At 47.7% G+C, this 71,699-nt stretch overlaps 1 protein-coding gene across 1 annotated transcript; it reads left to right on the top strand.

Moving 5' to 3' along the window:
* Positions 1 to 12,547: 12,547 nt before the first annotated feature.
* FRMPD3 (FERM and PDZ domain containing 3) lies at positions 12,548 to 58,550 on the top strand. Its single transcript, XM_077826518.1, has 14 exons — positions 12,548 to 12,695; positions 14,073 to 14,175; positions 15,383 to 15,428; positions 19,191 to 19,295; positions 21,658 to 21,765; positions 22,723 to 22,854; positions 24,555 to 24,674; positions 25,221 to 25,357; positions 27,362 to 27,488; positions 28,336 to 28,425; positions 30,479 to 30,658; positions 48,406 to 48,553; positions 52,387 to 53,208; positions 55,714 to 58,550. Exons 1-14 carry the CDS (start codon positions 12,548 to 12,550, stop codon positions 58,548 to 58,550), a joined length of 5,103 nt encoding a protein of 1,700 aa, XP_077682644.1.
* Positions 58,551 to 71,699: the final 13,149 nt, after the last annotated feature.

Consider the following 71,699-nt stretch of genomic DNA (forward strand, 5'->3'; position numbering starts at 1 on the left):
TCCTTCCTCTGAAGGGTCAGGTGTAAGTAGGGTTGGCACCTTCCAAGCTGTACCCTGCAGGACAGTAATTATAACCCTGATACTAGGAGTGGTTAGGGTTGGGTTGTTCTTGGAAAGGGTCAGCAGCCACCCACCTTGTAGGGGTCAGTGTGTTTTGGGCTTTGTGTCCCATGGGTCAAATTCTCCCATCATCGGGAGCTGTGCTGAGCACAAGAACTGGATGGGGGAAGATGGCTTGAAGCCACCTTTGTGCCTCCCACATTCTTGGCTTTGCTGGGTGGTCTTCCTGGCCCCTGGTGTATATTAAAGAAGCCTCGGACCTGCTCTTGTTTACGTTGGGCCAAAGCAGTCTACTAAGTCTACCATCCCACATCCCTGAATCACCAGAGCACAGCAGTGCCCAGTCACACCCCCTCACTCAGCATGCCTCTATGCCATGTGCTATAGAGTAGGCAGTGTGGAGCCCTGGGCCCGGTTCTTCCCAGCCCAGGGGGCTCCTTACACCAGGGTATCTGCCAAGACAGATTCTGCTGGGTTTATGGCAGTGTCAAGCTGGGACCTGGCCTTTGCCTCTCTCTGCCCTTGCCCTGCTGCTGCGATCAACTGGGACACTTTTGCTGACAGGCCCTGGATTTCCTGTCAGAGTGTTCAGGGAAGGGCCCTTGCCTCTGGAACTCATTCCGCCTGTGGACAAGCGAAGCCCTGAGCCTGTTGATCTTCAGAGCACGTTGCAGGGCCTGTCTGCTTACCCCAGTGCTTTTCTGACAGGGTTGGAGAGGTGTTTGGGGGTTTGTTTGGTTACAGCTTCCAAGGGGCTGGTGGTAAGCACATCGCACCAGCGGGAAAATAAAAAAATCCTTAGCATGCCCAGAGCATGAAGCACTCACCTTCTCAGAGCGCTGTGCAGAGGCAGATTTCATTGGGAGTCAAGGTGTCAGGGAATGTAATTGTGTCCTGTAACACATCTGTGCAACAGTCACCATGGCAGGGCAGCAGCACCATGTCACAATGCAACATCCCAACATTGCATTGCCCCTGCATATACTATGGGAAACAGGACAGCAGGTAAAGCTGAGCCTTCCCCGTGGAAATCCTGGTATAGGACCCTTCTGTATAGTCTGAGGCAGACCGTTCCTTGCTGCAGGGCTCTGTGCTTTATTAGCTCCTAAACAGGCTGTTAGGTTGCTTCCATGACTTGCAGAATAGAAACTTCCGGCAAGATTGCTTGGCACAGGAATTACTAGGCCAGACAGAATCTGGGGACACATGGGTGGTGCAGGACGTAGGCCCCTCTCCAGATGGCTGTTGCCCCCCTGAGAGGAAGAGCTAAAAACAACACATGCTTGCTCGTGAGCACATAGCACAGCTCCCAAAGGCAGGACGCTGGGCCAGATGGACAATCGTGTGATACAGCGTGGCAGCTCCTACAGCATTTTCCCAATTTGAGATCAGGTCAGCAAGGAGGAAATACCAGGTGGATGCAGAGGGCTGAGTGTCCCATCATGATCCAATAAGTGGAGGGAGAGGTTGCGGGACCCCATGCGTGTGACATCCGAGCCCATTTCTGGAGCAAACTGACACAGGCCATTCTGACTCTGGGGAGGAAAGTGCAGCATTTCCACAAGCTGGTGTGTTTGCACAGGAAGTCTGGCCTTGCAAGGTTCATTCACATGAGAGAATCTTACTCAGGTGAGTAGCCCCATTGAACATGATGTAAATGCTTGTGTAAGGGTTACTCACATGAGGAAGGCATAGCAGGGGCAGACCCATGATATGCATCTTCTCCCCAGTGACACAGGCAGGGGACCCAGTTGCATTTGCTAAGCGATGTATTGTCTGGGCATTAAATCTTGTCCCATCAGGAGGTTTCCCTCTATCTGAGGAGATGTCCTAGGTTCCCTCTGAGGTCTATACGTGCAGAAGATGAACTTAGCTCATTACTGGCTCGGGTAGGGAGTGCAGGTGCCACCTGAAAGCAGCTAGTACAGACTGAGGGCTCCTCCACAAGGAGAAAGACTATTTCTCTTCTTACCTAAGTGGGCAGCACAGAGGAGAATTCAGCTCAGTCAGAGGAGGCAGAAGCTGCCTTTCCCTGAAAAACTGCTGTATGTTTGCTGGGACCTGAGGTAAGCTACCCACTTGGCAGATGACGTGATGGAGAAATCCCGCCAGCTGTCCTTTGTCTGGATTTTTAAAAGGGCTGGCTTGTTCCATGAATGCTAAACATGGGAGCTGTGCAAGCTATGGGAACAAGCAGGAGTCAAAGTGAAGGGAGCATAGCTTCCTCTCCTCTTCCTGGCTTGCGGGGAGAACCCAGAGTTACATAGAGGATCAAAAAGTATAAGGGCTATAAATGTTCATGGTCAGGGAATGACCCAATCACTAGCTCCTGGGGTCAGGAAGAAACTTCTGTTGGAAGGTTGTTCCACAGTTGTCCACCAAGGGGTTTCGTGCATCTTCCTCTAAAAGAGCTGGTGCTGGCCACTAGTGGAGACATGGTACTGAATTAGATGGACCTTGGGTCTGATCCAGCCTGAAATGAAACAAAAAGGAAGCACAGCAGACTTGAGAGACCTAGAAAGGTGGTGATGGTACTTTATTGCTGCGTAGAAAATCTGGTGGGTTTCATTTAGAAGCTGTGGCCATGACTGAGTAGGAGGAGAGGTTTTGGGAGACCTGGGTTTGGATGGGGGACAAGGACTCTCACATATATTTCTGGGTTCCATATGGAAGCATGGATTGGGGAGGAAGCATGGATGGAGTGCTGGACTGGGATCTAAAAGACCTGAGTTCTGTTCCTAGTTCTGGCCTGCTGGGTGACCTTGCACAAGGTCAAGTTGCCTCTCTGTGCCTCAGTTTCCTTATCTGTAAAAAAAAAAAAGGGGGGGGGATAAAGATACTGATCTCCTTCATAAAGCACTTTGAGATCCATTGGTGAAACAGGCTATATAAGAGCTAGTTATTATTATATCAGGGATGCATTAGCCTGCTTTGAATTTATATCCACAGTGCTGGTATTTGGCGTGCTTTTCTGTGTTCTGATGGGAAGTGTGTGTGTAAATTTGGGGTCCAGTTGTTTTGTTGAGTTTGTAGCATGCTTGTTTATTTTTTTTAATGAAACATAACCTGTCAATGGCAAGTCACAATGAGCTGTGTGGTGGCTCTGCTTTTTTATTTGGCATAAAATCTGTCCTCTGAAATGTTTTAACATCATCAAAGATGGGAGGAAGTCGCACTGGATATTTCTGGATTTTATAGGGGTAACCCATGCTGGGTATTTCATTCCTTAACAGCTGGTTTTACACCAGTGCCAGATTCACTGCTGCCCAACTCCTTGGACAGACATTTCCATTAGTGCAGAGCTGATTGGGAATATTTTGACCAAACTTTTGTTGTTGTTGTTGAAAAATGCCAATTCATCCTAACCAAAACGCTTTTGTGGGAAAGGGTTGGCTTTGACACATTTCTCACCTTGAAACATTTCTGAAGTTTCTAAATTGTTGAAATATCTTATTGCAACATTTTTTTAAATGAAAAATTTCAGTTTTCCGATTTGAACTGCCTTTTTGTTTCAAAATTTAAGCTAATGATAGCATTAAAAATGTGAGGGGAAAAAATTCAATATCTAACCAAAAAGTTTCAAAAAACGTTGTGACTGATCTGGACCACATTTTGGGAAGGGGGGGATTTTTGGTTCATGAACATTTTCGAAGTTTTCAACTTTTCATCCCAATTTGGGTCAGGAAAAATTTCTGAAATCCTGACAATTTTCACAGGATGTGAAAAATGTTTCCTACCCAGCTCTGGTAAAATGCTCCAAATGGTGATCATTCACATGCAGTTTGCACTGCTGCAAAAGACTGCACAAGGTGCAGGGCAATGGAGAACCAGACTCCCAGTCTTGTCAAGTCAGTACGAATGGGGCTGGGGAAGACCAGTGATATCAGTGTGTGCAGCTGGGCAGGAATATAGTTTTGCTTGGCTGACTATGTGGTGGCTCAGGGATGTGTGTCCTTCCAGACACAGTTCTTCGTTTGTCCTCATTCATATACTACTGTGTGATGATGAAACCCAGTATGGCAGCCACCAGTACTGCTGAGCTCCCCTTCCTCCTTGGATCTGCTTTAATCACCAATAAAGAGGATTACCAAACCTCATGCTTCAGAACATCAGTTGATTACTTGTGTTATACTAATAAAATAAAAACCAGCAGGATCTTATTAAAGAGGAAAAGGCAAAATACCACATTTATTGTGAATACAGAAAGAACCATAGTAAACAGTTAGTTATAGTTATAACATTCCATTCAATCTCATATTTATTCACACATTCATTCATACACACACACACAGAGGTTCTGCAAGGTTGTTATCATAGTTACCAGCCTTTGAGTTGCTCATGCCAAGCCACTGGCCAGCTGGCCTGGACATGAGGAGGGAGCAGGGCCTTATCAGATGCTCATCTGATGCTCCTGGAAGTTGGTTTGCAGAATCAGACCCCAAAGTTCTCACTTTCTAGAGTCCATTTTTATAGGAATTTCTTCCTATGCCAGTCTATGGGAATTGCTTCATCATGCTATTGCTGAATCAATCAGCAGATGGCACATTCCTGACAGCTCCGTGCTGCTAGATGTTATCTTGTTCTTTGGTTCTCCCATTCTTGAGGCTGTTGGGTGGATTCCAGTCTGCCCTCCGGGGGTCCTCTGGTTATTTCCACTTGACGCCTTCTTCAGCCGTTGGACACTGGATTCTTAGGCTGGCACCTCCCTGATCATTCAGTTATTATCCACACCAAGCATCCATCCACATACATCCTCTATCTCTATTTTAATCACAATTGTTAATACAACAAAAGGGCGGGGAGTCTCTGGGTGCTGTTTCTGTTGTTAGAGAGTATTGCTTTGAGTCTCTCTCTGTATGAATTGCTTTGAGAACAGACTCTGTCTTAGAATGTACTAACGCAATTAGCAGCTTGCAAGCTTCACACATAGAGGGAGAGAAACAGTACCAAAAACCAAGAGACCTCTTAATTAGTAATACCCTGGAATTTAAACTATGGGGAATCAAACTCATTTGTGATTTTAATACAGAACTTCTTTAATATGATCCAACACTTGCAGGGGTCAGGAAGGAATTTTCTTCAAACACCATAGCTCCATTGGCTACATACATTATGGTAGCATTTCATAGAGTTCCCTGAGGTGTTCAGACACCACGGTTATTGGTACCGAATAAGAACCAGATTAGAAGACATTATTCCTCTGAATATCAGGTATTAGCCCCAACTCGGGGCAGGATACTGAAGGCAAGGGTCATGCTGGGCGCTGGTTCTGTACACAACTCTCCCTGCAATAGCAGAGCAGTTGGATATTTCTGCTAATTGATAATCACTAAAATAGTTAATAATGCTGTTGTCTAAAATGTCATCAGTAGGCTTCAGAATAAACACCACATTGCACTGTATAGGGACATTTCAAGCTGCTGTTACAGGTTGCTTGCCTGCAGACTCTGACAGCAATGCAGTGAGTTATGCTCAGCTTTCCTGAACAACCATAAGGGGCAGAAGATATTTTTGGTTTTAAATGTAAGCTTAAATTTGGCAGATGCTGAAGGGGGATCCCAGAGAAGTGCAGATGCAGCCAGCCAGTCATTAACCACTCACTCTGCCCTCTGCCTGGGTTTGGTGGAACAATGAACTGATTTAGTAGAGCAAATCCTCTGTGATACAATTCCTATGGGATACAGGTGGGGAAACTGCTGGTTTCTCCTTGTTTCATTCAGGCCTGTGTCCTGTAGTAGGATGTTACTGCTGCCCTTTGTGATGCTGTGCTGAGGTTAAAACCGATTAGCCAGGATGGTTTTGCACTACTGCTGTCTCTCATCCCAAAGCAATGGAATACTGTCATACTGTGCCTGTTTACCTTACAGAGGACTCAGATAAGAGGGGACATAATAAAAGTATATCAACTGATGAATGGTAAAGAGGAGGGAGCTTGAGGACTTCTCTTCCCCCATCTCCTAGAACAAGTGGGACAGGCAATGCAAGTGAAAGGTGACCAATTCATAACTGAGAAAGGAACTACTGTTTTCACACAATTAGCCTGTGGAACTCACTGCTACAATATATCATTTTGCCCAGGAGCCTAGCAGCTCTCAAAAAAACAACTGGGCGTTTAGAGAGAGAACAAAACTATCTAGAGTTAGTATAGGAAGTATTTAAACAAATAAACTTGAATTTTAGAAGGGATATAAACCATCCTGTTTCAGGGCATAAGCCAGCCTCTGTTGGGGGTCAGTAAAACATTCTTCCTGGGGTAGGTCTGGGCTCTCCCCTCTTGGAGGCAGGATACTGGACTAGGTGGCCTATTGGTCCTATCCAGTCTGGCAGTGCCTGTCCCTACTGTCTTCTCCTACATTATTGTTGAAGGATTGTTAGCAGGGGGTCAATTTGGCATGGAGGTTCTGGCAGACCCTGTTTCCTTGCTGGTGAGATGTTACTGCTTCTGCAGAACTACTGGATTCAGTCATGCTGGTCCTTTATTATTAATTACACTTGTAGTTCTTCTGCTGCATCAAAGTCTTATCAGAGGAGAGGCAGCTTAAGACGCTGGGAAAGGCGTATGATTGTTAATATCCAGCGTTGCATGCATTTTATTCCCTTCTTCCATTTCATGGTGGCTGACTGACTGCATTACAGCTGAAATTAGGCCTTTTTTTAAACAAAATTGGGTTCTTTAATCTGAGTACTGCTAACTTGTTGAGCTGATGGTTTGCTGCCTGAGAATTGAAGGTTTCAGAGTAACAGCCGTGTTAGTCTGTATTCGCAAAAAGAAAAGGAGTACTTGTGGCACCTTAGAGACTAACCAATTTATTTGAGCATGAGCTTTCGTGAGCTACAGCTCACGATGAAGTGAGCTGTAGCTCACGAAAGCTCATGCTCAAATAAATTGGTTAGTCTCTAAGGTGCCACAAGTACTCCTTTTCTTTTTGAGAATTGAAGGCAGTCTAAGACCAGCTCTAGTCTAAGACCAGCCCATCTGGGCACCATACAGCCCAAGGCCCCAGTCCAGAGCTCACCTCTGGACCAGAGATAGTGGTATTTGGTCTGCGGTGGGAGCTCTGAATGAAAGGGGTGAGCCCAGGGCTCTCGGGGAACTGCGGCACCATTCTCAGTAGGAAGGAGGCTCTGAAGATGGCTCGTAATAAGAATGATGATTAATAGGGGTCTGCCCATCTCTGAGGCCCTTCGTTCAGGGCTCTTCAAGTGCATTACGGACATGGAGAGATTAACCCTCGCAGCATGCCGGTGCGGGAGGTCACATTTATTCCCATTGTACAGCTGGGGAACCGGAAGCTCAGTGAGCGATCTGAGATCCTGCAGGATGTCTGTGCAAAGCCAGGCAGAGTCCCCAGATGGCCTCCCTCCTGATCAGAGAGCCATGAGAACACACTCTTTCTGGAATGGCAAGGAGGTACAGGAACAATCCTTGTCTAGGCCATGCTGCAGCCTGGAATCATTCCCTGCTTGCAGATAGTTGTGTTACAGGACAAGCTTTCCCTGCCCAGTGGCCTGGTGCAGGGGTGCTGAATTCCAGCAGGCCCAGAGGCCAGTGGGTATTGGAGCATGGAGGAAGCTAGGGGAACACCCAGGACAGGGATCCAGACTGTCATAGGGGGCCAGCTATTGGACTGGCGTTGAAACCAGCTGTCACCCCCCAGTGGTGGTAAAATGCTGAGAAGCTGCTGAGCCAGTCCTTCCACTCAGGTGATGGCAGCCAGTCCCTGTCCCCTGTGAACCTCCAGAAAGTCCCTCTCCAGGGCTGAGGCTGGCGCTGGACTGGGCGCCCCATCCAGGCGATTAGCAGTCTTGGATTTATAGCACCGGGGATTAGCATCTTAATGGATTTTACTGCAGCTCACATCTGCTGATAAAGGAGCCATGTGGTTCTAGCAGAGTGGGGGGATCCCATCGTTCATTTCTCATGTTTGTGGCAGGGACTGAGGTGTATTTTATCAGCACCACAGCTGTGCAAATCCCAGCTCGACTGCCAAAGCAAAACAGACAGAGGAGTTTTCTCATTATATTCCACCAGCTTAGAGAAAGTAATGGTGCCCCCGTGCCTTTCCCTGCAATTACGTCAAACAGCAGCCTCAGAAGAGCAGCGCACGGGGATAATGCACAAGGGGATGGTCCTGTGCTCAAAGCACAGTACTGGCAGCAAGGACTCCTGGGTCCTGTTGCTGGCTCTGCCATTGACTTGCTGTGTGAGCTAGGCGCTCGGTCTCTCTGTGCCTCGGTTTTGTTATCTGCAAAATGGGGACCTAACAGGCTAAACTCAGCCATGCTCCTGAAGGGCTTTGGTATCTTGGGGGTTGTATATTGCCGCCCAGCTGAGCACTGTGTCTGTCAGTCTCAGATGGCAGAGAGCTAGAGTGGGATTCATATGGTGGAGTGTAGAGTTGTCCGGGAAGGGGGGGAAGTGAGGAGGGCTCAGGCTACAGAAGCTTTCAGACATGCTGGCTAGGCTGGTAAATACAGTCCTCCCCCTGCCCCGGCCACACACACACACACACTGCCCGACAGCAGGAGTTTCTGTTGAGTCAGGCTGAGCGGGAGCTGCTGTGATGCTTTCAGTGAGCATTTCACCTTCCCATGTTTTGCTTTCGAATTGTCTTGCTTTTAAAATTGCTTGATTCTGTTTTAAATGCTCATGAGAGTAGCAAAGCTGATAACAAGCTACTGTAGAGGCAGGGCTACCATAGAGGCTACCATAGAGCAAGCGGCTGTGCAAGCGTTCCCTCCACAGCTCTGTCCCTGTACTGCAAATCTGACCTGCAGCCCCTTCTGCTACTCTGTCCCACACCTGAGCCCTTCCACAGCTCTGTCAGTGCCCCTCAGGTCTGACCTGCAACCCACTGTTATTCCAGTCCTTGAACTCCACAGCTCTGTCAACGCCCCTCAGGCCTGGCCTGTTGTATCCTTATCGTTCACCTGAGGGATGAAAAGCTAATGATTTGAAGCAATAATACGATGCCCAGCCCAACCATGCCCACCCCTTTCCCCCTGCCTGGCATGTTCCATCTTGCTGCAAACCAGCTCAGCTGCTAGGAGCATGAAAGTATGGCAGACCCGGTTTGTGGAGTGACAGCTGGCTCATGCCAACGACCCTGCAGCTCTAGCCATATATTCAGCCCCTATATAGCCCGCCCTCTTTGGAATAACTGCACACGAACAATGGGTATGCTGGCTTCTGGGCTTTTCCCAATAAAATTGGGGTGTGCTTCTTCAAGCAGCTGTTAGGTATGGAGACTATTTTATATGGGAGCCGTATTCAAGCCTGACGACTTCAGAGTAGTTACAGCTCCAGTGAATTTGGCCTATTTAGTCCAATCAGTGCTCTAGGGTGAGGAATGGTGCTCTCCCCGCTCCCAACCCCTGGCCTTTTTTCAGTTTTTCTTTCTTTCCCTCTTTCTAAGGCTTCAGAACTCCGCCGGGAAGGCAGGAGAACTGATAGCAAAGTTGCAGAACACCCTCCCTTCTCTCTCCCTCCTCCCGAATGCTCTGCCTAGGAGAGTGCTGAGCATGTCACAGAGAGCTCACCCGCACGTATGCACGATGGCTCCATTTGCAGGGAAAGCCATGACCCATCCTCTGTTCAACAGTTTTCTTTATATGTTCTTATTTTTATCATGTGTGTCACTGTGTCCTACCAGGTTTCAGAGCAGCAGCCGTGTTAGTCTGTAACCGCAAAAAGAACAGGAGTCCTTGTGGCACCTTAGAGACTAACACATTTATTTGAGCATAAGAGGTGAGTGACTGAAGGGGCAGTGAGCCCTGGAATGGTTTGAAATCAATCAGTGGAAAAGGTTGAAAATCACTGATGTGGACAATAGCAACAGATTGCAATTGCGGCACCTATGCAGCATGATTGCTATTAACATAGTATCATAGACATAACATATAGCAGCTAATTGGTGTACACTTGGGTTTGCTATATACCAAGGTATCCACAAATATGGGCTGTAGGTGCTGGGGATCTAAAAGACCTACTAGCTCCCATCAGGACAGAGGCTTCTGGCCAAAGGGCTGGGGGTCAGAGCTTTCTCAGCAAAGGGCAGCCAGCTGGTCAATATGCTACTACTGAAGATCAGAATGAGCTGGAGTTGAGTCATTGTCTCATTCAGGGGATCCTAACTTAATCATGGAGACGCAGCGTAGCTCAGCAGCATTGCGCATGGAAGAGAACTACTGTGATGAATCCTGTCTGAGGAGGCAGCGTCAAACGAAGAGCTCAGTTCTGGTTTCAGCCATGCTGTGCTGTCACCCTTAGTTTTGTATCTGGTGTTGAAATATCAAAGTGCTGGAGGCCATTGGAAATGCAGATGGATTGGAGTCGATAGAGAACGTATCACATGCTAAACTGAGAGAGAACAATTGACTTGTAGCCGAAAGGCCAGGAAGAATCTAGCAGACTAAATAGTCTGGACGGGAACACTCAACCAACAGCACAGAAGCAACACTCACCTTCAGACACTTGGAAACTATTTACCAAGGGTTGTGGTGGATTCTCCATCGCTGGCAATTATTAAATCAAGACTGGATGTTTTTCTAGATCTACTCTGGGAATTATCGTTCTCTGGCCTGTGTTATACAGGAGGTCAAACTAGATGGTCACAGTGGTCCCTTCTGGCCTTGGACCATCCTCTGTCTCCAATACAATTGTGCACCGAAGTCACCTTTTCATAGCAAGACACTCCAGCAATCAAGACACCAATGAGATTGTTATCCTTTGAATTAGTGGTCTGGGAAGAATATAGATGTCATCACGTATTTGTTTTGTATCGTGGCATTCGCTTCAGGGGGCATGGTATTGAAAGTATGGCAGAAGGTGCAAACCATAGGGGATTAGGTCATGACACAAAATGGGACAGATGATGCAGAAATCAGTGCCCCAGGTCACATGGTGTGCAAAGGTCTGACTCCAGTGGGGTTAAGGTGGAAGGAGGGTGATGTGACTATCAGACCCCCTGTCATAAATATAAAGGGAAGGGTAACAACCTTTTTGCATGCAGTAACATCAAATCCCTCCTAGCCAGAGGTACAGAATCACTTACCTGTAAGGGGTTAATCAGTTCAATTAACCTAGTTGGCACCTGACCAGAAGGACCAACTGGGAAAGAAGATACTTTCAAATCTGGGTTGGGGCGGGGAAGGTTTTGTTTGTGCTCTTTGTTTTGTTCTGTCTCAGGACAAAGAGAGAGACTAAGCAGGTAACCCAGCTCCTACTGAAATGATACATATAAACTTACAAAAATTGTAAGTAATAGCAAGGAAATGTGTTAGGTAATCTTTTGTTTTAGCTTGTGAATTTTCCCTATGCTGAGAGGGAGGTTTATTCATGTTTTTGTAACTTTGAAGTTGAGCCTAGAGGGGAATCCTCTGTGTTTTTAAATCTTTTTCTTACCCTGTAAAATACCTTCCATCTTGATTTTACAGAGGTGCTTCTTCTACTTTTTTCTTTATCATAAAGTTCTTCTTTTAAGAACCTGATTGATTTTAGTGTCCTAAACATAAAGGGTCTGGTCTGTACTTTTATTAAAGGCAATTGGTTGGTATATTATTCTCAAGCCTCCCCAGGAAAGGGGGTGAAGGGACTTGGGGGGATATTTTGGGGAAATGGGAACTCCAAGCGATCCTTTTCCTGAACCTTTATCCAAAGCACTTGGTGGTGGCAGCAATACCGTCCAAGGACAAGGGAAGGATTTGTGCCTTGAGGAAGTTTTTAACCTAAGCTGGTAGAAATAAGCTTAGGGGGTCTTTCATGCGGGTCCCCACATCTGTACACCAGAGTTCAGAGTGGGGCGGGAACCCTGGCACCCCCTTACATCACAGATCCATTCCTTGTGCATCTCTGAGTCCTTGTTGCTGACTGTGCAGACAAAGACAAGCACTGGCTCCCAGGAGCGCTGCAGAGCCTGTACAGCTCTGAAAGTTGGGGCTGGATGCCTCAGGTATCATCAACCAAATTGTCAGCTAAATTCCAGCAGCAGAATCCTAATTTCTGATGGTGATGTAGGAGGCAGGCAGAACAGAGCTGGCTGTTCAGATCCCAGGGAGGGTTGGCGGCAGTTGCAGTTTGGGGGGTGGAAAACAAAACGTTTGGATGCATAAACTCAGCAAATCTGAGCGGGACACCAAGGAGAAAGGAGGCACTGCACTTCCAGCAGGCCTTCCGAGGTTCAAATCCCAACCTTGATCCCCCTTGTTTCCTGGCTGGGGGCACCTAAGACGTGAAGCACACTCTCTCAGGAGGGAAGGCACAGCCCCCGTGGGGTTGAACTACGTCAGAGCTGCACTCCTGCAAGCAGCATGGCTCCTCTGCCTAGTGGAATGAGGTTGGTGGAGAATAAGCCTGGTTGAGGGAGGTCAGTATAACGACTTGGTGCCCTGTGGCCTTTTGGCTCCCAGCCCCCTGCCCTGTGTTGTCGCCAGATTGTGTTTGGGATACAACTCTGTTACATGCCCTGTCTCCTTCTCCAGTCATGTGATGCAGGAGGAGAGCTGTGATGATATGGAATGTGGTCAGCTGCCTTCAGACGCTCTCCGACAGGTGAAAATCCAGCGTGACCCCCTCTACGGCTTTGGTTTCGTGGCCGGCAGTGAGAGGCCAGTGGTGGTGCGCTCGGTAACAGCAGGTAGGCACAGGCTATGTGCTTGGCTCACAGCCACCTGAGGGAAAGGGACTGTCCAGAGTGGAGCAGATCAGACAAGTGGGAAGCAAGGAACGGGCAAAGGAGTGGGAGCTGCTTGGCTGGCATGATACTGCCATCCTGCCTGGGATATGGGCGCTGCAGGCTGGGAGCTGGGGGCTCGCACCCTGAGGCAGACACTGGAGTGCTGGGTGGGATGGGTGTGAGTGTTGTTGTTTTCTCGCCTGTTGCTGACAATGGGGTAGAGGCTGGGAGGAATTGACTGTTGAAGGCAGGGGCCTTCAGAGACACAGTCTGCGACAGACAGGATTGTGTCTGAGAGATCTTGGAAGTACAGCAACCACGTCCACTCCATGTCCTGCGCCCCACTGTGCCTTGCCCATGGTGGAGAGGGGGCAGTGGGAGGAAGGGGGCCTCATGCTGCCTGTCAGCAGCCACAGGGTCCGCGGTAGCCAGGACCTGTGCGAGCCAGCCACAGCCCATGCTGGCTAACAGGGCGATCGAGAGGCTTTGAGCTGAGTGAGCAGGAGTGACGGAGAGCATCCACTGAGGGGAAAGAGCAGAACCCAGGAGGGGAGTACAAGAGGAAAGCAGAGAGCAGCCGGGGACATGGGGGGCACACAACATGCCACTTATAAATGGGCACCGGCAGCGCCATGGTTACCTGCCCCTTGTCCAGACCCAGGGGCATTTTCTCCTCCAGGGCCCCTTCCAAGAGTCTCTGCTGCTGCTGAGTCAGGAGTTGCAAAGTCCCCTGCCATGCCCTACAGAAGCGTCTGGGCAGACTGCCATGGTGTGCAGCAGGGTTGCTGCCATTGCAAAGGGTTCTGGGGTAGGCTGGTGAAAGAAAGTGGCTACAGTAGAGCTGCAAGCAGAAACACTGGATGGGCTACACCGAGTGGGTTGGTGGAGGAAGGGAGGAAGAAGTAACTGGGGAAGACAGATCCCGTCTTTCTGGGGCACCAGTAGACACGTAGCCAGTTCCTCTGGCTGGGTTTCAGCCCAGCTTGTGACCGGGCCCCTGGCCTTCCCAACCCAGTTCTTTGAGAAGCTGGAACTGGCCCCTCTACGTGGCACTGGTTTCTCATTGAACAGCAGGAGCAGGCCGCATAGGAGGGTTATTAGATGAGTCACTGCCATTCATCCCATTGGGAGCTGTGTGTGGGCCAGCTGAGCTGGGAACAGAGCCCCCTCACTGAGCTCTGAGAATGGCGGGGCCTGAGGCCTGCTCCTTTTGTTCCGGGCAGCACAGAGCCCCATTCCCCTGCTCACTTCCCACCCCCACCCCCCCCACAGACTGAAACAGGGAATGCTCCATGCTGCAGGCACGGGCTCTAACACCTACTCTCCTCTCCATGGCAGGAGGCCCCTCTGAGGATAAACTCTTGGCAGGAGACCAGATTGTGGCCATAAATGATGAGGATGTGAGTGAAGCCTCCAGAGAGAGATTCATTGACCTGGTCAGGTAACAGACTTCTCCCCTACCCCATCCTGGGTGCCGGGGAAAGGGCAGGCAGAAAGGGATGTTAGCACTTACGTCTCTCAAAGGGCTGGAGGGGGTGATCCCAGAACCGCTAGCCAAGAGACCTGATAACTGGCAGTATCTGGGCACCGCTGCAATGGAATATGCATGGCTGAGGCCTCAGGAGCCACATTCAGGTACTGCAGTGATCAAATTGGCCCTGCTGGAGTCAGCTCTGGCTCTGCACTATTGTGAGGAAGCTCACCCTGCCAGAGTTGAGTTAGCACGGGCAAGGCAATGCTGTGGGGAAGCTCACCCCGCTGAAGGCTGGCACTGACAGGAAGTTTCTTTGATTAATCTTCATCCACACCACACGCTCGTCCACCTGAGTCAAAACCCTTTCTGGCACCCGTCCAGCTCTGAAGGCTACGGAGCCACAGGAGTTTTATATAGATCAGAACACAAATGAGACTCAGTCCCCGCTGTGCATGAAGCTCACCCAGGGACCCCTCTCAGGAGTGGCCTGAGACCTGGAATTGGTCCCTGCATGCTCTGTGGAGAAGACCAAGACTGGAATATGAAAGGCAGAGAGCTGAAGGAGAGATGTGATTCAGGCTGGGGTGAGGGAGGGGAACTTGGCCCCTTCACCCTATCCCATTTCCCCACCAGCTTGCCTGTCCTCTCAGCTCTGGTGTCACAGCTGGGAAAGGACCCAGGTGCTAAGAAGAGGCTCTTTATTTCAGCACTCCCTCTCTGGTTTGGGGGATCCCCAGTAATCCTCACTCATTTGAGCCCTGCCCAAACCCAGGAGCCACGCCTCAGACAATTATCCACCTAGGCTGTGTGTGATTGATTAGAGCAAGTCATGCTGGGCTCTGGAATAGCTGTGATTCTCTAGTTAACACAGTCTATTCAATAATATCTCTATAGCAGAGTAAGAAACTACAGAGATCCAAACATCCCCAGCTGGCAGAGACATTTGCAGCATCTGTATGAGGCACTGCCAGCACACTTATTACGTGACGCATAAAGCTGCTCTAGGAGACCGAGACAATCTGAGCCGCTGGCTGGGGAGAGAGTTTGCTGTCTGAACTCTCAGCCAGGCTCTTCCAAGTGGTGTTTTCATCCCATCGTTTCCATATGCATCCTGTGTCCTGGGGCTGAGAGCAAACCTGTCCATTAACCTTCCCTCCTGTCCTTTTTCTTGTAGGAGTTCCAAGGACTTCATCATCCTGACTGTGCTGCAGACTCACCAGGTGAGATCCGGGAGCCCCATGCTCTTAGAACACAGGGGCCTCCAGCTCTGACAGGGAAGACACAGAATGCTTCAGGGCCAGGGAGATCTGAAATCCAGGCCTATGCAGATGCCCATTGAACTAGGAGGTGACCTAGACAACACATGGCTGCTCCGTCTAGGTCACGCTGAGGCTTCTGAGAGAGAAGCGCAGTTTGTGGGGAGCCAGTGAGCACACAGGGTAAGAGCATTAGCGTTTCTCCTTTGGAGACTTGATTCCGTGTTCTGTGATGGCCCCAGATGAACATGCTCAGCCTTGTTCTCAACAAATGTTTGTCCAAATCCAAGAAGTTCATCATCCAATCTGGTCAGAGCAGCAGGATGTGCACGATAGAGACCCAGGAGAGGATACCAAGGGGTACTGCCAGCCAGAATGAATTGGCTGAGCGTGGGGAGCCCAGAACTGGCACAGCGGGGGTGGGCTCTGCAGATCAGGATTGAGGGGCATTGGCTGGGCTGTAGGAGCCCAGAACTGGCACAGCGGGGGTGGGCTGTGCAGGTCAGGATTGAGGGGCATTGGCTGGGCTGTAGGAGCCCAGGACTGGCACAGTGGGGGTGGGTAATGCAGGTCAGGATTGAGGGGCATTGCACAACCCTCTGGGGAAGCTTATCCAACCCTGCTCACCCTCACCATTCCCGGCTTTCAGCACTATTACCTCTTCCATACTCACTGGAATTTATTACAGTTGGAGAAAATAATCCAGGAATATTCTCCAGGCTCCAACAGTCCATCTGAGGGTAAGGATCTCTTGGCTGTCTCTCCCTCTCCCATCTCCTTTGGCTAGTAAGGCTGTGAAACGCTCTCTCCATGAGAAGGAATAATAAAAATAAAAAAGTCCCTGGGATGACGGCAGTCCCCAGGCTGCCTGGTGTGTTTTATGGAGCCACTGGTGATACCAGAGGGAAGATATTTTACTCTTAACCCCTGGTGGGCTCTAACAGCAAATCCCAACCTGGTGGTTCCTTTGCCAGGGTGACAGTGCTGTATTTTCCTGTGTCTTGTCTGGACCTTCCCTGTGCCCTAGTGGCCCCTGAGGAGAGCAGGGGAAAGGGCCCTTCTTTTTAAAGCATTCTTCAAGTGGCTGGTCTCTGTCTGCCCTGAGTAGCTTGTAAGAGCACAGGAGGCACTTACATATTCCAGCACCGTATCTGAAGCCAAAACTCATTGCAGTTAGAAAGGATGGACCCATCCTACGGCCAGGCTACAGCTGCCTTGAATGGCGTTCAGGAGCGCTGAGCATTGGGGAGCACATAGCTACTGCAGGACCAGCCTCCACCAGCAGGAGTCACTGTAAGGGGATAGCACAGGAAGCCTGACTGGGGTGGGAGGAGAAGAGCTACCTTCAGTGGAAGCCTGTGGGAAAAGTGGTGCAGCGGTGCTGGGCGCCTTCCCAGGGTGGATAAAAATCGATGATTTTTTTTTAATTTAAAAATGGATTTTTTTAATTTAAATCGGATTTTTTAATTTAAATCAGATTTTTTTATTTTGCCATTTACATTATCACTTTTTCTTTTTAAAAATAAACCTGTTTAAAATGAAATCTGAATTTAACACAAATTATATTAAAAGCCTAAATTTATTATAATCTCTTAAAATATTTAAATAAAAAATGAATATGCTGAATCCATGAGCCTCTGTCGAAAACTTTGAGTTGAAGGCTGTTTTTCTATATAAAGAAAGAATCAGGGGGGAACATCTAACTTTTGAGATCAAGCTTTATAAATATGGCACAACAGCAGCATATTAAGGACTTGGTTTGTTTAATAAAAATAAATTTTATATACTGTTGTGTATTTAATTAAATTCTAGTTACCATTCTAATACAGCTTGAATCATGAGAAAAAATAGAATATAGTATATTGCTTATTTACTCTATCAGGCTAAAAATGTATAATAAGAATCTGAAAATATTAAGCTAGATAATTGCTTAAATAAATGTGTATAGTTATAGTGTATCCTTGTAGGTAGCAAAAAGATGTACCAAATCTAGTGTAAAGGCTCTATTTAGTTGTAAATCAACATGTTTAATGATTATATCAATGAATGAGAATGCACATTTCTTTGGAAATAACTGACGTGCAAATGGAAAAATTGATTAAAATAGATTATTTAAATTGAGGCTTTCTACGTGGTGATCTAAATCACCTTGATTTACATTAGTCCAACCTGCGCAGGCCGTTGCAATGCAAACTTCTGTCCCCTACCACTGACAGTGTGACTCCAGACCAGGAGAGACCACCAGTAAAGGCAACACGGATCAGTAGCACTCCAGGGCTTAGTCCAGCCTGAGAGCTGTGCCAATAACTGATTTTTATTTTATTTTTTTGCTTCACTGACTGTTCCAAAAAATCAGGGTGGGGGGAAGTTTGGGATCAACCCAAAACGTTTGTTTTTTGGGGTGGTTTTTTTTTGACATTTTCGACAAACTGAAAAGTTGAAAAAATATCCGTTTGGGTCTAAACTAAGCATTTGATTTCATTTTTTAGCTATCTTTAAACATTTGGGTTTTTTTTACAACATTGAAGTATGTTTCTAAATGAAAAGTGGTTAGAATAAAAAAAACGAAACATTGCAGTTTTTTCTGAATTTTTAGGGCTCCCCCCACCCCCCCCCACCCCCCGAATGAAACAATTTGGCAAAATCACCACAATTTTGTGAAATGTTTCAGTCAACCAAAATCTGCACTTTTTACAGGAAAAGGTTTTGGCAAACAATATTGCTGAGCTCTGGTCTGTGGCCTGTGTGCTAAGCCTGTGAGGTTTTAGTGCCACGGTGATGCTTGTGAGGATGCCACCTGACCACTAGGCACTGGAATGAGACCACCGGGCCATTTCACGTGGCCATTATTGGGCAATGCGATTCACTCACTAGCAGCCTGGACTGTATTCAGGAACCAGTGAATTAGACGTGGAGAGCCACATCTGCAGCTGGTGTCAATCAGTGCAGTCTCACTGGCTTCAACAGAACTACTCTGATCCAAAAGCTCCAACTCTCTTCCTCAATCAGTCTTCTCTGCTGCCACCCGGTGCTTGCAGACTCATACATTGCTTCTGCCAGTGCGCCTTTGCACCTCCCCTCCCCTCTCCACACAGGTTCCTGAGGGTTCTTTATCATCGGGCAGGTGGAAACTCAGTGGGTTGTGGTGGTGACCCCAGCTTGAGGAGGTGGATGGGATATAGACACCCATCATGTTGTTAGTGCCTCCAGCTGGTAGTGGGAGTGCACTGCAGGCATGGATCCATGACTGCTAACATGTACTACTGCTCCCATTCACTGTGCTGTGTGCCTCACCTTGCTACCACCAGTGCCATAGACATGTCACACAGAGGTGAGGTTTGTGTCGGGTGAAGCAGCCCAAGGCATGCTAGCTGAGCTTTGATTTAGGCAGCCATTAGCAGGTCCTTGTCCCCACTCCCCCACATGCTCCGGAAACTGAGGATGAAGTTTATGGCTGTTTCCCTCCCTGTGGATTGTGCCCATCCCTGCCCCAGCACCAGGCCTACTTTCCCATGGGACTGGAGTGGTGGCGCTCCCTAAGGGGCCTGTCTCTCCAGCAGGGCATGTGAAAACATCAAGAATTTCTGCATGTGTTCTGTTACCTAATGTTATCAATGCTTCTCTTCTGCCTCTCTCTTGCACCACCTCCAAGGAGAGTCTCTCTCTCCCCCTCCCCAAGCTCCAGCTGCAAGGACAGATGTTTAACACCCTGTGTTCTCTTTGCAGTCCCCAAAATCTGCTTTCATCAGTGCAGCCAAGAAAGCGAAACTGAGGTCCAATCCAGTGAAGGTCCGATTTTCAGAACAGGTCACGGTTGGTGAGACAGATCCAGTAAGTGCTGCTCCTTCTTTTTCTGCCGTTGCACTGATGTGGATATTTCTGGTGTCAGTCTGCTCCTCTGAAAGATGGCTCTTCCTGGGGTGATGCCTGAGAGACCTCGGCTAATCAGCTTGTAAGCAATGGACTGTGGTCCGTCTAACTTCACATATAGTGGACAAAGGGTTGTGATGTGTGTCGTGACAGAGGGATCTGTGAGTACAGGTAATAGGGCTGGCATGTGATCCACAATGCTCTGCAGGAATCCGATCTAGTTGTAAGGTCCACCTGTGTCCCAGATAAGCTTTTTGTGAAGGACATGCAGCTGCTTTGTAGATCTCCATGAACGGGAAGGATAGACCAATATGTACATCTCATATGTATCCCTGATTGATTAGGCCACAAGTGAAGGGGCAGGGTGTCTGTCTCTCAGGGTAGCTTTGGTCCATGCCAGAGTGTGGTCTTGGAACTGCCCTGCGGCAGAGCAAAGCAGACTGGGAGGAGGCTCAGGGCAGTGAGTGCAAACTGTGGCTCACTCCATTGATTCCCATCCCCCTCACACATGCATAGATTTACTGATTTCACTTGCAGATGTGCCACACTGGGAAGCAGATAGTGACTCTCCCATTTGATGAATGTCAGGTTGTATTCATGTGTGTGCAGTGCAGATTACGGCATGCTGCCCTCTGACAGGATCCCAGAGCACCTGACTATCGCTCAGAGAGAAGCACTGAGTACATGGATTATTATTTAGGTACACCAACAGCCTGTTTAGCACCCTAAGGACCAGACAGCCCAAAGAGAGCAAGCACAGACACCAACATTCATGAGGAGGCCTACCAGGCAGGGTTAGCTGAGCTTCTCTTCCTTCTTTAGTTGTAGTAATGATTGGTGACAGCGTTATACAGACATGGCCTAATGTTTGTAATGGGTTAATATTTGTTTAGTGGTGGGTAAGAGCATGTTTTGTTTTTTTCCTGCTTGTTTATATATTAGAAATATCATTAGTGTTAAGCCTGACCTTGTCTGGAGAACTCCTTCTAGGTCTCTGCCCTTATGTGGCAGAACAGCAGGTGTTTGAGATTTACCAGATCTTTCTTTCTAGGTGTTCATCAGGCATTTGAGTTAAACAGGTGTTAGCAAAAAATAACGAGATTTAAACAATCCATATCCCCATAGTCAGGTTTCACTTCTTGAGTATCTGCCAGTTCTCCAGTCATCCATAGAATCTCCCAGGGATCAAAAAAATGGACAGAAAAGATCTGATTTCTAATGTAAAGAGCGTGAAACTTTTTTTAACCTCGCAAGCCTCCTTCATAAGGAATCAAAAAAGGGCACAAACCCAGATTTCTTTCCCTTTTACATCCTAAAAACTTAAGTTGGTCCCAGGCCCGTTTAGTCCTATCAAGACAGGACACTTGAAAAGTGTGCTGTGCTTGCACAGAGAAGTCTAGCTCTGATCAGCTGAAGCACCCAGAACGTCTGTCCTCTGAGCCAGTCAAACAGCAGCAGATCTGTTAGGATATTTTCATGGCGGAATGCTCATGGAAACGATGTAACCCAGATCAGGCATTTGGTGTCAGAGAAACTGAATCCTTGGCAGAGAAGGTTTCTGTGAGATCAGTGTCTCTTGCTTCGACCAGGAAGGTGTTTTTCAGAACATTATGTGGGGGTTGCCAGTTGACTTTAATGAAGAGTTGTGTGGTTTAAACCACAGTGCAAAGGGCTTTGAGACTGTGCCTGTGAATGGGGCCATTTTGCCTGGGTATTTCTGGGTAGCCATGAGAGACTGTAATGCCTCGATAATGTTTTATCCCAGTGACATCTCTTAATTGCAGAAAGATTTTGTTAAGCAGCACTAGTAAAAATAAATCTTAAAGCGCTTCTAGCAAATTCTATTTTTAAGCCAAATCAGTGAAGTAGTTATCTAATTCAAACGTTGCTCGCTAAATAAAATCATCCTTTGCTGCACTGCCCGCATGCAGTGCGCATTTCAACAGATGGGTTCCTGTACGGCTTGAGATGGGCTGGGGGCTGAGATGGATCAAGGGAGATTCAGGTATGTGAATCCATCAGACAGCTCTGAAATTCTCAACCCTTGTGCTTTCTAAGAGCTCAACGCAGATGCTGTATTTTCAAGGGAAATTTGCCTTTTCTTAGTGCATAATTCTGAAGGAGTAGAGGCTGCAGTAACCAGTGTATCACTGACATTCTCTCTCTCTCTCTCTTTCATTTCATGGGCCTCCCCATTCACTCCCTCTTTTTCCCCCATCTCCTGTTCCCGTACTCTTCATTTCAATGCCCCCTTTCTTTGCTGCATCCCTTCCCTGTTTCGCACCCATTGGGGATCCGCCCCTCCCCTGGCCCTGTTTGCCAGGAGATGTTGAAGAAGGAAGCTCTCCTCCTCATCCCCAATGTATTGAAGGTTTTCCTGGAGAACGGGCAGATCAAGTCATTCACGTTTGATGGCCGAACAACCGTCAAGGTGCAAGCCCTCCTCTGATCCCACGGGCCTTTCCTTGGCTTCTGGGTTTCCCTTATCACATTCGCTCGTTCTGTTTCCCAGTCTCCTGTGGCCTTGCACAAAGCATTTTGCTGTCCGTGCACTGGCCCCAGATAATAAATAGCATGTTTCCCTCCCTGGGTGCTGTATTTTCCATGGTACAATTCTGCTCTTCTTCTGTGACTCCTTCTTCTCTCCCTCCCCCATTTCACCAGCCTCCGCCTTTATTCTGGGGCCCAGTGGTGAACCTGTTCCGGTCAACAGAAGATTTGCTGTTGAATCAGGCCATCGGCATGCACTGTGCTACACACCCTGTTGTGCTACCCTCATGGTCCCTGCTCTGGCACTAGCTATAGCTCTTCAGAGCCGGGTCTGACATGCCTTGTACACAGCTGGCCTGGGGTGGGGGTACATTTGCAGCATGGAATGTGGATTATTATTAAGCCTGTAAAGCCCATTAACAATAACAGGCTGTTCTCCTAATTCCTAGCACAGCCTAATTGGAAAGACACATCCCTTCTGTTGTAACAGTACTGACCAGCCAGTGATTTACATCTGCTCATCTAATACTCTGCGTTCCCTCCTCCCACGAGTAGTCGACTACCCCGAGGTCTCTTTTACAAAGAGATGTCCCCTAACGCAATGAGGGATTGCTCCTTTAGTGTTGCCGTAAGGGAGGTTCCCTTAGTCTCCCTTTGAGCTAGGTGCAGAGTAATACATTGCTATTGAACAGGCCATGGTCTGTGTAGCTAGTAGCTCTCAGATAACGCTCTCCCAGGGTGTAACCTATGGAAAGTAATATGGAGCTGAGCTGCATAATAACAGCGCCCTGTTATACCCAGAACAGCAGCTCTTGTACCTCCTGCAAACATGCATACAGACATTACCAGATGAGCCAATGTAACCCTGCCTGTGTCTCTCTCTGGGTTACATTGCCAGGACGTGATGGTGACGCTACAGGATCGCCTTTCCCTGAGATACATCGAGCATTTTGCCCTGGTCCTGGAGTATTCCAGCCCAGAGCAGAGCCACAAGTTCCTCCTTCTCCAGGACAAGCAGCCCCTGGCCCACGTAAGCTTCTGAGCTGCATGGCTGGACACTGCCACCAGGCTGAGCATTGTATTTGCAGCAGCAGGTCTGGCTCCATAAGGGCGGGGGGTGGGGAGGTTTCCACCTAGGAGGAAGGAGCTCAGGCCTAGGCTGAAGGTGTAAGATGGAATCAGTTTGGTGCCATCAGTCGCTGGAAAGGGTCCCAGAGGATCAGTTCTGCTTGGGGGAGTTAGTGCTCTGGGGAGGCCCTGTTGGAACTGCCCAGGGAGAGGAACAATCGGTGATCTATCTGTTATATACTCTCCCATGGCAATGTGGAGATTGTTTTTGCCCCCAAGACTGGGAGGGTTGGGAGGCCAGTGTTAACTAACATCCCCGGCAGAGATTGGAGAGCTAGGCAGCTGCCTTCACACGTGGCCAGGAGATGAATCCAGGACTGCTGGTTATAACTGCCAGGCATGGTTCCTTACAGTGTTAGACCTAAACGAGTGATGTGCTTTAATTCTGCCCCGGAGGGATGAGCTTCTGCTGGGGCGAGAGGGGAATCCAGTCTGCAGGTCCATCCAGCCTGGGGTCCCCGGGCTTTTCCCCCCACCTCCCCAGTGGGTTTCACCCCTGTCCTGGGGGCTCACTGGCCCTGGGGTGAAGAGCATTCAGACTCGCAGTTGTACTTTCTGGTTAGCTGATGCAGTGGAGACTCTTTTAGTGCCATGTGGGGCAAAGAAAGGTTTCCACTGGCAGCTCCTTAGCTATCAGGCTCCCACTGGCACTTCAGCAGGCACTGGAACCAGTAAGACAGGGGAAAGGGGCTGACTGAGTGGCCTGTGGGTCTGCCCAGTTGCATGGGAGACTCAGGCTTGATACTTGGACTGGATGAGGTTGGGAAAGGTGTGGAAGGAAGCAGTGTCCTTAGCCCCATGATAGGGAGGGTATGCCTCACGTTGTTCTGCAGCGCCCCCTCTGGCCAACTGAGGGGCAGTTCTGATGGCTTGCAAGGAGAGCCCGACCCATTTCTCCTTGGCAAAAGGCAGGGGCTTCAAGGACAGCTTTAGTAAGAGTAATAATAATTCGGGCTGCTGTACGAACACTGGCTTCGTGTAACCGGGAATCCTCAGTGTCCCTCTGGGACACCCCCACACGGGAGAGGATTAAGAGATGGCAAGCCACATTTCCAAAGGGCTTTCCATTTTAGCTCCAATTTTGCATGCACAAATCCTCGATTGTAGACCTCTAACTGCCTGGTTTGTGGGTGCAGTCAGGTAGCAGGAGGTCTGAATGTTAGTACCTGCATCTGCACCTGTCTGGTCTAATCGGATCTGATCTATGGTGTTGATATGACCTTGGTCTATAAGTGCCTGCAAAACTGGGCTTGTAATGCCTCTATAACTGCTAGAACCCCATGGCTTCTTGCGGGAATGGCCCTGAATCCTGTCAGCTCCTCTCAGTGAGGCTGCCTGACCACCCTGGCAGAGATGGGCTGAGCTGTGAAGTTCCAATCCAGCTCTGAATTCCCCTAGAGTTTGGTGCATTGTGCCCCAGTGTATCAGTTTGGGCTGATCTCAATTTTCAGGGTGGGTAAAGCGGGCAGGGAACGGCAGGGAAAGGGGGCTGTGAAATGCATGGGTTGCAGAGCTGGATAAAGGACTGCTTCCCTCTCTGCTGCCTTACGACATGGACTCTTGCTTCCTGCCTCACCTGCTCTTGTTCGCCCCCTGGGACAGGTGGTGCAGAGGACACATTATCAGGGGATGCGATGCCTCTTTCGTGTGAGCTTCTTCCCCAAAGATCCGGTGGAGCTGCTACATCGAGACCCAGCAGCGTTTGAGTACCTGTACATCCAGGTAGGGGGAAGGACAGACAGAAGGTCAGACCCGTGGCTGATAGACATACAGCCTCATTGCTGTTCTCAGGCTCACTTCAGGCCCAGCATTACCCAACATGCTTTGCATTGCCCCGCCGGTGCCACTCAGAACTCCGGTAGTGTGAGCTTCCTGCTGGCAGCGCCTGTGAGCTTCCTGCCAGCTGTGTCCTGACAGTGACACTCAGAACACTGGCACTGTGAGCTTCCTGCCAGGAGTGCCCTGCCAGTGCCAGCAGTAAATCTGTTTCCGGGTGGCTTTAATGTTGTGTTCCTCCCCTGTGTTTGGTGGAGATGTCAGATACTATGAAGGCTGGCAGATCAGCTGAGGTGGCAGATGGTAGAAGGAGAAGCCAACCAGTCCGTTGCTGTCTGCAGAGCAGCCGGCCTGTGCCTGGCAGCTCGGTGCGCTGCCTTCCCAAGGCAGAACTGTCTGGCAGCAGGACTGGGATGCTCAGGTGTTGTGTTTATGAAGCGGCCAAGGGGCAAGCCCCAGTTTGATTCTGAGCAGTCTCCTCTCTTATCCCAGAGCCGCAACGATGTGATCAGGGAGCGCTTTGGGATGGACCCCAAGCCAGAGACGCTGCTGGGTTTGGCTGCCCTCCACATCTACATCACCGTCTCTGCCACCCGGCCTGCCCAGAAGGTGTCCCTCAAAACTGTGGAGTGAGTCCTACTCTCCTAATCCCCCCTTCCCAGCCCTGCCCCGATTCCCCAGCCACGTGTCATTACCTGGCCAGGGCTCCCCCCTTGTCACTGGGACTCTGCAGGTGAATGTTTCAGGGTGAGGAGATGTAGGGTGAAGCTGGAACGCAGGTCAGAATCAGCTGATGGGAAGAGTTTGGCAGCAGGCCCAGCACAACGCTGTTAATGGACACACAGAACATTTGCAAAGAGATGCCTGAAACCATCAAGGGTCTGCTTTCATTACAAACGCCAGACCCAGCACAGGCTGGTGGGGAAGTTTGATGTGAACCTGGGGCCATTTCCTGATTTACAGCTTGGTGTCCAAAGCAGGCAGACCTGATGGGGCTGTATAATTCCAGCATACAATTGTAGCGATGCTTTGCATTTCCCTATCCTGGGCTATCTGAGGCTCCCAGATTATGTTTCAATCAATAATGAATTAACCTTCACAGTCCTGCCCTGCCCATCCTATGAGGTAGGTAAGTATTATCCCCTTTTCACATATGGAGAAATTGAGGCATACAAGGGTTAAGAGACCTGGACAAGGCCATAAAGTGAGTCAGTGTCAGAGCCAGAAGTAGACCAAACATCTCCTGAGTCCTGGTTCCCAGCTCTAATCACTAGAGAATCCTTTCTTGCTCGCTGAAACTGAGTGGTTCTGAGTGTGGCTTTGAAATCAGGGTTGGTTCAACCCCCAAGGATGCAGCACTCTTTGAAGGGAGACCAAAGAGACCATTCTCTTAGCCCTAGCAGACCAAAACGGCCAAGGTTCAGCCTTCTCCACTGCTTGTGGTGCCTTGTAGATGCTTAGCAATGGCTTTGGCTCTCTCTGTTGGCAAGAGGATGCTTCAGTGTCCCAGCAACTGTTTCCAGCTCCCGTCTGCCTCTCCACTCCCATCCTTTGCACCCTGCCAGTCAGCTCCCTGAGATCCTGCCAAATATGGCCAGAAGGATGGAGCTGCAGCACAACTGGCAATGCCTGCAGATTGCGTGGATGGGAGGAGAGCGTAAGCTGTGTGCTCAGCAGTTCGGAATCATCTTTGCCATGGTCCGGGGTCGATAGTCAACCTGCAAAATGTTCCCCTTCCTCCTGTGCGGTAGATTGCAGGGCAGAATGTATGCCATCCCATATGAGCAGGGGAGGAATAATCCAGCCATCATCCTGGACATGCACTAGCCAGCCAATCCTTGGCAGACTGAGGTTTCTCATCTCAGCAGTAAGAACCCATTCCTCCTGAGCCCAAAACTCCAGCCCACCTGATGCAGCCTGAAGTGAAGCGTATGAGCTACCAAAGTCTGTGCTAACATCACACCGGGAGAGGGGCCCTGATTGGGAGCCATGTGGGGCAGAGACCTTGTCTGTAAAGCACCTAACAGATAAGAAATAATGCACAATTGTAATAATGGTAGACGGGAAAGAACTCCTACTGTCTCTCCAGTCACTTGGAATAAGGATAAGCTCTGGATTTGTTTGCCTCTCTGGAGTGAACTTGAGGTACTTACTGGTTTGGAAGCAAAAATGATGTAGTGAAGTGAGGGACCAACGCTTACTTGGTTATAAATGTGGCTGGGTCTTTATAAACCAGCAGTAGTGTTGGAAACTGGGGTCCAAATTCAGACCTGATGTCACTGGGTGAGACTCCATTGACTTCAGAATAGTTACACCCACTGACACCAGGGCTGAATTTGGCCCCATATTTGTATCTTGTAGTGAAACTCTGCCTTGCTTCCCATCCCCATCCCTTACACCAGAACTCCCCAGCGGTAGGATCTGCATCTGACCACTTCCTGCTAAGATAGCCAGAGGACTTAGAGGAAGCCCACTGCTGTCTCAGAGCTGCCCCCCACCCACACACACATGCCCTCAGGTTCTCGCCATGTGTCTTGTTCTCCTCCTTCCCCTCCATTCTCTGTCACCTTCTCCTCTCCCTTCTGAGCTCCTGCCGGTCTCTCTCTTCTCTTCTAAGTCATTTCTGCTTGCAGGAAGGAATGGGGGCTGGAGCCGTTTCTGCCTCCTTCACTTCTGCAGCTCATCAAAGAGAAGAGCCTTCGGAAATCTCTCTCTCAGCAGCTGAAGGCCCATCAGAACCAGCCGCCCAGTGGCACCAAGGTAAGCAGAAGCCAGCGTAGCCCCACCATGGGTTCTGGGTGGGGAGTGCTGCAGCTGGTGTGTGCCAGCAGGAGCTTTTATGTTTTCACTTGCTATTAGTGTGCATGGCTAGCCAGGGATTTGTGTTATTGTATGCAATTGATGTTTAAGTCCATTACAGTGTGTTGTAAATCCCTGGGGGTGACAGCCCACTAGCCTGCTCTCTGTCATGAATCCATTTGCCAGGGTGATCTGGATTTCACAGTAGTAAATTGTGGTGGAGCACAGTCAGTTCAGATAAACTAAGAACCAACCTGAAACTTGGCCAAAAAGTCACCAGTTTAGTAAACTTGGCTTTAGGATTATTTTCCGATTTTGTGCTTCAGGGCATCAAGAGTCAGATGTGTGGCGGGAGACGGGCCTGTCTGCCCATCCAGCCCCTGCCACTGCTGGAGTTCCTGTGAGGGAGGCCATTTCTCACGGGAGCTGCAGATCCCAGAGGGACACATCTTCCTCTAAGGGTTTACAGAAGTACTTGCATGTCTGAATGGACAGTCTCCTTCTCTGGGCCAATAAACTTTTAGACGTTTGCCTGCCCCGCTGCAAAATAAAATATCTGTTTCCAACAACAGCAGCTACTTGCCTTCAGTTGTTAAGGGAGCACAGCTGCCATCTCCACATCACCTGGGGATGTCTCCATGTCATGAATCATTTGAGGCACAATGGCAAATTCTAAACCGCCAAAAACTGTGCACCAAGCACTCCCCAAGCTTCTGAAGAGGACCTTCCTTGACTCCTCCTTCGGGATCCTCCTTAGCTTTTTCAGTCTCTTGAGTCTTTGCCTTGTTACACTGATGTATTTCCTCAGGTTTCAACAACCCAGGCAAAGCTCCAGTATCTGCGGATCTTGAATGAGCTTCCGACCTTTGCAGGAGTCCTCTTCAACACAGTGGGACTGGTATGGTAATTCCAGCACGATACAGAGTAGACCATCCTCATAATTTTGCGTGGGTCTTCATGGGTTCTGAGGGTGCTGCATAATTGGCAGTTGGCCTTTGGCATGCACACGTACACACATGCACAAATGTGCACAAGTGTCCATGATCTCCAAATAAATGACAGGACATTTCCCAAGGTCTCTCAGATTCTAATGAACTCCCCCGGTATGAGGTCACAATACTAGTCTGCCCATAAAACCTTCAGAGTCTCCACTGACTACAGGCCAGATCTTCAGCTGGTATGAATTGTTGAAGTCAGTGAATCAGTGCCAGTTTATACCAGATGAGTATACCAGACCTTTGTGTCTGTAGTTGTTTAATTAGATGATCTTCTACCCAATTAATTTTAAAGGGCCTCAGCCGTGCTCTTAAATCCCAGCTCCACTATAGAAATCCTGTTTGCAGCTGTAAAAGTTTAATGGCTGTCCTGTCATTGGCCCGTGGACATCTCATCTTTCCCTCCCCCTCCATGAGTGTCTGTGAGGCCTGGAAGCATGTGAAGGGATCCTTGATCGAGAACTGAGTCCCGGGAGACGTTCCCTGTTCTGTCTTTGTGATGCATAGATCTTACAGCCTTGAAATTTCTGTGATTAGCAATCCCAGCCTGCCCACTGCTCTGCAGTGTCTCAGAAGCTGTTACACTGATATAATCTCCCTGGGCAGAGTACACTCCTTACTCTACTCGTCATCCCCATTAAAATCATCCTCATCAGCACAGACTCATTTTGTCCACTGCAGGATGAAGGCCATGCAGCCAAACCATGAGCACATAGGACCTGCCATGAGCACATGGGCCATGTGCTCATAGGACCTGGCTCATCTCCATCTCTAGTGGCCCTTGTGCCACCTTCCATCCATGGCTCTCCATTCTGTTGTAAGTTTCATCCATCTGCTATCGTTCCTTCCTGCCACACAGACTGTCCCCGCTTTCACAACGTCCTCTTACCTTGCTTCCTTCCTCATTGGTTTGGTCTCCTGCAGCATGTTTTTTACTTGCTGCTTCATAATTATGTAAAAACTCCAAAAGTGCCTATCCCAACAGCTCCAAGCATTCCATAAAAAAAGATCCAGACTATATTAAGCACAGTGTGGTTGAGGGATTAGAGCAGGGGAGTGGGAGTCAAGTCTCCTGCATCCCATTCCTGGGTTCTGACACTGACTTGCTGCGTATCCTTGGGCAAGTTGCATCTCTCCGAGCCTCAGTTTCCTCAAATGTAAAATGAAGGTAGGGATACTGACCTAGCATGTCCAGGAGGGGCCCAGAGAGTTAATGCTCATAAAGCACTTTGACATGCTCAGATGAAAGGCTCAATGGAGGTGCAATATATGCATTAGGGCAATAATAATATAATCTTTATCTTTATTTTCCTGTGTGTGTTTGTCCAACCCGTAGCTTTCCCTTCATGTTCCAGTTTAGCACCCTGTGTCCTGGCTGGAAGGGCCATCTCAATACTGATTGCCATTGTTAATCAGAGATCAGCTTCTTATTTTCCTTTATTGTTCCATAAAATTCCTCCCCAACCCCTGTCGCCCTCTTCCCCTTCCACCGGCCTCCTCTTCCTCCTCCTCAGAGGTGATTTAAAACCAGCCGTCTTTGTAACATGCTTTTACTTTTCTGTAGCTCGACAACAGGCCTGAATATTTCATGCAGACAATCAATTCTGCTATTTATTTTTAAGTAGTCTTGGCAACCTGCATGCTGTTCCGAGGTGCCGTTCCCAACACTGCGGAAAAGGGATTAAACTGTTGGCAAGCTCCAGGTGTGTTCTCAGCATTGGCTGCCCCCCCCTGCTCTGCACTAAGTGTCTCTGGTGCTGTGACCCCTCCCCCCAGCCCAGATCCAGGGTGGACTTCAGCCAGTCGAGTAAATAACATCTTGACTACAGGCTTGGCTCTGTGTAAGGAACCGGGCTCAGCTGGGGTTGGGCAGGCAGCCTTTTCACATTCAGACACATGGCATTTTTTAACACGTCTGTCTCTCTTTCAATTCGGCTGGGGTGGCCGCCCTCTCAGGACGAGAAACAGCCGGCCACCATGCTCCTGGTGGGCCCCCGCCATGGTATCAGCCATGTCATCGACCTGAAGACCAACCTCACCACGGTGTTGTCAGAGTTCAGCAAGGTCAGCAAGATCCAGCTGTTCAGGGAAAACCAGGGTGTGGCACGAGTGGAGACCAGCATCCTGGATGCCAAGGTAGGCACAAGTTCCTCCCATGGCAGGTGCAGAAGGAGTCGTGGTCTTCAGCTGGGAGACGGGCTAGCAGGGAGGTTCATGAGGAGGCTCAGAGGCTGTGGGTCAGGGTTCCTCTGAGGACTTGTCTTCAGATGGCATTTAGGGCACGAGTGCAGATGTGTTGGTTGGTCTCATCATTAATGTCTCCTGGACACTTGTCCACTGGAGAAGTGGGGTGACCAAGTAGAGAGTGCACTGGACTGGGAGTCAGGAGACCTGGGTTCTAGTCCTGTCTCTGCCTTTGGCCTGCTGGGTGACCTTGGGCTAGTCACTGTTTCCCCTGCGTCTGTCTTGTCCACTTAGCGTGTAAGCTGCCTTGGGTAGGGAGTGGCTCGCTATGCGTTTGTACAGCGTCTGGAGCAATGGAGCTCTGGTCTTGGTCGGGGTTCCTAAGTGCTACTGTGATAGTGTATGCTTTGACCAGATGAGGGGTTGCAGGTTGGGACTGAGATACATTTAGTGAGCTGGGTGGAGATTCAGGATATGAGTAGCAGGGAATTCTGTCCTGCCACCAGATCAGGGACAGACAGGGATGACAAATGGATGCGTCCTGGGTGGGTCATACCCCCTCTGGCAGGTACCTGAGGGGTCTGTCTCTTCCTTACACATCAGCAACACTGGAATAGCTTGGCATGTCAGTACAGGCCCATCGAATTGAACCGAAGAAGTGTCAGTCAGGACTGGAGAGCATTGACAGTGCTGTTTGAGGGCCCAGTGGGAGCAGCAGGGGTGCTGTAATCGAGACTGAGGCGAACTGGCAGGAGCTGGCACTGCTTTAGCCCACACTGAACCCCGGCTGTCAGCCCCTCTCCTCCGCAGGCAGCCATGCTCTTTAAGAAAGGCTGTAGGAAGGAACGGCTTTGAGAACATCACCTCCCAGGCCTACCGGCCTCTGTTGGCTTTGCCAGCTTCTCCAGCCTGGCAACTGCAAACACAGGTGATCTCCACAGAATCCTAGGGGCTGGACGCAGCAGAGACCCATCTCTTTGCCCGTGCATGATGACTGTTTCCATTTACTAGGGGTTTGTCCCATCATGGTGCAGAGTCGCAAGTGCTGGGATCTTCATCATCCCCTGGAAGACGCTTCTCCAGGAACTCACTGTCAGGAAGTGTTCTGGATACTCAGCCAAAGGTTCCCTTTCTTAATATCAGCCCATGACTGATTCTCCTCCCTGCCCCCATGTACTGTTCAAAGCAGATGGTCTGTCTCCTTGGTGTGAAAACCCTGCTGAGATCTGTGGACTGTGAGCATGTCATCCCTCTTCAGTTGCCACTCAGCCAGGCTGCAGCTCTTTTAATCTCTCCCCATCCGTCTGCCACTGTCCCCGATCATTCCTCTAGCAGCCTTCTTATTTGCCTCTAAATTGTCACAATCCTTCTGGTAACAGGGAACCCAGAACTGAAGCAATATTCCAGCCCTACAGCCATAGAGAGAGTAGGATTGTTACCTCCCTGCTGTGGGATGAGAGACCTCTGTGTATGCAGCCCAAATCTGCATTGGCATTGCTTGCTGCTGAATTACATTGCAAGTTCACGTCTCACTTGCTGTCCACAGATACCTCTAAATTCCTGCCAATGTCTCCGTGAAAGAGAAGCAAGCGTATCTCTGGTTCACATCATTCCTTCCCCACTAGATGCATTAGCTTGAGGTTTTTCAAACTGAATCTCATGCTGTTATTTTTTTGTCCTTGTTTCTAAACCTCCAGGTGTCTTCGTATGAATGCTCTCTCCACAGAGGTGTTCACAAATGCACTATTTGGAATCATCTCCCAAATCCATCAATGTGCTGCTTATTCCCTCTTCTAGGTCAACATATTAAATATAGACCAAATGTAACACCAATCCCTGGGTCGCTCAGCTCAAAACTTGCCCCCTGGATACTCAATGCTTTGCTCTTTACCATAACCTCGTCTTTCTGGTCCTTCAGCCAGATTGCAGCCCACATACCCGTGTCCGTAATCCAAGTAGTCTGAATTAATTGAGGAGTGAGATTTTATAGGACACTGTATCAAATGTTTGCCTAAACTACAAGTAGTTCCCATCCTCTGCTTTCCTGTCCTCTACTAATTCTGTAACTGTATCACAAAAGCAATCAAGTGTATCTGGCCCGATGTGCTCTTGTTCTTTACAGACCTGTGCAGTTTATTGCGTGTGGTTCCACTGTAGTACCAGGTTGCTTATTTGTTCTATTCATTTACGTATGAATAGCTTTACAGGCTCGTAATCTCTCGGATCACTCTCTTTTCCTTTCCGGAAATTCAATATTAGGTTTGCTTTTTGCCAGTCTTCTGATACTTCTTAGGTTTTCCCACAACTTTTCAAAATTCATTGTCGGTGAGATGGTTTGTGTGCTGATTCCTTTAAGGCCTGATCCAGTACTCATTTTCCTTTGTGGAGATGCTCCCATTGACTTCCGTGGACATTGGATACCCTAGCATTCATGTCATCCAGATTAGCCGATTGATATCAGGACAGATTTTCCAAGTGTTCCCTCATCTGGTCTTTATCGGTAATTGTTGTTTTAACAAGGACTCCTGGTTTCCATGTTTTTCCATTTTCTTTTCTTTATTTTTCTTCTTAAGGAAAACATCCAACCAAAGCAGTTCAGGTTTTCAGCTATTTTTGAGCCCTGCTTAATTTCATTCCCTCTCTCAGTTATGAATGAGTCTGTTTGAGAGGCAGTGAGCCAATGAATATCCCAAGCTACTTAATTTCTCTGTGTCTCTGTTCCCATTCCCACCCTTTCTCTGCCTTGTCCAGTCAGCCTCTAAGCTCTTTGGGCCGGGACTGTCTCTTGCAATGCCTCTGAACACCACCTAGCACGATGGAGCTCTGATCTCAGTTAGGGAGGCTGGGCATTACCCAGTAATGCAAAAAATAAATAACAGAGTTTATTTTCCCCTTGATATTTATAAAAGCTCCTCTGAGCCCTTTGCCTCTTTCGCACTGAGTCACCAGTTTTATTGATGTGTTGATCCTTCCTCTGTGAACAGTAACTGAACTCTATGTGTCTTTCTGTGGTTTCCTCCCCACCTCTGGGTCAGGTTCTTCTAACCTCAGATCTCCCAGCAGCCCTTTCCTTGCATCTTGTATATGTAGAGCCAGTCTAGTCTGTGGAGCTGGAATTATGATGGGTTTGTTTGGGATTCCCCAACTGCCTTCTCTGCTGGTGGATTTTAATATCTCCTCCCACAGCCTTGGTAATTCTTGACAATCTGCCCTCCTGAAGTTAGACACCCTTGTGCTGCTGCCCTGGGTGATCGCATTGCTTACTCTGCTGAATTCAAGTAGTACATGGTGACTGGTTCCAAGCTTCCTTTTCATTCTCTCTGCTCCTGTTTCTTAGGAAGTAGCTCCATGATGACTTCCCCTTTCCTTGGAGTTTCTACTTTAGCATCCACCTATATAACCCAGGAGCTTCTTTGATGAAGCCTGTTTGGCTGTAGTTGTTGTTCAGCAGGTGTCTGAGCAGTTAAAATCCCCAGTAAATATAGCATTCTGTGGTTTGGAGTCCCCCACAGGTTGGTTCTTGCTCTTGTCCAGTCCTGGTAGTCTATAGCAGATGCCACCTGTCATGCCACCTCCTTGATCTTCCATCCTCTGGATTCTTACCAAAATAATTCCACCACCACACTCTCCATTGTCTAGTTATGTCTTGCCACGGTTGCAAATACTGGTGAAGAGGTAGTGGTATATCCATATCCTCCTACCTCGTCTTTGTGGATTGCACCCCAGGCCATTCTACTTCTGAGCATCATCCCACTAGGTTTCTGTGATGCCTGCTATGTAAAAAAATACCTAATCTCCACCATGAATAACCCTTCTGGTTCTTCCTTGCATGCATGCCCCTTCCATTTTTGGGCAGATTAAGGCATTAATACATCAATAATAGAATGATAAACATCCTTTGATTGACTTTTTGTCTTTGACTAGCTATTAACGTTTGAAAGACAGTAATACACTGGCGTGAAGTGTGTTCCCAGCTGCCAGATGAATTCAAAGCAGCCTCGTTTTGTGTGTGTGCATTCAGTGCTCCTTAAAGATGCCAGATTAACAGCCCTGAAACCGAAGCCCTCTGTCTCTCCACAGACAAACACTGAACATTCAGTGACAGAGCGCGCAGTTCACCCCTGTCAGTGTGCTTCAACCCAGGCAGGGAACAGCTACCGTTGGGGTGAGAGAGTAGTTCTTTGTCTATGGCACATTCAGTCCTCAGCCGCTCAGCTGAGACTGGCCACAAGAATGACAAATACGATGGCAGTTTGTGATGTTGATTCATTCTGCTGTGAACCAGAATGAGACCCCAAATAGCTCTCACCTGGTAACTCGCTGACCCCCCAAATTTGAACTGGCTACTTGGACAGGAAATGCTCTGTGTGGCATTGCCAGTCCTCTGAGCCAGACAGTCTCCTCAGCTTTAAATAACTTTATGAATAAGGTCCCAAGTCTTTCTCAACTACAGAAGCAGACCCACTCCTTGTTCCTACCATGTAGCGCACACACCTGCTGTGAAAACAGTTCTCATGTAGAAATTCCACCCACCCAGTGAATTCATACACAAATTGTGACTTCTTGTGAAATTCAAGATGGCTGCCCAAAGCCACCGAAAATGCCCCCATCCGTTCCTCAGAGGAGGAAAGGGGAAAGATATCCCACTGGTACAGGCAAGCAGGGTCCACCTGTATCTTAAGGCTGGAATGTGCTAGGAGAGGCTGTTGCCACCTATCATAATTATATCCACATGCAGAGACAGGGATTCAAAGCCAGAGTGTCTGGCCCAGAACGAGGTATATGGTAATTTTAGACAGAACTGCAATGGATGAGACAGGCTAAAAGGAAAGGGAGAAAGATCATTACCTTGAAGTGCTAATCTGCTTTCTGTAATTATTCTATTGTCCTGTAGCTTCCCCTGTTCTGACTAAACAGCGGGATGCAAATAAATCCATTTCCTCTGTGATTTTAAACCATTAGGGGGCTGTGTTCTAAGAATGCCCTTTTCCCCTAGAGACCTGGAGTCGAATCCACATCACATTTCTAAACCCGCAGGCGCTTTGCAGAATAACAACAGCAGGGAAGGCATGTGAAAGATATTCATTTTAGGCATAGGCGGGTTGTGATGCTCTCTCCTCTAGGAATTCCCCTAATTAGCTACAGCATCTACTAGCACTGGGTAAATACCTTAAAAAAATCGTCTCTGGACAGTCACTTGAATAAACAACTGAATCTGCTTTGTTTATGTCCATGGCCCTTTTGCGATTACTTTCGGCAGATATTTGAGCAACTGAGGTGACTGTGGAAACAGCAACTTTTAAAGTGACCATTAAAGGGTCCGTGTAGAAAGGCCATGTATAATTCTGAAACGTCAATCTCAGGTGCCCTACAAACCTGATCCTAAGGGTTAAAGTTCATCCAATCAGGAAACAGGCACATACCATGTGATTTATGTGACCAACCAAAACTAACCAATGCTTCTCAGACTTCTAATAACAACTGCTCATGCACAACTACAAACCAAGGGTTAGTTGCAGAAATATGTCAGTGAATAATTTCAGATTACAGTTACGCTTGAGAATATCAGAAACCACTCACAGATCGTTCATAAGCAGAAGTAGCAGCTATGTTGTCTAATAAATTATTCACTATGAAATAATTGCTTTGCTCTCAAGCTTCTCTGATATCCCAGGCTCTCTTTCCGAGTTAAAGACAGCACAGTCCAGCTAGGTGTGTTAAGGTTTTACAAATCAAAATGTGTCCATGGTTTATTTTTGTAAACGTTAGTGAAAGCTGGGGATGTGGGGGGAGTGGTTGGCTTAGATGTCAAACTTCGCATGCAGGTTCTGCAATCCACACATTGCAGCAGTGTGCCCTGCACGGGAACCTGAAATTCAACCGACTAGTGGAGAGAACAAAAAGTAAACCAGCGTGCAGCAGCAGGCACCATTGCAATCATGCCTGTTACTGTAGGTGTTTGCTGATGTTCCTGCAATGTTGGTGATGTTCCCCCTAGTACTGCAAACACCACAGGGGAAAGTAAATAGCATGGTGGTGTGATAAAGGTCAGGATTTTGCAAGTGCCCAAGCAAATAAGGGGCCAGATTCTCAAGTGTACACAGTGCCTAAGCCAGTGCCCGTTGAAGTCAACAGAGATGACATCCTGGCCCTACTGTAGCCAGTGGCAAAACTCTTACTGTCTTCATTGGGGCCAGGGTTTCCCCTCCATTGACTTCAGTGAGCATTGGATCAGACCCTAAGGATGCAACACACGACTTGCATGGCCACTGTGAATGACCCCTGCTCTGGACCATCCTCAGCTGGGAGGTATGGCCATAGTGGCTCTCAAACAACCTCATCTGCCAGCCAACAGTATAGGGTGCATGGCTGTGGAAAAGGGGGGTGACTGGAGCATCACAGAATGTCAGGGTTGGAAGGGACCTCAGGAGGTCATCTAGTCCAACCCGCGGCTCAAAGCAGGACCAATCTCCAACTAAATCATCCCAGCCACATTTGTTAAGCTTGACCTTAAAAACCTCTAAGGAAGGAGATTCCACCACCTCCCTAGGTAACTCATCCCAGTGCTTCACCACCCTCCTAGTGAAAAAGTTTTTCCTAATATCCAACTAAACTTCCCCCACTGCAACTTGAGACCATTACTCCTTGTTCTGTCGTCAGCTACCACTGAGAACAGCCTAGCTCCATCCTCTTTGGAACCCCCCTTTGGGTAGTTGAAATCAGCTATCAAATCCCCCCTCATTCTTCTCTTCTGCAGACTAAATGATCCCAGTTCCCTCAGCCTCTCCTTATAAGTCATGTGCCCCAGCCCCCTAATCATTTTTTTGCCCTCTGCTGGACTCTCTCCAATTTGTCCACATCCCTTGTATAGTTGGGGGATGAAAACTGAACACAATGCTCCAGGTGAGAGAGAGCTCAATTGGGGGGAGGGATAACTCAGTGGTTTGAGCATTGGCCTGCTAAACCTAGGGTTGTGAGTTCAATCCTTGAGGGGGCCATTTAGGGATCTGGGGCAAAAATTGGGGATTGGTCCTGCTTCAAGCAGGGGGTTGGACTAGATGACCTTCTGAGGTCGCTTCCAAACCTAACCTTTAAAAAAAAAAAAAAAAAAAGGTGTGGCCTCACCAGTGCCGAATAGAGGAGAATAATCACTTCCCTCGCTCTGCTGGCAATGCTCCTACTAATACAGCACAAAATGCCGTTAGCCTTCTTGGCAACAAGGGCACACTGCTGACTCATATCCATCTTCTCCTCCACTGTAACCCCTAGGCCCTTTTCTGCAGAACTGCTGCCTAGCCACTCGGTCCCTAGTCTGTAGCAGTGCATGGGATTCTTCCATGCTACGTGGAGGACTCTGCACTTGCCCTTGTTGAACCTCATCAGATTTCTTTTGGCCCAATCCCCTAATTTGTCTAGGTCCCTCTGTATCCTGTCCCTACTCTCCAGCGTACCTACCTCTCCTCCCAGTTTAGTGTCATCTGCAAACTTGCTGAGGGTGCAACCCACACCATCCTCCAGATCATTAATGAAGATATCCCTGGGTTCCTGCAATCCCCAGATGCCAGAATGGCCTGTTGGAGTCGTGGGCACACCAGTGTGCAGGTGGCCCTGGATCAGCAGGATAAAAAAGTGGCCTAAATCCACTTTCACCAGCCACCTTTCTCAGCAGCACTGAGTGCTGCTTCCTCATCTGCCACTCAGGGGCTGGGCCATGACTTTTAAAGTGACAGTGTCCCGTTAAAGGCAGCTCAGAGGCTGTTTAGCACAGTTCCCTGGTCGTTGTTTTTTTCTTTATTTTTGCTGAGGAATACAAGATCTCTTCTACATACAAGTGTCAAGAGGGGACACAATGTCATCAAAGTCCAGACAGAGATGAGACTAGTGCCATCTCGTTGCAGCATTTAAAAATCCATATGACAGTCCCAGCGGGATTTATTCCAGGCCCAATTTCCAATGCAAAGGATGTAGCGAGGCTGGTTAGTTTAATCCCAAGGAACTCTGAGCCTAGGCTTTCCATGGAAGGGTGGTAGTTGCCCTAAAAATAAGAGCATCAAGCAGACAGACAGTTGATTAGATCCAAGGCTTGTTCTTTGAGTTCAGATCTGACATTTGTTTCCTTTCTCACTGCACTCATGATGTGATTAATCCATCCCTTTCTATTGAAGCAATCATTGCACTGGGTTTTTCTGTATTTATTTTTGTGACACAGCCACCTTGTAGTTAGTTGCTTTTTATTATTATTATTGATATTCGTGGAGACATCCTCCTGTGCTCCTCTAAAAATTACATTGGTCCTGGAACTAGGGGTGTTGGGGGGGCAGTAGCTTGAAGTAGTAATAAACCCAAATACGTGCTTCTGCCTTCAGCACCCCCACTAAGAAAATTGTTCCAGCACCACTGGTGTCAGATTTGTGCACGCAGCCAGGATGCCCCCTGGGACCTGGCTAACCTCACAATGGCATCTGTGGATTCAAAGGGTCCATCTTTTCCCAGTGGAAATTGCCACCTGGACTGCATGTCATACCCAGCTTAGGCGCACGTCTGAGTGAGACGCTAAGATGAGGTGCAGAAGTGGCATGGGAGCTGGTGATTAGCCAAGCACAGTTCAATCAAAAGCATCAGGGTAATCGATTTCATGTCTCCCAGCAGGGCCTGCTGCCAGCCAGCACTTAGCAGAGATCAGGACTTTACAAAGGAAAACAACAAAAAAATTAATTCAGAAAGATCTCTGGCTGCTACTGTGCCTGGAATCTGGCTATTGATTTCAGTGTCTTGCAGGGGCCTTTGGGCTGCTTCCAGTGTGTAATGGAAATAAAAGGCCTTTCTACAAGTACAATCTGTAGCTTTCTAATCCTTGCATTGACTGGGCTGACACTTCCCCTCCTGCTCCCCCAGGGCCTCCTCCCTCATGTAAGTGACAAAGCAGGGGAATAACTGCAGTGCACATTGAGGAACCTTCCCTGGTGGGTAGAATAATGCTGGGCCAGATCCTGGAGAAAAGTCAATAGAATGATGCTGGATTGGCAGCCGCTGAAGATTCGCCCATCCTCATTGCTACATGGAGGAGCCAGGCCTTCCTGCGGTGTAGTGCAAGATCTGGGCCTTCCCCATTGTCATGGTGCTGCTCACCATGGTCACTCAGAGCTTCGCGGTGGCAGCAGGGATGGAACTCAGACCCTGCTTCTCCCAAAGCAAGGCTTCAAAACAGCTGCCGTAAAGGAAACTCTCCACGAGCAGTATCGCACCTATGACATACAGTGAAGCAGTTCTGATTCTAGCCAGTAGATGGCATTGGTGCACGTACACCCATGCCCCTGCATGACAGTACTAGCATCGATCTTTAAAACATTCTGGGGCAGAGGCGGACTGAGTTTATTCACAAACATTGCCATCAACATCTGTTTTATAGGAGCTACTGGTACAATTATAAAGACTGGGAGGGAGGCAATCGGATATCAAACAGACCTTCCTGTTATGCAATGTACAGGCCTTTCTAATGGTGATGGGGGGGGGAGGGTATATGTGTATAAGTAACAGAGTATCTGCTACTCTAAACTGCATGAATCCATTCGTTTTATTTGCACTGAACCATGCTGAAACCCTTCCTTCTGGAGAGAGTGAGAGGAAGATTGAGACTTTTTTTTCTTAGGCTTCTAGTTGGGAGGAGCAGATGGAAATGCTGCTAACCAGACTCTTGCTAGTTAATTAAAACAAGGCACCCAACAATATGTGGTGTCAGAAGTAGACACACTCCTCTGCCATCTAGAACACCGTGGATATTGCTGGCTTTCCTGCACTCAAAATGAACTGGAATTGGGCAGCAATCCAGAAACAGGATAAAGGTCCAAACAGCTTGTGGAACTGATATTTTCTGGACCATATGAAGCCAATCTGAATAAGAAACAAATGCAGCTATCCAAGACTGTGGACAGGGGCAAAAGCAGAGGCACTTTCAGCATGCGATCCGCTCCATCGGTGCAGAAGATTGGAAAGCACTGAGAACTTGCTTTGATAAATATAAAGCATATGCTATGCCGAAAACAAACCCAGTTTTTGATAGTTCAAAACTCCACAGCAAAGTGCAAGGAGTCAGAGAAACATTTGACTAGTCTGTAAGAAAATGTAAGATTACAGTGATATCACAGAGATGATATCACTCTATGAGACTGTGAGAGACTGTATCGTTGTTGGTGTAAAGAAGAGAGGAACTTCCCTGTGGAGGAGCCGTGCTTTCCCTAGAAAAAGCTATGGAGATAGCTAGAGCTAATGAGCTAACAGGAGCCCAGCTAAAATCAGCAGCCACTGGAATCAAGGTGGAGAACGATACTCAAAGTTATATACCCATCAGGGTACTAACCCAAAGGCTCTGAAATTGGACAGAAGCTGCCAGAAATTAAGCAGATGACCAAATTTGCTCTGCAAAAGGCATTGCTGATCAAACTGGAATAAACAGAATGACTTTACAAAGGCCTTCAGATTGTATACAAACAAAGCTGGGAATTTTCCTGATCAACAAATGACAGAGAAATAATGTTCCTGATCACAATGAGCTTTGAGTTGATAGCGTCAGAGCTAATAATGCTTAAGGAGAAAAAAAGTCAGGCACCAGTGAAGAACTGACAGTCTCGTTAGGCCCAGATGCTCAGATTATTAGCTACGAACTTGACACTAGAAGTCAAATAAACCAGAGAATGTAAATTATGTATATTCAGACCTCAGGTTCTATTGCAGCACATGAATGGGCATCTCTCTGGCTATGAGTGGACAGTGTAAAGTACACTGAAACAGATACAAAAATAACATACTTAAGCTTGAAGTTCATATTGTGGTTATGCCTGTTCATAGATTCATGGATTTAAAGCCAGAAGAGACCATCTTGATCATCTAACCAGACCTCCGACATAAGGCAGGCAGAGAATTTCTCCCAGTGATTCTCCCATCAAGCCCTATCACTTCTGATTGAGCTACAGCATAACCTTTAGCAAGACATCTAATCTTGATTTAAAGACATGGAGTGATGAAGAATGCACCACATCCCTAGGGAAGCTGTTCTAAAAAGCTGCCCCGTATTTCCTGTGTGAATTTGTCTAATATTAATGTCCTGATGGTGCTGGTTGAAAAATAGGAAAATGTTAATGGACATTTTCTTTAAAATTTTTGTTCTCTTTTTTTTCATTAAAATTTGAAATTTCAACATAAAAAATTAATTGAAAAATCAAAATGTGGAAAAATTCAGCCAATTCTGTTTCCAGCCCCTCTGGATTTTATTGTGCTTTTATCTGTGAGTGTAAAGAGCTCTCAAGCATCAGATATCCTTGCCTCAATAGTGTACTTGTAGTTTGGGGTCTGGATGGATGTTGACATCTTGACTGGACTAAGTTGGTGCAATGTGTAAATCCAGCTGAGACAAAGTTTGAAATTTTCAAAGGAATAGGATTGGTCCTTTAAATGTGTCCTCATTTCTCTTGAGCCAACATTCATCCAAAAGGTGCCACTGCACGGCAGAAAGCAGATGAATAATTCAGTAACAACATCCACAGAAAGAAACTGTAATGAGAGTGATCCGGTAAGCTGACATTCAAAAACCATAACATTCAAAAACCAGTTGGAGAACACTTCAATCTCTCTGGTCACTCGATTACAGACCTAAAAGTGGCAATTCTTCAACAAAAAAACTTCAAAAACAGACTCCAACGAGAGACTGCTGAATTGGAATTAATTTGCAAACTGGACACCATTACATTAGGCTTGAATAAAGACTGGGAGTGGATGGGTCATTACACAAAGTAAAACTATTTCCCCATGTTTATTTCCACACCCTCCCCCCCGCACTGTTCCTCAGACGTTCTTGTCAACTGCTGGATATGGCCCACCTTGATTATCACTACAAAAGGTTTTTTTTCTCTCCTGCCGGTAATAGCTCACTTTACCTGATCACTCTCGTTACAGTGTGTATGGTAACACCCATTGTTTCATGGTCTCTGTGTATATAAAATCTCCCCACTGTATTTTCCACTGCATGCATCCAGTGAAGTGAGCTGTAGCTCGAGAAAGCTTATGCTCAAATACATTTGTTAGTCTCTAAGGTGCCACAAGTCCTCCTTTTCTTTATGCGGATACAGACTAACACGGCTGCTACTCTGAAACATCCACAGAGAGCATCATCCAGGGAAGGGTAGATCTGTTGGTGATATGTGGTCAAGAGATTCCAGCCGTGATACAGTAATGATCCCAGTGAAAGAATGGGCACCCAGAACATGCCAGTTAGTGATCAGAAAATGGCAGATATGAAACAAGTCATCATGAAAGGTCAACATGTGAAATGTAAAAATGAAATGGTCAGGCATTAGAAGGAAATAGCCTCGCATAGGAGCCAGGGAGATGAGCACTCAATCTTGCAGTAGTGTTTAAGGGTGAGAGAGGATTTCATGTGCATGGAGACAAGATACACCAGTATGAAGACACATGGAGCTTGTGCCATGGAGAACAGAAAACAAATGCCCATGACATACTGTGACATTCTATACCTTGGGGGAGCATACTGTAACCCCCATATTCTTCATTTTCATATAATCGGGATCTTACCTATAAAGCATGCCTTATCAGGGGAAAGGTTATGATCTGCTGAAAGTTATTTCTCTATCCATAGATGTGTATCATTAATGCATATGAAGTTATGAGAATTGTGTTGTATGGTGGTCACTAAAACATGCTGTAAATTGGGGAATCAGCCAGATATTAGTTCCCCAGAGGCAACAGCAAGGAAAGTAACCAACGCCTGGGCGAGGTGTCAAACAACCCATCAACAGCCATTGTCCAGCAAGGGAACAATGCAATGACTCACCTGCATGAGGCCCCACCAGGGGAATTGCTCAACCTTGCTTGGAGGGACTCAGCAATGCACACAGGCGTGCGTGGACTTGTGTTCTACAAGCACATGGACTGAGGGTATAAAACAGGCCGAGTGGACACATCCTGGGCCCTTCTCCTGCCCCCACCTATGCTGCAAGCAACCAAGACACTGAGAAGAAGACAGGACTCCAACACAGAAGATTGGCCCAGGTTTAGGGAACAAATCTGTATATTAAGGACTGCAATATCCAGTGGGGTGAGAAAAACTGCTTAATCTAGATGTTGCGCAGTCTAATAGGGTTGACTAATAGGGTAAGCAACTGGATCAAGTGTGATGTGGTTTAGACTGCGTGCTTTTATTTCCTTTTGGTAACCACTCTGACTTGTTATGCTTTGACTTATAATCGCTTAATATCTATCTTTATAGTTAATAAATCTGTTTGTTTATTCTACCTGAAGCAGTGCGTTTGGTTTGAAGCATGTCAGAGGCTTCCCTTGGGATAACAAGCCAGGTACATATCAATTTCTTTTTTAAATTGACAAACTCATAGAAGCTTGCAGCGTCCAGTGGACACAACCGGGCACTGCAAGATGGAGGTTCCTAGGGTTGTGTCTGGGACCGGAGATATTGGCTAGTGTCATTTGCTTGCAAGTAGCTGGGAGCAGCTTACATGCCAGAGTCTGTGCGTGAACAGCCCCGGAGTGGGGGTTCTCACAGCAGAGCAGGGTAAGGCTGGCTCCCAGAGTCAAGGATTGGAGTGACCTAGCAGATCATCGGTCTGGATAACACCAAAAGGGAATGTCACACAACATGATGCATATTAGAAACTGACCAAATTGTCTCAAGACATCCCATATGCCTCAATTAAGCATCTAAGCCTATTCAGCAAAGCACTTACACACGTACTTCCATTCCATTGACTTCAATGAGACTTAAGCACATGCTTAAAATTAAGCATGTACTTAAGTGTTTTGCTGATTGGAGAAAGATTTAAGCAAGTGCTTGAAGCTTTGCTGAACTGAAACCTAAAAGAGCATGCCTATATAAAAGGATCAGTAATACCACATGAGCTGCCATGAGGACTACAGCAGACCACTGGCACTGATTTGTTTATGTGGAACAACACAGGCTGTATAAGTGTTGTTGATTATTACAATAGTAGTTAGGATACCGGAAGCCCTGCAATAATCCGGAAGAGTTGATTTTCCAGACATAGAATACCTGGGGGGGAAATAACAGTCTTTGACAATACCCCTCACTGTTCCTTACAGGTCTTTGCCAAACAGTGGGATTCTAAACCCATCGTGGTAAATCCATGTTATCCACAAAGAGAAAACAATCAAAGCCATAAAACACAGCTCAGTTCCTTTATTATTATTACTCAGCAGCTCAACTGAAAGCCGTTCAAAGCTAGTAAATTCCCCAGCAACATTGATTGTAAATTGAACAACTGACTATTCAGAGTGGAAATTTTTCCCATTTATTCCCAAATCTGATTTAACAAAGTCTCTTTTTAACAACCCATTTTCCTTGCATGCTTGGAATATATAATATAACCAAGTATCTTTTTAACAACTCATTCTCCTTGCATGCTTGGAACATATGGACCTAGATTGATAGGATTTTAAAGTATCTAGGTTTACCCCCTCCTTTGTCTCTCATTCATAATACCTTCTCTTTTCTTTTACCAGCCCAGTTAGGGGGTAAGCAACTGGATCAAGTGTGATGTGGTACAACTCACAATGTCATTTAATTTTCACTAATAAAACCTTTTCACACTTGACCAATTGTATAACAAAACTAGCACCCGTCATTTGCCTAAATGTCATTATCGTTTAATCAGGCAATGTGTTTCGCCGAATAACAAAGCAGTAATGCTAAGCTAGTAATGCTAATTGGAATTAAGACTTCTTGCTTGCAGAATAATAATGCTATAGTCAGCTGGGATGCGCATCTTACTAATTACCAAACAAAAACTGAGTAGCTGTGCTCACTTGGAGACATGGCAAGGGACACTCAGCATTGGTAATCCTCATACGTTCAGCCCTTTGGCTTTCAGATATCTGCAGAAAGTGCCAAGTTGCATTGATTGCAGAGTCACTCAGAACCCAGTCCTGTTTCGTTCCTGATAGAATATACAGATCGGGCTTCTCTGACAATGATTCGCATTGGAGAGAGCGTGGACAATCTGGCTGTCTGATTCATATGGTGGAATTGTCCAAAAATCAAAATATTGTGATTTTAGTAGAAAAAATCCTTGAGGCTAGGTTCTCACTGCGTCCGCTCCACTTGCCGCAAAGGAGTGAGGAGGCATCAGGGAGCTGGTTACCCAGCCCTGGCATCTCTTAGAGCTCTGCCACTCCCGCTGTGCAAGGGTGGGCAGGCAGCTGGTACAGAAGCTGGCTCCATCAGATTTTTGCCAGTAGGGAGTTCTCTTCCACAAGGGGACTACTCCAGTAGCCATTTATGACCGTTGCTTGGCTGGCTGGTTCTTGCTCACGTGGTCAGGGTCTAACTGATCGCCATATGTGAGGGTCAGGAAGGAGTTTCCCCTCAGGTCAGATTGGCAGTGCCCTTGGGGGTTTGTCACCTTCCTCTGCAGCATGTGGGGTGCCAATCACATGCCAGGATTATCTAGGTATATCTCACTTCATTGTTTCCCTGCCATTGCAGGGGCCTTGGGCACAGGTGTACCTTGATCCTTCCAATTTTCTGCCTGTGGCACATAAAAGTCATGTCTCCTGTGGGCTGTAATACTGTGATCTAATTTCAGCTGTTGGATTTAGTGTGCAGGTGGTGGTGGCCGCCTGTGAGTTACAGGAGGTCAGATTGGATGATCTGGGGGTCCCTTCTGCCTTTAAACTCTGTGACACTCCGACCAGAATCTGCCCTTTGCACCACCAGCACACAACCCAGAATCTGGCCTTTGAATTGAATTTTATCCCCTCCCTTAGCACCATCAGATGCTGACAGTTGCTTCTGCAGCCTCGGTCAGGTCTTATCGCTTCATTTCTTGTTGTTAGCTCTCAGATTACTCTTGCTGCAGACTGGAAAAACCAAGTGCTCCCTCCTTCGACAGACAGCTTCAAACACCTGGGAAGTCTTCAGCATGGAGAAAAGGGGCTAGCCTCCAGCAGAAATCTGGCAGAGGGGCATTGCTTGCCATGTACATTGGCCAAACTGTACAGTCTCTACGTAAAAGAATAAATGGACACAAATCAGACGTCAAGAATTATAATGTTCAAAAACCAGTCGGAGAACACTTCAATCTCTTTGGTCACTCGACTACAGACCTAAAAGTTGCAATTCTTCAACAAAAAAACTTCAAAAACAGACTCCAACGAGAGACTGCTGAATTGGAATTAATTTGCAAACTGGATACAGTTAACTTAGGCTTGAATAAAGACTGGGAGTGGATGTGTCATCACACAAAATAAAACTATTTCCCCATGTTTATTTCTCCCCCCCCCCCCCCCCCCCCCCCACTGTTCCTCAGACGTTCTTGTCAACTGCTGGAAATGGCCCACCTTGATTATCACTACAAAAGGTTCCCCCCTTCTCCCCCCCCCCCCCTCGCTGGTAATAGCTCACTTTACCTGATCACTCTCGTTACAGTGTGTATGGTAATACCCATTGTTTCATGTTCTCTGTGTATATAAATCTCCCCACTATATTTTCCACTGAATGCATCCGATGAAGTGAGCTGTAGCTCACGAAAGCTTATGCTCAAATTCATTTGTTAATCTTTAAGGTGCCACAAGTCCTCCTTTTCTTTTTACAGTGACGTGTGGCTCTCATTTGCACTGGCCTCAGTTTGTTTACATTTAACCCCCTTGAACCACTCCCTTCTAGAGAATTTGACTTCTATGGACTGGGCACTCATAGGCTTTCAGACTGGGGGTCTGCCCTGAGGCCAGCCATCAAAGGCCAGCCACACTGCAGCTGCACCTGTGCAAACCCCTAATACATACAGGCACACGCTATCGCATCAGCAGAGCAGCTTGAACTGCGCCAGTGCAAATAGCCATTCTGCCTGTCTACCCCAAGGGTTTAAACCGGTTCAGCTTTGCTGTGCCTGGCCACTGATGGCAGGAACTGGGGCAAATCCCCAGTGTATCCAAAGCCTTATCTTTGCAGGTGGAAATAAAGTCCACTCTTAACAACAGCCTCTACCTAGTGTGGCTAAAACAGGATGATGGTGGTGCAGGGGGTGGGATGGTGATTGCGACAGTTTTACCATATCAGAGTTGCAGGGGCTATATTCTATACAGAGAATAGCTGAGATTGTGTCTGAGTTTTCCCTTAAAGCAGGGATTAAAATCCTTTCATAGCATGAGAATAAATGTTTCTCCTAAACAAAATGACACCGCTTGCTCCTAAGGCACAGATTTAATTTTCCAGATCGTTAGCAGTAAATCTTTGCCACAGGTGAGGAGTTAATAATTCACCCTTCCTGAAGTTTCATTGCTGGGAGCTCACATTTCTTCAGACCCCTGTAGGTCCCGGTGGCTTCGTTTTAACACCGGGTGGCGTTGGTAGAGTTAGAGCTATGTGAAATCTCGTACCTTGTTTTTCTGTTTGGGGATAAGGAAGAGGAAGCAGTGTTTTTTCACCCCATGATACAGCCGAGTCATGTTTCTTGGGTCGCTGGTTTCTTCTCTGTGGATCTGGTTGTGTGGCAGAGCCATGGCTGAGGGGGAGAAGTGGGGAGCATTCCCCTCCCACTTAGAAAGAACACAATCCAGTGTAGGACCCACAAACACAGTCCCCTTCGGTGCGCTTGGCTTCATTTGTGTATCAGCTGAAACCCATTGCCTTTATTTGCTTTTCCTTTTTTCCTTTCCAGCCGCTGGTGCTGCTGATGGAGTGGCCCGAAGCCACCAATTTTGCCTGCCTGATAGCAGGCTACTGCCACCTCCTGGTGGACACGAAGAAGATGATCTTTTCTAGGCCGTCCAGCCAGCCACCGCCTCCTCCTCAAATTTCCAAGGCAGGTACGTTTCAGCCTCTGGTTTTTGTGCCCCCTACCCCGCTATTTAGCACAGTTAGGATGGATTCCTTCTGAAATCTCCTCTTCATTGGGATGGAACCAAAACCAACAGGGGCCCTTTCTACACAGCAGGCAGCATTGGCTAGCAGGAGAAAGCTGGGTTTCAGAAGACAGAGGTGCTAGCTCTGGGTATACCACTGGCTCACTGAGTGCCCGTGGTAAATCTCTTAATCTCTTGGTTCCTCTGTCTGTGAAAGGGTATCAGTAATTATACCCCCACCTCTGGTCACACCAAAGCAGCATTTAGTGTCATAATATCCAATCATGGAAGATCTAAGCTGGCTCAGCACATTCCTGTCATTCATAAAGACTTAGTGCCACCAGCAAAAATCAGCACTGGATCCCCACAGGCCAGCTTGCAGTGTCCCTGCAGAGATGATGTGCAGACACTGTGACTCACGATCCTACAGTTGGCATGAGTTTGCAGGGTTCTTCGCTGAGGAGGCTGTCCTGAGCATCTGTGCAGAACAAAGGGACTGTACTTGGGAATGTTTTTCTGCTGCCTTTACTGATCTGCAGAGATGTAGATTCAGACACACCGACATCCTCCAGGGAGTGTTGGAGGAGCTGCGCTGAGGGCTTCTGGCACTGCAGCTGTTGTGCATTAGAACCGAAGGTGTATGGCCCAGATTCCCAAAAGTGACTCATGATTTTGGGTGCCTTAATTTTGAGGTGTCCAACCTGAGAACCTTAGAGGGGCCTGGGTTTCAGGGGTGTGTGCTTAGCACATCTGGAAATCACACCACCTTTAAAGGGGACTCATGTTGGGCACCCAAAATCACCAGTCACTTTTGGAAATTTTGGCCTGTGCAGGGGGCAATACAGAGTGTAGAAGCAGAAGCATTAGCTAGGCAAGGAGATTCTTCTTCGCTAAGATGCACATGGGGTTTCATGTCTCCATTTGAGATGGGGCCACTTGACACTACCTTAAAGGGCCAATACCCATCACAGGATCCCATTCTGTAACTGAAACAAATGTGTCAGGGTAGATCCGGCCTCTTCCTCTGCAGCCACAAAGGACCCAGTGCCACACTGCCTGGGGGCAGGGTTGGGGAGCTCTCTCTGTGTCTTCATGCAGCTGGATTTGGGGTGTAGGACAGGAAAAGAAGTGGAGGGAGGCAATGCATTGGTGGCTGTTTGGATCCAACAGCCAATTTATCCCTGTAGCATGGTGACACAGAAGCGCCTGTGGCCTGCAGGGTGAAATTCTTTCCCCCTCCAGCCCCACTGGAACCCGATGCACCAGCCCAGCTGCCCAGGTTTGGTACAGAAGGGTTGGATTTAGCCCACAAAGACAGGTGAGACTCCCTCAGGAGAATGTGTTTCTGCAGGAGGGGTCAGAGAGCCCCCACGGAGTGAGTCATATTACCTGGGCTCTGAATTTCCAGACTGCAGTCAGCCTGTGCCAAAATCTGAATTGTAAAATCAAGCCCTGGTTCCCACTCTTTGCCTGGGAGAGGAGCACATCTGTCTTCCCTGGGGACCACTGAAGTGTCCTGGGGAACCTTAGCTGTTTTTAGGGTATCATGTGCTGGTATTATCAGTTAAATCTGTCTCCCTTTGATGACGTCCCGCAGATCAGCTGTCCTTGACAGGAGCCAGTACACTTTGCTGCAGAATTGTGCAGTCAGGTCATGTGCTTCCCCTGTGAAAATCCTCTCAAAGTTGGTGTTAACACTAACGGTGACAGCTGATAGCTCAGCTGTTTGCCAGCTCCTCCTTTCCCCACAGCCCAGAAACATACACAGCTGGCCCACAGAAGGGATTCAGATATGCAGCAAAGGTCCCCTCCTTGCCCCCAACTTTCCCTTGAATCAAATGGGCTCTGGCTCTGTGCCGTGGGCAGGTGACTAGTGCCCTGTAGTACCAGGCAAGTACCCTGAGCTCAGTTCCTGAAGCCAGCCTCCTGCTTGCCCCTTGCTGAGGGGTCTGCAGGTGCAACAATGTGCTCAGCCTGAGGCTAGGAGGTGGGGGAAGAGGGAGTGCCTTGCGCTACTCTGCAGTGTGGTCACTTCACTACCATGTAGGCAGAAGTTAGGTGGCTGTGATGTAGGGATGTGGAGGAGGGGATAAAGCAGAGGGCTCGTCCCTCCCGTACAATGGGTCACACTCCCACACAGACAAGTGTGTCACTTCAGCGTTTCACCCCATCTGTTCACTTCAACCTAGACCTGGAGGTTGCCCGCTTCTAGAAGGGAGGGAATAGTTCAGTCTCCATGTCCTGTTTGGTCCTCAGTCTCTCTCTTGAGCCTTCTGACGAGGGAGCTGGCTTTGAACTGGTGACCTGGCAGTGAAAGTTCCATCGCCCATCCAAGTCCCCAGAGACGTGCAGTTCCTAAGAAAAGAGGGGTTCATGATGGAGGAGTTGCTGTTTATCTATACAAATTTAGCTCCTAGCCACTGATGTCTCCATTTAAATATATTCTTGTTGCGGTTTTTATACTGCAGGTGATGAACAGTTTAATACAAATGTGCAGATTGGGAGACAAATTGCCCAAGTTGCTGAGCTAATGAATTCAGTAAGGATTTATTTGATTTTGTTTATACTTTGTAACAAGGAGCTTGTGTCCCTGGCACTAGTTCTCAGCAGAGCTGTGCAGGTCAGCTGCGAATGCAGTCAGAAATCGCTACAAGGCCTGGACTTTATGTCTCACCTTGCACAAAGAAATCTCCAGAGGGTGGAGGACACTCCATACATAATGTTTACTACTGATGCTAGAGGGCTGTAGTTGGTCTAGATGGTCTTAGTATCCTTGGTCCTGCCTCAGCGCTGGGGGCTGGATTAGATGACCGCTCGAGATCTTTCCAGCCCTACATTTCTGTGATCAGCAAGATCCAATGGCTGGAAGCCAGAGCTAGACAAATTCAAGGTGATTGTAAGGCACAAATCTTTAGCAGTGAGGGTAATTAACCAGTGGAGTAGAATCCCAAGTGGCAGATTCCCCATCACTTGGAGTCTTTACATTAAAAAGTAGATGTCTTCCCAACAGATAACTAGTTCCACCACACACTGTTGGGCTGGATGTAGGAACTGCTGGGTGGGGTTCTCTGGCCTGGACTAGATGATCACAATGGTCTTTCTGGCCCTAAAACCTACAAACCATTAGAATGAAGCTGGCAATTTTAGCTGCTGCATCTAGGTGGGAAACTCCCGTTCTGCTGAATGTCCCAGCTGGTTCATTCAAGTAGAAGACATCTGGCACTCTGCTTAAGGCACCTGGTGTTTTTGCTGTGAGCCACAGAGCATATGAGCACGGCACACATCACTGTGCAGTTTGTCAAAGGGTCCTTTCTGCTGGGTCACTGCCCACCTGTTTCTGTTGCTGTTACCCGGCACAGAAATGATACTTTTATGCATGTACTGGACGTTGTATATAAATTCTCTTACGCGACTGAATACTGGTGAATGTGCCACAGAGCTGGCAGGAGACTGCGGTAGCTGGACTGGGGAATGCACCAGGTGTGTTGCTGGAGAGCATATCAGCCGAGCTGGGAAAAGCTCTTGGCACACTGCGAGGGAGGGCGAGGCTTGGCTTAGCTGGGCTGGGAAGTGGATGTGTTGAAGGAGAACAAGTAGCTGTGTCCACCTAGATTGTGCCCTTTGTGCTGCTGCATGTTTCATGCCCACTGTGGTGTCCCAAGGATTTTAAGGCAATAGGTAGACTAGCGGGAGGCAGGTGAGTGTTGGTGACTCCCTACGGTGCATGATGGATTTTTTGACTGTCCCTTCCTTTTCATGGGCACTGCTTTAACATGATAATTGTTATTTTGGTTTAGAATACATCAACCCGCACAACATCCACCGGCCGGCTGCAGTGGGGCCCTCGGGAAAGAAAGAGAGCGGGTTCTTGGGTGGCGCTGCCTCCAGCCCTAGGGAATCCAGCCCTCGAGTTCCCAAGGGGTCGGACTCAGAGCTCGTCAGCTTTTGTTACCTGCACATGCGGGAGCAGAGGAAGCAGCAAGAAAACAGGACAGACATCAATGAAAACCTGATCTTCTTTGAGGAAACCAGGCCCAGGACCAAATCCGACCCCACTTCCAAAAGCTCCGGCCAAGGCTATGACGGTGTTGCCAATGAGTACAATCCGGATGGCCTTGACCGGGACCGCCAGGCAAGTAGGGCAAGGGCCAACACCATGGACAACCACATGAGGAACGACGCCATGCGCTTCTACTGTAACTCCTGCAAAGCCAAACTCAAGAGCCGGCTAGCCTCTCAGAAAGGTGGCAAGCCTGCCAGCTCCCACGACAACATAGTGGACTTGATGTCCCTCCCGCCTCCGGGGAGCGATGAGGAAGAGGACGAGACCACTGCCCTGCTCCCCGCTATTGCTGCCCCGCCTCCGGGCTTTCGAGATAATAGCTCTGATGAGGACGACCCCAAGCGCAGGGCGGCTGCGCAGAGCCAGGAGCAGGGCCGGCACCTCTGCGGCATCCTGTACGACGAGATCCCCGTGACGCTGATAGACAGCGTGCAAACGCGGACAGTCCGAGACCACGCCCAGGAGCTGGACGATGCCCTGGTGTCCACCCTGCAGGCTCTGGAAGCTCTGGCTGCTTCGGAGGATTGTCCGCATCCCCAGCCACAACAGACAGCAGGTAGTGGAGTAGGCAGAGCTTTTGTGCTTCCATGTACCATCTGGGGGTGAGTCTCCCCCTCCCTTTCTCTCTCCTCTCATCCTTGTCTCTCTCTCCTCCTTTTGTCTAAGTTTTGATTCATATTTGGAGGGGATTCTGGAAGCACAGTCCTTAGCGAGAGCCCCATCCTGGAACTAGTGCAGAGCGGGAGTAGCCAGGCAGGTGCTGGGAAGCTTTTGGGGTGCTGGAGGATGGAATCCTCCTGTCTGAACTGGAGAGCAACAGCAGTCCCCATGGCTGGCGTGCTTCCTCCCTGCAGCTGGGATCCAGCCAGCCACCTGCACCCCAAAAGCCATGCGGGCTGGGCCACAAGGAAGCCCTGCAGAGCAGAGTTCCGACATGCAGGGTGTGCCCTGAGCTGTGAGGGGTCCCCCAATCCTGGCTCCCCGCTCTCTGTGCTATACCCTCCATGGTGCTGCTGAGACAGCCCTGGAGGAGGGGGAAGTGGGGTAAGAGCTGCAGGTTCTTCAACACACTGCTGGAAAGATTACAAGCAAACTTGGGGAATTTGCTCCAGACAGTGCAGGGTTGGTGGCGGTCTCAGTGACTCTCTGATCTGTGACCTCTGTCACCAACAACAGCACAGCTAGTGGATGCTGCCCAAATGGGCAGTACTCCAACATGCTTTGACAGCCCCTCAAAGAAACTCAGCGTGATGTTCCGCTGGAAGAAGCTGCGGGATCTGCTGCTGGCCGCACGGTGTGGCAGCTGGCGCAGTGCTGCTGCCCTCCCTTCCCCCAGGGAATTGAGAAAGGGGCTGGGTTGAGAGCTCTGCCTGTGCACAAAGCAGGCCCAGTGTGAGTCCAGAGAGCCCCTTCCCAGACACGCTCTCAGGCTGGAAGGAGAGTTCAGTCTCTGCAGCACACGCCCTCCCTCAGAGCAGCAGTCAGTGTCAGTTGTGAGGGGGACACCTGTCCGCTGTGAACTGGACTGGGACCACGCTGATTTCACACAGGCCAGCAAACAGCTGTCAGATGACTTTCAGTCACCAATGAATTTGAACCAGCCACCTAGAAATGAAAGACCCCATAACCCCGTATCAGTTCCCTGAGACACCCACTTCCCTCGCACCCAAGGCTGATGTCAGGGACAGGGTATCCTGTAGAGATGACGCCATCAGTCTCCAGTACACTGCAGCATCTTCACTGTTCATAATGAAGAAGGGAAGGAAATCCCAGCTGGCAGTATGCAGTAATATCCTGGTTACCCTGCACCCATAGGCACCGACTCCGTGGGTGCTCCCACGGGGAAAAAATGGTGGATGCTCAGCAGCACCCCTGTCAGCTCCCCCTCAGCCCCCAGCGCCTCCTACCTGCCAGTGGGCCCTGCGAATCGGTGCCTCTCCCTCCCTCCCAGCCTTAAGCACACCGCAAAACAGCTGATCGCGGGGAGGGGGGGGCGGGATCCTGGGAGGGAGGGGGGAGGAGCAAGGACACGGCATGCTCGGGGCAGGGGGCAGAACTGGTGGGAAGAGGCAGGGCGAGGCCTTGGGGGAAGGGGTGGAGTGGGGGTAGGGCCTGGGACAGAGCCGGGGTTGAGCACCCCCCGGCATTTGGGAAAGTCGGCGCCTGTTTCTGGGAAGCTTTGTTACAACCCGTGCCCCTCGTGCATGGGACATGAGAGTGCAGCTGCTTTGGAAATCAGTGGCCCACTCCTTCCCCAAGCACAAACCATTCAGTCAGCCTCTCCTGAGGCAGCTCTTTTGCCTTTGGGTGAAGCAGAGCCAAAGCATGCCTCTCTATGTGACTGATGTGTGCTGGTTAGTAATGATAGTGATGAGCCACCAGATCAACGCTGTGGGACAAAATCACCCCTGGCGTAACCCCGCTGAAGTCAGACATTTGGCCCTGGGCGTTCACCGGGTTATCCTGCCCTGGTAGATTCTGCAGCTGTAAGCCACCTTGGCCAGGTTGCCCTTTTAAGTGCAAATGTGTTGTCAGTTGGATTCCTTCAGGCTCAGTAAAGGGTGATCACACTAAGGCCTGCTGGGCGTGGGCAGCAACACGGGCCTCCCCCAATTCTCACAGATCCCCCTCCACGCTCCAGCAGTGTTGTTACTGCCAGGTTTCCCTCATTGCACCAGACGACTCCCTATGGCTCTACTGTTCCTAGTGCTGGAACCCTTCCCCGGGCCTCTTTCCAGGTTAAATGCTCTTGTTGAATTAAGACAGCAAGCCAGAGTGAAGCTGGCAATCAGTCTCAGTTAGACTTGCCTGGACTAATTCCCATTCACTCACAGAGGCATTGCCCAGAGCTGGTGAGCCAGTCAAGACCTCTCCAAGCTCCCAGCTGTGCTTCTTCTGGAGGTGGTGGGAGGAGGGAGCTGAGGTTCCTCTGCTGAAATTCTCTTTCCCCCAGCAAATGCTGCCGTCTTTGGGACTCTCCTGCCCCTCTGCATTGCTGTCTCCTCCAAGCAGCGGTGAGACCTGAGCATAACGTCCCCATGTTCCTCTTGTGTTTTCTCAGGTCTGATTGTTCTGGCTGCCATCACGCCCGAGTCCTCCTTGGACTCTGGCCACGAAACCAACTCCTCAGAGCTAACCGATGTCTCGGAGATGGTCTCGGTCATGAAGCAGCACCAGAATGCAGCCTACTTCCTGGCCCAGCACATCAACAAAGAAAACCTGCTCGCCAGGAAGGACCTTCCCTTTCGAATCCAGAGCTGTGCTGCCCAAGCCGTCCTCACCTCGCCATACCTTCTGGGGCGCCAGGAGCCAGGCCCTTCCTTGAAGTCAGCTTTCTCTAACCAGACCCCCAGCCTCGCTTGCAGCAGGAGTAAGCAGGAGCAGCAGCCCGGAGAGCAGAGTTACACTTTGGCTGTCCAGCCAGTACACTCACCGCAGCTGAATGAGCAGAAGAACAGGGGCGTGGCAATGCCGGGCTCCGAATGCAAAGGCCCCAGCCACTCGAAAGCAGCCTTTGAGGTGTCGCTGCACGCTGCGGCTGCCTTGAGCAGGGACCAGGTGCAGGATCTACGGGAGAAGATTCCCAAAGAGGTCCGACTGAGCCCTAAACTAACCCTGGATCCTAAGGGCGGAGTGACCATTTCAGCTGCTCTGCAGCAAGTGGTGAGCAGCAAAGGCTCGCCTGCCCAAGTGGCAGCTGTGGTGGCTAGTCCTAAAGCAGACAAGCAGGCCAGTGTGTGCAGCAGCTGTGTGCCTTCCAGTAGCAAGCATTTAAAATTTAAAGGGAGTCAGCCAACTGTGGAGACCTTGTGTGACTGCCAACCGCAGCCACAAGGTGAAGCCTCTCTGAGCCCGAAAGAGCCTCATGGCAGTAGGGGCAACGCTTTCCATCCCTCCCCTGTGGGTGGCGAAAGACAGCACCTCAAGACTTTTCCTTCAAAGAGCTACTTGCAGAAAGTGAGCGGAGACCCTGGAGGGAAGCCAGCAAGTGGGGAGCCAGGTCAGAAAGCAAAAGGTGATGCTGCTAACCCCGCATACCAGAGACACATTGGTCCTGCGAGCCAAGGGGAGAAAATGCAGCATGAAAGTTGTGCCAAAAGCTTAAAAGCAGAGGATAGCAGTCTGCACCCTCCGTCCACCAGGAGCACCAGCGAGGATCCCAAAGGGCAGATCCAGCTGGTGTCCAGATCTGAGGGCTTGCAGATTAGCACTGTGCCTTCCAAGAAAGCGGAAAAGGTTTTGGAGGCGACCCAGCAGGACTCTGATGTTCCAGCTAAACCCAAAGCCCCAAAAGCCCACTTCAGGTTGAGGAAGCTGTTTTCTGCGACCTTCCCGACACGGCTGAAGAAGGAGACGGACGAGCGGCAGGCCCAGCTACAGAAGGTGAAACAGTACGAGCTGGAATTCCTGGAAGAGCTGCTCAAGCCAAAGACCAAAGGTGACCTCCCGCCACCGGAATACCTGCACCCTTCTGTGCCTGGGCGCTGCAGCTGTCAGCTGAAGAGCAGCCCTGTGCAGAAAGTCCCAGGGATGTCCAGGGAACAGAGGCGCAGCTGCGACTGCAAGCGGATCTGCAGAGGGGTGAGACCGCACCCCAACCAGATAGCCGCACCGGAGCTGGAGAGGCGAGGGAGGGAGAAGACCCCTGACAACCAGAAGCAGGCAGAAGCAGGTAGGCTTACAAGCATGAGCAGCCCTTCTAAGGGCAGGCGGATTCGATCCACAAGCTTAGAGTCCAGAGACTACCGGTCAGATCCAGAGAATAGCATGTCTTGCTTGACAACGTGCACCTCCCGGGGAGAGTGCATGGGGGCACCGCACTACAAGAAGCTGATGCGCCGCTACAGTGTCAGCGAAATAGACCAGACTGACCGAACATCTCTCTCCTCTGACATCTACCAGGACACCTATCCAGCCAAGCAGAAAGGCTTGCAGAGTGAGGGTGACCCCGGGGCCCACAGCTCCGCGCCTAAGAGCAAGATCCAGGAGTCCCCAAGAACAGGTGACGCATCTTACGTTCAAATAGCACAAGAGAAGAAGAGCCAGAAGGGCTCGGCGGCTTTCTCCATCCAGGAGGAGATGTACCCTAGTCATGCTGAGCTGCCGGAGGAAGATATGGAGGACAAGAAGTGCTGCTCCATCCGGTATTGCTTCTACTATCGGAAGTGTGACGTGGCAGATGATGGGAGTGAGAAGGATGAGCTCTCTTATTCCATCCCCATGCAGATCCTGCCAGGCATGAAGCTGGACAATCAGATGGTCCCGGTAATGAGCAGGACCCTTCAGGTCCTGGATGCCACTGCCTGCAGCAGCCCTGAAGACAGCCAGACCCAGGAGATAGACTTAAGGACCTCCACCTTTGAGGGGAGCCTGGCTAAGGTCCATGCCCTTCGAGGCCATGCCTATGCATTGCCAGATGGGTTTCTGGCAGTGCAGATGGACACTAATGAGCTCCTGACCATCCTAAGGCAGTGTGTGGTGAGCCCTGAAGTTCGGGATTGCAAACCCTACATCTCCCAGCTGGCCGAATACAAGCAAGAGCTTGCCCTGAAGTTCAAAGAATTCAGGGCATCCTGCCGCAGGGTGGCAGCCGTGGACAAGAGCCCGACGCACATGCTCTCAGCAATCACAAGCAGCTTCCAGGTGCTGAGCAGCCTCATCGAGACGTTCGTTAAGCTAGTGTACATCGTGCGTTCGGAGTCCCAGCGCCAAGAGCTGCTGACCAAGGTGGAGGAGGTGGTGCGGAATTACACCTTCTTGCTGAGGGCGGCAGAGGAGTCGACGGCCAGAATGCTGAGTCACCACCAGGCAGCAGAGCAGCAGTCCCGCCACTCAGCCACGGTTGCAACTGTTATGAGCACATTCACGCGCTCCTTAAAGACGCTGATCAATAAATAAGCTGGCTACAGAACCGAAGGAACCAGCGTATTCCAAGCTGTGTGTCAGTGGTTCTTATAGTGAGTGTGTCCCTGCAGGGAAGGCCTGTTTGTAACGGGGGCTGCAGGAGCAAAGACATTCTTTACTTCTCTGTGGAGTGTTAGCTGCATTGGTGGACTTTGAAGGAGAAACTTAAGTCTATAGTTAGCTGTCTGCCAGCCTGTAGGTGGGCTCCAGGCGGCCACTCTGCATGCTCTCCCATGCCGTCTTGTCAATGACCTTACCTGGGAGGTGTAGCAATTCACGCCCCCTGCTAATTTGGGTCTGGGTCTCCCCTGTGCAGACAGCTGACACTTTTTACTTTATCATAGTTCACTGGGCCAGTCTGTAAGTAGGAACTGAGCTGAGACCCTCCAGCTGCACTTGGGTCCGAGTCCGCTTGGATCCAAGCCAGCATCTTGCCACGAAAACAGCTCTTACGCCTCCAGAGACCCTCAGACTACATGTGCTGCCCTCAGCAGCAGAAGGGATCGTAAATATAAAAGTCCCCACGGCCACGTTAGAGGGAGTGAAGTAGTCTCAAGGTGGGGGGAATCCTATAGACCTGATGCAGGGAGTTGGGTTGCCCTAGCAGATTTCAGAATGCCAGCCCAGGCGTGCATACACTTGCTCTGGTCACTGGTCACTAGTGCAAGGTAGCATCCCAGGGTTACAACTTAATGCACCCAAGCAGGATGTCTTTTCCTTCTTCCTCAGCTGGATGGATATAGCTGAGTTAAAGAACACCTGGGGAACCCAGCCTGTTTCCATAGTTATAACAAGCCACAGGCTGGGCTAGCAGCTATGCATAGACCTCCTTGACCCATCTCTCCAGGTACTGTGAAGGCTCAGTCCTCCCCCTCTCTCCACAGCCCTGTGGGACGGTGTGGTAATGTCCATTAGGGAGTGAGCAGCAGAGAGTAAACCCAACTGGCTTTCACCTATAGCATGTGGTCGGAATTCAAGAGTTGTTCTGGAAGTGAGACACGAGTTCCACCTCATGAGCCAGTCATTCCCACCTGCCTGCTGCTCAAGGTGGGGAGATCCTGGGAACTCTCTCTTACTATGCCACTGGATCGATTGCCAAGAGAAGTCGTTTTTAGCATTTTGGATTTTTTTCTTCCAGACGTGGTGAAATGGTGCCTACTTGCTTTCCATCATCCCCGACACCCCCCAAACCTAGCGTCTGTTGTTAACAAATCGGAGCGCCTTAACTGGTGTGTCAGTGCACCTCCCTCTCCTCCAAAACGGAGGCGAGGGGAAACCCCAAGTTTCTGCATCCACCCTAACCACCCTGCAACTCTGCCTCATGCGCACATGAGGAGAACAGGCCACGGTGGGATCCCTGTGCTGCTGTGTTTTAGAGCATATGCAGCCAAGTCTCAGAAAGAGAAATTTGATTGGCTAATGAGGGCAGGTGGCGGAAGGGAGACGCACACTCACTTGTAGAGTGTAGAGATGATTAGGGATCTCAATCTAATGAATCACCTCTTATCTCTATTTTTTTATAAGACACACACATTTGAAATCTCTTGTTTTTCATACGAGTTATGGAAATGCACAATGTGCTTTTAACATGTGTCCTTTACCTAGTGCAATAACATTCCCTGGCCCACAGCTTCAACCAGCCTTTGGCCATTGTCATCAGCAAAGAAGGGAGGATCTCGCTATATGGACAGAGCAACCTCTCACCTCCGGCTTTCAAGAACCATGTAGCAAAATATACTGTGGAATAGCCAAAGCAGAGTTCAGTCCATGGCAGGCGATGCCTGTTACAGTCCTGAAGGCCAACGGAGCTGTCCCCATCCATTATCTAATAAGAAATGGAGAATTTCCTTGAGCTCCCCATCATGCCTATATCATTCCTCCATAAATCTCTCAGCCTAACAGAGAGGAGACTTTTTTATTGTCTGTATATAGTATATATAAATAAATATAAATATATATAGATATAAATTATATATGTACAAATTTATGTCTTGTTTTACAAACAAGAAAGATTAAATATATTAATCTTAATATCCAAACTCGCACTTTGTGTCTATCTGTAGGATTGTGAAATATGTATTATTATTATTTACACACCGTGCTGTTTGCAAACATCAAAGCTCACATCCGCACCACCGAAAGGCAGCCACCTCCGGAGGGAAAGCAGTAAGTGTTTACAACACAGAACACCACACTACACACTGGTTTTAGGGTCAGAAAATGAAGGAAACCAAGCAAGTGAAAGGGGAGGGTGATAGTAATGACATACCCAAATTGAAATGTAATCAGATCACTGGAATTACACCATTGTGAAAGGTACCAAGGGCTCTTTAATAGCCACCAATGGTCAGGACCTTGTTTTTATGTCTCATCTGAAAGACGCCACCTGTCCAACAACACAGCTTCCTCTAATACTCTGATAGGTCACTGCATCAGTTCTAAGAAAAGGAGGACTTGTGGCACCTTAGAGACTAACAAATTTATTTGAGCATAAGCTTTCGTGAGCTACAGCTCACTTCATCGGATGCATTCAGTGGAAAATGAACATTTTTTTTTCCTCTACTGAATGCATCCAATGAAGTGAGCTGTAGCTCACGAAAGCTTATGCTCAAATACATTTGTTAGTCTCTGAGGTGCCACAGCTCCTCCTTTTCTTTTTGCAGATACAGACTAACACGGCGGCTACTCTGAAACCTGCATCAGTTCTGACTCAGAGGGAAGAGCACCCTCTATTGAATTGTTTTAACAGGCTATTGGAAAAGGCATTAGTACTAACTGCAGAAGATCTGCAAAAAGAAAAGGAGTACTTGTAGCTCACGAAAGCTTATGCTCAAATAAATTGGTTAGTCTCTAAGGTGCCACAAAGTCCTCCTTTTCTTTTTGCAAATACAGACTAACACGGCTGCTACTCTGAAACCTGCAGAAGATCTGGCGTAAGTGAACACTGCATAGAAAGGTCAGTTCTTCTCCAGCTGTTTTTTTATTATTATTATTGTAGCTAAGCATAACAGTTACACTAGAAAACATAATTAGGGGCACGGTCAAAGGGACTCCATCAAGTGCTTCCTCAAAGCACTTTTTAATTGTTGGCTTTTAACCTCCCAGTGTTTTTAATGGAAGCTTGAAAATAGCATTTATTTCCCACTAGTATGCCTTTTCTGTGACTAATGGTGGATAAGCTTTGCTCTGAGTTACACTGTTATAGGGGTTTCCTTTCACCCTTTCGCCCAGTTCTTGTCGCATAGACAGAAAGCAGACAACCAGAAGTCCAAAATGCAGACAATGTGATGTTTATTGGGGTTAGTTTCCAATCAAGCATATTCCGAAGCCCTTCACACCAGTCGGGCTTATCTGTATAGGCCGATCGTTCCCCAGTGTTACATGTCCAGCTCTGACACTGTAGAGCATTTACCGCATGTCCCCTTCCCAACTGATGCCGCAGAGCCTTACCTGTGTCCCTGTTCTCCATTCCTTGTTCCCGTTCCCTCCCCTTAGCAAACATGATTCCAATTTGCCTTCCCCCTACTTCCTGTTTGACCCCAGTTTATATAGTAATATTCTCAGCTATACCTTAACCAATCATTTTACTGAAATTTAACCAATCCTAACATATTGTAACATAATTTTTAACCAATTAACCACTACCCTAATTAACTTAGATCTAGCAAAATTAATTATACAGCAGAAAGAAACAATTAGAGTACCAGGCAGATTAACAATAACAAAGTGGGGGCCATAAGGATAAAACAATACAGAAATGAGGGTTTCACAAGTGATAAATGATTGATAAGTGATTTCTTGCCAGAGAGGATGCTATCAAGCTAAGTTTTCTTTAACCATCTTAAACATCAGTTTCTTTATCTGGTGGTGATGGGCACTATCAGGACAGGATTGTCTTCCTAACAGCCCAATATCACCTTATTTCAGTGTAACTGGTTTGAAATGTGGGGATGTGACCATACACTTCCCAGCTTATGGCTGCCCCTGCTGCTTCGCCAAAGGCCTTAGCAGCCTAAGAACAAGGCCTCAGACTATCCTAGTAAAAGAAGGCCCATACACAGGATTTTGATTCTTTGTTTTTATACCTCTATAACTAGCTAAGTAATAAGTTCTTAAAGTATAGGCCTCTACAGAGGCCTGAATATCTACATTCTAACACTCCATCCCTTTCTTTTTCTTTTGGGATCCTCCTGCCCAGGTATCCCTGGAAAAGCATAGGACGTATGGCGACACATTTCCTGATAGGGCCAGGCATGAAGGTGAAATGTGTCAAAGCTCCATCTGTCCCACCGCCCCTCGTGTAGTACCATGTCCTGCACCTTCTCTCGTATGGACATACTACATCTACTTCAATTAGTGTTCCACACTTCCCGTTGTAGTGGGCCCGAGAAGGTTGGGTCTGGGTTGCCTAGTACAGTGGTGGGGGAGGGGTTACTACATTACTTATAGGTTATAATTAGTGCCTGTTCTTTAGAGGGTTGGGCCCCTCTTGATTGTTTCCATATACAACGTAACACAAATATACTTAACAATACACCAGCTGCTATGATAATCTACAGCAACACCAAGAGTCCTGACCACTGTAGTATAGTCCAACATCCTGGCCACCACCAAAAACACTGCTTCTCCTCCTTTGACAGGGTTAAAACCCTGTAATGCCATCCTGAAGTGTATATTTTAAATGCGTCCAGTTGTTGGCAGTTGCAGGTTTCGCATGCTTTTGTCCATATCATTAGTTCACTGGACATTTATCAAAAAATGGGGTATTGTTTAAACCAGCTTGACCACTTGGTATGGAATTGGCTAGTATGCACTGGTTTGATTGTGCACAGCAATGAGTTCCACAGATTAATTTATGCACCATAGTCCCGATGGCAGTGTGTAGATGTGTGTAACTTTGCCAGATGCTGGTGCAATTGTGTCCCCCAGTGGTGTGTACATGCCAAGCAAACACCCTATACATATTACCCATAATGGCCTGCATTTGCAACAGGCCATTAATTCTGCCCCTCCATGGCCATTGAGGAGGGACACATTCAAATATTTTCTCTGGACAATTACTTAACTGAATTATTGTTCATTTTACATCATTTCATCCTTCCCATCTATTTCCCAGTGGTTTCCAGCGAGCTCCTCCCTTTCTCATTTTTCCCACAGGGCTCATGGGGACCATCTTCGTAGCTGTCCTATTCCAAGTTACCACTGTAACGATTACACAGATGCTAGCCCCAGAGTTGAGCATTTTGTATCCCCATACACACTTCCCCCTCCCAAGTTAGCCTTTTGAAGCCATCCTTCACCCATGTCACGAGGTTTCCTGTCCACTGAGTTAGCTGCACGTTCACTTTTGCTGCCCTTTTTCATCCCATTGCGACTGCAGACACTTGCTGTACCAGTAGCTCATTGATTTGCTGCTGCAGTCTTACATTCTGGCTTATTAGTTACTTAGTTAATCCAACAGACCCCCAGATTTTATACTCCCAACCCTGTGTTTGCTGCTGCCCACAAATCCTTTTTTCAGCAACTATTTCATGTATGTTCCCCTCACCCACCAATTAAATTGTTGCCTCAACTCTTCTGTGTATGTACTGCAGTTGGGGAGTACCCGGTCCACCCACCATTCTCTGGGGTGAACCACTCATGTTATGTACTGGAAAGCCAAGTTGAAAAGCACTGGTTGCACCCACTCCCACACATTCACCCATCTGGAAATATTTCCATCTCCAGGCTGCAGCCAGTTTAGATCAGGATTCTTCCACCTTGGCATCCATATTACCTGTAGGGTTACATTCTGCAAAGCGGTTAAATTGTTATTCCCAGGGGAGACTGTATGCCCAGTGTGATGTGTACATAACTGCACGTCCAGGGATTTTCCTCCATGCGGGGACCATTATGATTACACATTGTAACATCACACCCTAATTGTTGGACGCCATAATCCAAACACCCCAGGAGACCAGAGGGTTATATGTTTTTTGGGCCCTCTGTAACAAACCACATGTCTAGATGACTGTTTTTTCCACTGTCATTGATCATGACACATCTTAAGGAATACCATGCAATATTTCCTGATAAATTTGATATTCTCCACCAGATTAGGATCCCTTCCCTTCCAATCCGTACACCACATACCAGCACTGCCAGATTCCCATGCGGGGGGGATCAGTGGTACAATTTTCTACGGGTAGATCCTTAAGGTCCTTATCTGCCTTATTACCACAACTTGGGGATGTCGCAGTCCACGTGTTCCCTCCTTTTGCCACTTCATGTCACGGGATCTGGGCAGGGTTTACAATTGTGATTAGCAACAACGATTGTTCCATTCCTGGCCAGGGAATTCTTGGGTTCCCCTTTGTAGGTTCCCCTGTAACATGCATGTAACAATTTATACGTCCTCCTTCTTAACCCCCCCTTTTTTTGTGCCTTTTTATTTGCACTTGATTTCCCAACTTGGGTAGACCATGCTTCCCAGGCAGGTCATACAATGCGTTGACCTTCGCTGCTATATGTGTTAACCCTCCTTGTACAATATCCACCAAAATAACAGTAATAACAAAACACAAACACACAACACAATCTTTGTTGCGACAGTAGACCCATGGTGCTCTGACTTATTCTTCCACTGGCACCAGCTTGCTTGTAGAGTGTCTGAAAAACAAAAAGAAACATTTCCCAGCCCCCTGGTGGGGACAGATTATTGCCTTTTACAAATCTCCTTGCTAATTGCAGGAAAAACAGAAGGATTGCCTCCACACTGTCCTTGTTTTGTTCTATAGTTAGTTCAGTGAATTATCCCACTGTTCATTTATGAAATTCATGAGGTGGTGTACCTCAGTTTCCCCTCTTGTACAGCAGGCCACGTTTATAATGGTTTCTCTGCTGTGCCTAGCTTTAAGTTTATTCACATGTAATAGGTGAGAAGCATTATTGCTATATAAACTAACAACAACATTAGCATCAAATCTATTACCAGTGGGTGTTTTTCAGTATCTTGTTATACCATCCGTTTTATTTGGACAATTTGCCTTTGAGGCCAGTATGTTCATTACCCTCTTGAAATCTTTGCATAGGCTTTAATTTAATTATATGCTAGGGGTTTTGGTGAATTACAACGTAGAGATGTCATGCATGTAAGCAGACTTCTTTTGTACCTGTCGTCAGATTTCAGCACTGCATACACACACAAAAAGTATATTTTTTTCTACTTAGGGTTAACAATTCCCTCTCCTATTCTTAGGGTTGACTTCTTTTTTCACCTTCCTCTGGAAGTCATAATTTGAGTCTTCTTGCTTACAAGTAGCTTATTTGCTGACCAGGTATACTTATTATTTGCAGCTCCTTTGTGCTGCCATTTATGGGTAGTTCTCTCCTCCTATCAGCTAGGTAATTTGCATCCACAGAGGCTTTCTGGCTCGCTTTTGGATCCAAAGCCATTAGCAGCTCAGTGACTTTGTCTTAAAAGGTACACAATTAACTTCCACCAGAGTTTTGATTTCTTTCCACTTTCAACTCCTGCTTCCAAAACACACAGCCATTTGAAAAAGAAAACACAACCTATTGTGGCTCCTTATGGAGCCCTAATAGGATTTAAATTAAGTAGCAGTTTTCTTTGCATTTCTTTTACCCTTTCTACAATATAAACTGCACAAGTTCTGGGAAAATGCACACCCCCTCCATAGTTCAACTCTACAACATTATATTAGCCACATCAACTTTCGCACAAGGTGTTATTGCCTCCCTGTGCTCACAGAGTTCTCATGCACCCCCACCACAGCGACAGTCCTATCACCCAGAGCCACCCCAAGGCTCAGTACTCCCAACATTGTTCCCCTTTTCCTTCTCTTTTTTCCTATGCACACACAAAAAAAGATCCAGAATGTCTCCCCCCATCCCCTGGCCCCGGCCGCCTCCCACCACAACCATGACTTTGGTCTTATGTTTTAAAACATATTAAACTTTATAAAAAGAATTGAGGTACCCTTCATGGTTAAATGTGAAATACCAAAGCCAAACAAAACTGGTTACCTGTGTCTGGCAAAAAGTGTCAGTTCTGCAACTTTGAGTGAAAGATTTGAATGGATTTTTAGTGGTATTATTTAAAACCAAAATAAAACCAATTTATTTTAAACCTACAAAAGAAGAGTTTTACAAACCAGGAGTGTTGATTTAGGTCCTTAAAACTTCACATATTTACACAATATATATTTACACACACACAAAGATACATACATATTCTATTTAACATTCCTTGCACTGCTATTATTACTTTTTACACAACTGTACCCCGATTACACTTCCATCTTGTACAATCGGAGGCAGTCAGGTTAATAGAAACCCCTTACGTTCCTTTAGTGATTTTGATTAACTCGTCCAATAGTCAAATAATATAGATTAGAGTATCTGGCTGCCTGCTGCCTGCAGCAGTCCTTTGCAGACCATTTTTGTGGGAAAGGGCCCATTTTCCCTCAGAATAGCTATAAAGGCTCCTGGGGACAAAAACATAGCGGTGGTAGTAGCCACCTGACCCCTTTGTATAATTTATTTAACTACCAGGGTTCCACCCAATGTGACTGTATCGAGTTGCACAAGTAATTACATTTACATAACTGGGTTTTATTATCAAACTAAAAACTCTTTCAAATTGTTACTCTTTAACATCTTCACAACCGTTACCTTTTAACATTTCCACAACTCTTACTTGTTTACTTCCCCCCAGACTCTGTAGTATTCATTTCTGCAAACTGGCTTTTACCCTGTGCTGTCTTCACCTTGGGATTGTTCAAAAAGGCAGTAAAAAACTTTTATCTCCTTGGTCGTCTTTTACTCTAAAAATTTCAATGGACTCCAGCATGCTTTTTCCAAACAAACATTTTACATGAATATATAAAGTACCCTCCATTAAAACTTCAGAAAAAACAAAAGTGTGAGAGAGGGGTGGTGGGGGAAAGCAACCAATTAACCCTGAGAAGTTATTGTAAAGTACAGGCTAACAGCAGCAAATTAAGCAAAATGAGGAGGAGGAGAAGAAAAAGAAGAAAAGGATATAGTTAGCTTTGAGCAAAGGGTAGGGCTACCTAAGTTTAAACAGTTGGGAACCCTTATCCCCAGGTTTTTATCCTGGCTCTGGGAGAAGAGTGGGGGTTGTTACCCGCTCCTGCAAACCCTGCCATTTTTCACTTTGAAACTTTTTTTTTCCTCCAGTTCCCTAGGACCAAGTCCCAGCTCCTGTCTCTTAAGACGGTCTGTTAACTTTGCTTTTGACTCCAAACTCTGTTGTGCCAAATCATCTTTAACCACCCCTAAATCTAATTTACAATCCTCCAGTAGCCTTCACTGGAGTAGCACCAAACTTGAAAGATTACTGGCAGCTTGCCATAATGCTGCCTTTACTTCAAACCTCTTACAAATGGACTTAAGTGCCTCCCTTCCCTGGAAGGCATCCTGTCCCCATGGGCATGGACCTCCTTCTGCTACCCATTTACCAAGGGTGGGCTCCTCCGCAAGCTGCCATCCCTCTGGGTCCCCTAATGCTGCCCCTGTCAGGGTTCCTTCCCCACTCTGAACTCTGGGGTACAGATGTGGGGACCTGCATGAAAGACCCCCTAAGCTTATTCTTACCAGCTTAGGTTAAAAACTTTCCCAAGGCACAAACTTTGCCTTGTCCTTGAACAGTATGCTGCCACCACCAAGCGCTTTAACAAAGAACCAGGGAAAAGGACCATTGGAGTTCCTCTTCCCCCAGCAATCCCCCCAAACCCTTACACCCCCTTTCCTGGGGAGGCTTGAGAATAAACAAGTTGAGCACAGACCAGCTTGGGTTTCTTAGGACCCTAAGAACCCAATCAGATTCTTAAAAAACAGAACTTTATTAGAAGAACAAAACAAAGATAAAAGAAACACTCTGTAAGATTAGAATGGAAGATAATCTCACAGGCAGTCAGATTCAAAACATAGAGAATCCCTCTAGGCAAAACCTTAAGTTACAAAAAGGCACAAAAACAGGAATACACATTCACTCCAGCACAACGAATTTATAAGCCAAAACAAAGAAAACCTAATGCATTTTCTAGCTAGATTACTTACTAACTTTACAGGGGTTAGAGGGCTTGCATCCTTGATCTGTTCCTGGCAAAAGTATCACACAGACAGAGCAAAGCCTTCCCCCCCCGCCTCCAGATTTGAAAGTATCTTGTCCCTCATTGTTCATTTTGGGTCAGGTGCCAGTGAGGTTACCGTAGCTTCTTAACCCTTTACAGGTGAAAGGATTTTGCCTCTGGCCAGGAGGGATTTTATAGCACTGTATACAGAAAGGTGGTTCCCCTTCCCTTTATATTTATGACAGCCCCCCATTTCCTTTTTAATGTCATCCCAGGTTGACCCCTGCACCTGAAATGGGCCTTGATTCTTCCATAAAAAATCCATTACACCGACTTGCCAGAACCCACAACTACCATCATGAGAGCCTGCCATACCCCCTCCAAGCAGCTGCGTGGATTGTTGTGGAGGGGGACTTACCGGGCTGCCTCTCATCTGTCCGACGTGATGCATCCGAGTCACGGCACCAAGATGTTAAAGGGGTTTCCTTTCACCCTCTCCCCTGGTTCTTGTCACGTAGGCAGAAAGCAGAAGACCAAAAGTCCGAATTGCAGACAATGCAATGTTTATTGGAGTTAGTTTCCAAGCAAGCATATTCCGAAGCCCTTCACACCAATCAGTCTTATTTCTATACGCCGATTGGTCCCCAGTGTTCCGTTTCCAGCTCTGACGCCTCAGAGTGTTTACCCTGTGTGCCCCTTCCCAGCTCTGACACCGCAGAGTGTTTCCCCGTCAAGGTTCCTTCCCCACTCTGAACTCTGGGGTACAGATGTGGGGACCCGCATGCAAGACCCCCTAAGCTTATTTTTACCAGCTTAGGTTAAAAACTTTCCCAAGGCATAAATTCCACCTTGTCCTTGAACAGTGTGCTGACACCACCAAGTGATTTAGACAAAGAACCAGGGAAAGGACCACTTGGAGTCCTATTCCCCCAAAATATTCCCCCAAGCCCTACACCCCCTTTCCTGGGGAAGGCTTGAGAATAATATCCTCACCAATTGGTACAGGTGAACACAGACCCACCTTTGGATCTTAAGAACAATGAAAAAATCAATCCGATTCTTAAAAGAAGAATTTATTTTAAAAAAGATAAAAGAATCACCTCTGTAAAATCAGGATGGAAGATAACTTTACAGGGTAACAAAAAGATTCAAAACACAGAGGATTTCCCCTCCAAGCAAAACTTTAAAGTTACAAAAACAGGGATAAACCTCCCTCTTAGCACAGGGACAATTCACAAGTTAAAACAAAAGATATTCTAATGCATTTCCTTGCTATTACTTACTATTTCTGTAATATTAGATGTATCATTTCAGTGGGAGCTGGATTATTTGCTTGGTCTCTCCCTTTGTCTCTGGGGAGAACACACACAGAGCACCAAACAAAGCCTCCCCCCCCCCGGCCCTGATTTGAAAGTATCTTCTTTCCTCATTGGTCCTTCTGGTCAGGTGCCAACCAGGTTATCTGAGTTTCTTAACCCTTTATAGGTAAGGAGGGATTTTATGCTACCCATAGCTGTATATTTATGACAATCCCGTGTTCCCCTTCCCAGCTCTGACTCAGCAGAGCGTTTACCTCGTGTCCCTGTTCCCCATTCCCTTTTCCCATTTCCCTTCCCCCAACTTCCTGTTTTACCCCAGTTTATACAGCAATATTCTCAGGTATATCTTAACCAATCATTTTACTAAAATTTAAATAACCAATCCTAATATATTGTAATATAATTTTTTAACTAATTATATCCCACTATCCTAATTAACTTACACCTGGCAAAATTAATTATACAACAGACAGAAACAATTAAAGAACCAGACAAATTAACAATAAAAAAGTGGGGGCCATAAAAATAAAACAGTACAGAAATGAGGGTTTCAGCTATCAAACTAAGTTTTCTTTAACCATCTTAAGATCTGTTTCTTTATCTGGTGGTGATGGGCACTATCAGGAAAGGATCATCTTCCTAACAGCCCAATACCACCTTATTTCAGTGTAACTGGTTTGGAATGTGAGGATGTGACCATACACTTCCCAGTTTATGGCTGCCCCTGCTGCTTCACCAAAGGCCTTAGCAGCCTAAGAACAAGGCCTCAGACTATCCTAGTAAAAGACGGCCCATACACAGGCAGACTATTTTGATTCTTTGTTTTTATACCTCTATAACTAGTTAAGTGATAAAAATACACCTAAATTCTTAAAGTATAAGCCTTCACAGGCAGACCTGACTATCTATATTCTAATATACACCAGTGCAAATCCAGCATAACTTCATGGAGTTCAGATTCACACTGCTGTAACTGAGAGCAGAATGTGCGTCAAATTAATTCCTACTGTAGCTCCTCTGGAGCCAAATTTGATCAGGTTAGATTTGATTCACTGATTTTCTTTACAAAGGAAGGGGCATTGTGGTTGAATGCACTCAGCACAGGGTTGAAAGCATGAAACTTCTGACTTAACCCTAGTGGCTGTCATAGTGGGGGAGAGAGGAGCTACCCTAAAAAAAAATCCCTATGAATAAATTGGAGTCAGTAATGCTGGGAGAGAATGACTGGGCACTAAAATTCTCTTTAAAATTTATGGGCAGCTCACTCCCAAAACTGGCTACCCTGAAGAACCCCAGTTTTAGGAAGGTTTCACGAGGTACCAGAAACCTAGTTAAAAATCAGAAATTCACAACATTATGGAAATGGACAATAAGCCTCATAGACAACATTCAGCACCATGAATTCATGTATTTAAAGTAAATATAACTGAGTTGTTAAAATTCAGTTACAATAAGAGATGGTCTGTTACAGGCTATTGCGCCTGCTCAGAGACAACAGAAAAAACAGCATTCAGCAACACACATTCAGCATGAAAATACATCCTTGATTAGGCGACTGTTGGTAACTGAGGGCTGATTTACACTTAAAAATTAGGTTTCAGAGTAGCAGCTGTATTAGTCTGTATTCGCAAAAAGAAAAGGAGGACTTGTGGCACCTAAGAGACTAACAAATTTATTAACAAATAAATTTGTTAGTCTCTAACGTGCCACAAGTCCTCCTTTTCTTT

This window comes from Eretmochelys imbricata, chromosome 9 (assembly GCF_965152235.1).
Source record: "Eretmochelys imbricata isolate rEreImb1 chromosome 9, rEreImb1.hap1, whole genome shotgun sequence".
Taxonomy (NCBI): domain Eukaryota; kingdom Metazoa; phylum Chordata; order Testudines; family Cheloniidae; genus Eretmochelys; species Eretmochelys imbricata.

What these genes read in the sequence shown, in the direction of transcription:
- FRMPD3 (XM_077826518.1), top strand. Translation starts at nt 12,548, where the DNA reads ATGCAGGAGGAGAGCTGTGATGATATGGAATGTGGTCAGCTGCCTTCA. An exon ending in CGGTTGGTGAGACAGATCCA is followed by an intron (nt 19,296 to 21,657) that starts GTAAGTGCTGCT and finishes CCTGTTTGCCAG; the next exon opens with GAGATGTTGAAGAAGGAAGC. An exon ending in ACAAGCAGCCCCTGGCCCAC is followed by an intron (nt 22,855 to 24,554) that starts GTAAGCTTCTGA and finishes CCCCTGGGACAG; the next exon opens with GTGGTGCAGAGGACACATTA.